A 72,089-nucleotide genomic window follows, 5' to 3' on the forward strand; every position below is an offset into this window, starting at 1 on the left:
TGGGTCAATTGGCTCAATGAGTGGCAGCGCTCAATAGCTAATTCCAGAATATGCGCAGAGATACCCGATTCCAAAAAAGTACCACAATGGCCAAAGCCTATAATCCGTATTCAGTCGATGACGGCTATGAGGATGATGAGGGAGAAGAAGTTGCTGCAGCTGAATGGAACTGGGGTAAGAAGACAGTAATGGTGTCAATTCCTTGGGGAAGAGGGGGTCAAAGAGAGCTATGACTTCGACGTCACAAACTCAGACAAGCTCTTTGATTTCTTACTTGAGATGGGATAGATCAAGTTGTCTGATAATCATGTTATGTTGCCCCTTGATCAGTTGAAGAATAAGAAGTTCTACAAGTTCCATAATGCCACTTCTCATTCTACTAATGAGTGTAGAGTTTTTCGGCAGCATATACAGAGGGCTATTCAGCAAGGAAGGCTCAAATTTGATATGCCTCGGAAGATGAAAGTCAATGATAATCCTTTCTCAGGAAATTAGAACATGGTTGATGCTAGGCTGCTCAATGGGAAGACTAAAGTCCTAACATTAGTTAGATCTAAAGAAACTAGAGCAGTCGATTCTAAGATGCAAATATCGGCTGATGAATACAGAGAAATTAGGAGGCGTCATGACGAGCAAAAGAGCCGATATGAGCATGGAGAAACGTCAAAGGATGGGGCGACAAGGCCGCGTGTTACATCTCGAATTTAATTGAATAAATGGCAGCGGTAGAAGGAAAAGGATTATCAGCGTTGGTTAGAAGAGCAAGAATACTAGCGTCAACAAGAGGAAGAGAGGTATTAAAGAAAACAAGCCAAATCACATTGGAATTGTCGTTTTTTAGACATTGCTGGAATGAAGGTTTGAAATTGCCTACCAGAAATAGCTGTCCAGAGTGCAGCGAACAATATTGGGAGTTTAGGCAATCTTAAGCCAACTGCTGGTCTATCCATGCTCAAGATGTGTATCATCATAATAACTTGGATTGACGCTTAAAAATAAAAGTGTTCATGATCGGCTTAGAAAACGAGTTGTTGATCAAAACAGGGCTAATTATGAAGAAGAAAGTAATGAGGGAGAATATGTTTGGCAGGAAGGCCAATGGTGTCCAAGAGGTCTGACAAGAAGCCAGAAAAGAAGAGTACAACGCCTAAGGAACAGAGAGCTAGAACAAGCTCAGGCGTCTGGCAAACCTCAGGTGTGGCGTGCTAAGCAAACAGTCGATAGAAGGCAACCATTGACTAATATTCAAATGGCCTTTCTTTTACCATCAGAGTTTAGAGCTCCAGCAGATCAAGAAATTTATTCAGATTTCGATGAATCGGAGTATAAAGAAATAGTTGCCAAGTTAATAATTATACAACAGGCTATATTCGATAAACCAGTCAAGCATCGGCACTTAAAGGCTTTATATGTAAAAGGTTTTTTTGATAGAAAGCCGATGAACAAGATGTTGGTGGATGGAGGTGCTTCTGTCAATCTTATGCCTTACACCACTTTTTGTAAACTTGGCAAGGGACCAGAAGATTTAATTGAAACTGATATGATGCTTAAGGATTTTGGGGGCAATGCGTCTAAGACCCGGGGAGCAACGAACGTCAAATTGACAATCAGAAGTAAGACCTTGCTCACCACATTCTTCGTCATTGATGGAAAAGGGTCATACAGTTTACTCCTTGGTCGTGATTGGATTCATGCAAACTACTGTGTACCGTCGACCATGCATCAATGTTTGATTCAATGGCATGGAGATGATATCGAACTAGTTCACGCTGATGAGTCTGTAAGTATCGCAATAGCCGATCCAATATTTTGGGAGCTAGAAGACTTTGAGTGCTTTTCTAGCAAGTTGTGGGAAGGAGGCTTCATTAGAATCAATAATGAAAGCCAATAGCCAATCCAAGCAGTCGGCTTTAAAATTTTGTTTTATTGGATAATCCAATAGATGGTACAGATAGCAAACTAGGACATGGCTTCACGTCAGCCGATGAATTAGGAGAGGTGGATATTGGTTTTGGAGATAGGCCTAGGCCAACGTATGTAAGTGCCAAGTTGAGTCCTGAGTATAAGCAAGAGTTAGTCAATATATTAAAGGAATTCAAAGACTGTTTTGCTTGGGAATACTACGAGATGCCTGGTCTAGACCGATCGATTATTAAACATCGGTTGCCAATCAAACCTGGATATCGGCCATTTAAACAAGCTCTGGGGAGATTCAACCCAAACGTGCTTGATGATATCAAAAAGGAGACTGAAAGGTTATTGGAAGCAAAGTTTATCCGACCGTGCCGATATGTAGAGTGGATATCGAATGTTGTTCCTGTGTATAAAAAGAATGGAAAGTTAAGAGTTTGCATCAATTTTAGAAATCTGAATAAGGCCACACCCATGGATGGTTACCTGATGTCGATAACTGATATGTTGGTAGACGCGGCAGTCGGGCTCAAGGTTATTAGCTTCATGGATGGCAATGCAGGATATAACCAAATTTTCATGGCTGAGGAAGACATAGCAAAGACCACTTTCAGATGACCTAGCGCAGTCGGTTTATTTGAGTGGGTTGTGATGACCTTTGGTCTGAAGAATGTCGGTGCAACTTATCAGAGGGAAATGAACTATATTTTTTATAAGTTGATTGGCAGGATTGTTGAAATCTACATTGATAATGTGATGATAAAATCCAAGGGGTACAAGGAACATCTAGCTGATTTGCGGGAGACTCTGGAATGCACAAGAAAACATGGTCTAAAGATGAATCCTAATAGTGTGCCTTTGGAGTATCAGCTGGACAATTCTTGGGTTTCATGGTCCATGAGAGAGGAATCAAAGTTGGTCAAAAAAGCATAAAAGCAATTGATGAGGCGGTGCCCCCGACTACTAAAATAGAGTTACAATCTTTGCTTGGTAAGATTAATTTTATCAGAAGATTTATTTCAAATTTGTCGGAAAGAGTTCTGCCATTTTCTCCCTTGTTGAAGTTGAAAAACGATCAAGAATTTAAGTGGGGTGACGTACAACAAAAGACGTTTGAGGAGATAAAAGAATATATAAAATATCCACCTGTGCTAGTCCCTCCTCGGCAAGGTAAGCCTTTTAAGATGTACCTATCGGCCGATGATAAAACAATTGGACCGGCCTTGATGCAAGAGTTTGAAGGAAAAGAGCGAGTTGTTTTCTATCTGAGTAGAAGACTCCTGGATCTAGAAACAAGATATTCTCCTACCGAAAAGTTATGCTTGTGCTTATATTTCTCTTGCACTAAGTTGCGACACTACTTATTATCGGCCGAGTGTATGGTTGTTTCCAAGGCTGATGTGATCAAGCACATGTTATCAATGCCAATACTGAATGAGAGAGTAGGATAGTGGATTCTTGCATTGTTAGAATTTGACTTAAAGTACGAATCGGCTAAGGCAGTCAAAGGGCAAGTAATAGCCGATTTTGTCACCCAACATCATAAGCCAATTATTGGCTATGTGGAGCCGGTACCATGGACGTTGTTTTTTGATGGGTCATCATGCAAGTAAGGTGGTGGCATTGGTATTGTTATTATTTCACCTCGGGGGGCAAGTTTCAAGTTTGCTCTTCCAACTGAACCAATGATTACCAACAACCAAGCGGAATATGAAGCTATTCTTAAGGGACTTCAACTTCTTCATGAAGTGAAGGCTGAAGCAATTGAAATATTTAAAGATTCATAGTTAATTATTAATCAGTTGATCAGCCTATATGAGTGCAAGGAAGATTCTCTGAGAGGGTACCATGATGAGTGCCAAAGGTTGCTCAAGGAATTTCTTCATGTCTCTTTTCAACATATTCCGAGAGCACAGAATCAAGAGGCTAATCGTTTAGCTCAAAGTGCGTCAGGTTATCGAGTGTTTCAAGAAGTATTGAGTAGTGAAACTTCGAATGATGATTGGAGAGTTGAAATAGCCGATTACCTTAGGAATCCATCGCAGAAAGTTGCTAGAAAGCTAAGATATAAATCGACTAAGTATGTTTTACTAGATGATCAGCTATATTACAAAATAGTCGATGGGGTGTTGCTCAAATGCTTAAATCAAGAGGAAGCTAAGGTGTTGATGGGCGAAGTGCATGAAGGGATATGTGGGGCTCATCAATCGGCTTATAAGATGAAATGGATTATTCACAGAACTGGATATTTTTGGCCAACAATATTGGAAGACTGTTTTGAGTATTATAAGGGGTGCCAGGACTATCAACGTTTTGGCAATGTCCAGAAATCACCTGCATCAGCTATGAATCCAATAATCAAACCATGGCCGTTTTGAGGATGGGAAATTGATTTAATTGGCTAGATTTTTCCGCCCTCAAGTAAAGGACACAAGTTCATATTGGTAGCAATGGATTACTTTACTAAGTGGATTGAGGCAATTCCTTTGGAAATGGTAACTTCAAAGAACATGGTTGATTTTGTCAAGGAACATATTGTGTATCATTTTGGGATTCCTCAAACTATCACTACCGATCAGGGGACAATCTTCACATCAGAAGAGTTTGAAGATTTTGTTGCCAGTATGGGAATTAAGCTACTAAACTCTTCTCCTTACTATGCTCAGGCTAATGGCCAGGCAGAGGCATCCAACCAGATTATGATTAAGCTGATCAAGAAAAAGATTGAGGAGCAGCCAAGGAAGTGATATTCAACGCTTAATGAGGCATTATGGGCATATAGGATGGCCTGTCATGGATCAATTAAAATGTCACCTTATGAACTTGTGTATGGCCATCATGTAGTCCTTCCTTGGGAAGTTCAAGCTGGATCGAGGCGCGTTACGTTGCAAAATGATTTGTCAGCCGAAGTCTACAAGAATCTTATGATAGACGACTTAGATGACTTGAGTTGCCATTGGCTGTGTGCTCTTGAGAATATCAAAGCCAATAAACTAAGGGTTGCAAAATATTACAATAAAAAGGTCAAGAGCGAGCAATTTTCTGAAGGAGACTTGGTCTAGAAAGTGAAATTACCGATCGGGTCAAAGATAGCAAGTTTGGCAAGTGGTCACCTAATTGGGAAGGACCTTATCGGATTAAACGTTGTGCGCCTGACAATGCTTATATTTTGGGAACACTAAGAAGAGAGGAAGAATTTGGCAGAGCAATCAATGGGAAATATCTAAAGAAATATTATCCTAGCGTTTGGATTAACACTTGACAACCAATTCATTCGGTCGTTGGCTCTAATAGCTGATACCAGAAGGGTATCGCCTCTAGTATAAAAAATAAACCCAAAGGGGTAGAAGCCAGTACGATATGTATCACCTATAAGAGCAAAGCAAACACGGATAGATTGATGCATGGAATATGAAGTATGAAGCAAAGGAAAATCACTTAAGACAAAGAAATTGTTTGCTAATATCGCCTATTACAAGCTACAGGATAGAAAACACTTTGTTTACTATATCATCGGCCTGAGAAGTAAGAGCTACAGAGTTGGCGGCGTCAAAGAAATCCTCGACTAGGCGCTCATGATCCCTAGGGTGTGCCGTGGCTGGAAAACCTTGAGGAAGAAGCCGAAGCTCATGGCCAGAACGGGCTTGTGTAGTAGCCAACGCTATGGCAGCACCATGATGAACACCATGCAAAGCGACCACCCTAACACGATTCGAGATGTTGTGCAAGCGAACCACTAGGACGGCGCCTCTGGCATTGACCTGCCACGTACTCCGTAGCTGATCGGAGGCTTTCCAGCTAAGCCAATAGATCTAGAAGATTCAAAGGGGAGATAGTCTAGATCTTCAAGATAAAATCAAGAAGGGATAGAAAGTCATGGTAGACATCTCACCCACGATTCTGGCCTCGGCCTCGACCAACCTATCCTCCACCGAATCATCCTCGAAAGGCGATCGGCATCGAACCATGGCCAGAGCCGATTCTGCAAGGGAGAGGCAGTCGGTGAGGTTCTGGCCAGCCCAATCAATTGAGTTGAGCAGATCGTCATTGTCGATCTGTCTCCTCATATAGCAGGAGAGCTGGCAGCGAGCTATTGACGAGGATGATCCCAAAGGCTGAGCAGAGTCGGCCCTATGCTCTAGGAAGGTAGGGGCATCCCAAGTTGCACCCTCCTGACGACAAAGGCGCTGGCGTGATGACGTAGATCCGTTGAGAGCCCCCTCAGCAGACCTCTTGCTATTCTCCATGATCTCAAACCTATGGGAAAGCAGAAATCGCACCAAAGACATGAAGGGTTTGGGACGAAGCAGATTGTTTTTCGATCCATAGATGTGGCCCGTATATATAGCCGGAGAAGGTGGGAGGACAGATTTCGCTGGAGTTATGAAATTGAAGTCAGATATGGAAATGGATCGACACTCTAGAAATTTAGGGGACGGATCACGAGGAGATAACAGATTTGGACTTATTGCTTCCCATAATCACAAAATATCATGGAATGGATATGAAGGGTTTACATTGACCAGCGATCAACCCACCAAGGCTTCTTTGGATTGAAGGGAGTCCGGGTCCCCACAAGGCCGAAGGTCATCGTGAACCAAGTCACATCGGCCTATTGATAAAATTGCATCAGGAGAAGGGGAAAGGCCACCTGCTTAAAAGAAGTCTGTGGTTTTCTTGATGGACCTTTGATGAAGCAAACAAGAGGAAGGTGTCCACATATTTTAGCCCTTGCAAACACTAGAACAGCTCTACAATCATGGAGAGAAGACTCAGGTGATATCACAAGAATTCTTCTAACCACAGTAGTTGATCCTCTTGCTCGACAAGGTGCTAAGATGGGTGACACAATCACCCTATGCACAAGAATTCTTCTAACCACTCAAGATCCTCATAGCAAGGAATTAAACCATCTAGGTCCGATAGAGCCAGAGGCACTCGAGAAGGTAGGCAGAAGAGAAACATAACTGAGTTGTTGAATTGCTCTCGCCGACGTTGGATAGACATTTTTTAGTCAGCCTGAAAGATTGATCCAAACGCCCATGAAGCAATGATGCTCTCGTAAAGTTTTGAAGCATGGGCTCATAAGCTGGCAAAGACGGTGACAGACAGTAGACCCCAGATCAAGATTCTCGACCCGTGACTACAGACCTATTGGGGATACATACATGATAATTTTGGAATAAAATTACTTGAATCCCAAAATTGGGGGGCATGTGTTTACACCAAAATTTGGAGAGAAGAGTTGCAAGAGATCAAAAGCTCTCGAGCTCCTAAGAGTTGCAAAATTTCGGTATCAGCTGATTCGAGTGTAGTACTGGAATCGGCTCTCTTTAGATAGCGCCAGCAGATAACGATGATGGGCTACGGTTGGCGTCGAGAAATACATATTGGACTCTACAAAAAGGGAAAGATTAGGGTTCAAGTTATCTTAAGTTAGGAATGTTCTCTGTTATACCAAAGATTGTGATGAATCATACTTGAGTAGGATTCACGTTTAGGCTCCAGGTATAAATATTGGACCCCGGCTATTGTAAAGGACACACAATCAATCAAATACAACTTACTTACTTTTTTGGCTCTGGCCACCCCTTAGGAGTAGGAGTAGTGTAGATCTCAGCGAGTTCTTCAATGAGCAGGGTTGCATCGGTCTGGCCGACCACCGGCTTGTCTGTAAGTACCGTCATGGCTTATACTTCTGTTTGTACGACTGCATTGATCCGGTCGACCTCCACTGCGACTCTAGTATAAGCTAGTTATCGACTCTTGTCTAGTTCAAGTATGGCTGCATCGATCCAGTCGACCTCCACTGCTCAAATTAGATTAAGGTCAAGTTATCGGCTCTACCTAAGAGTGGCAATCTTTGGTAGATTCATTAAGTTACCAATCTTGCTGATGTTTTTCATTGTTATTAATTTGCAGCAACATTAACTTGCCCAGTCGAGATTGATCTAGATCGGCCTTATATCCTTTTAGTCCGTTGTTTGCTTTATTACAACATGATATTTCTTACTTTGAACGACGGTTCATGTTTTATCGGCTGTTCTATTTCGATCTTGATCGTGCATAGTACGCAGTTAAGGTATGAATAATCTTGAAGATTTTTGCTGGCTAGTTGAATCTAGTTTATAGTTCACCATTATGGCTATAACTATCTGGTCAATCCCCACTGATGGCACTATAGATTGGAGGATGCTAGTTAGTAGATTTGTTCCTGGTTAGGCGTGACCTTAGCTGTTTGCTATGCCTACATCGGCTAAATAGCTTGTCGCCTGTGCGTTAATGCCTATAGTGTGCGTCCATGATTCTGTTAATCGTGAATAGATCTGTGTACTTTAAGGGTTTGATACATTGTCTTTTTTATGGCTGCATCGATCTGGTCGAACCCCACTATTAGAGATAGCAGGTTGAGTCTGAGGAGTCCATAGGTTTGTTCACGTGAAATAGTTGATTGTTCACACACTCTAGTCCTCTTCACCTGAATCGGCTATTTTAGCCGATTCATCCGAGCCTTGACGTATAGCATGTCTTTCGGAAAGCCTGTCGAAGTGTGGATTCTTTGGTTTTAGTTTGGCACTATCATCATAGCTGCCATCGATCTGATCGAACCTCACTGTTGGTGGTAATAGATTAGATTCAGAGCGTTTGTAGATCCGTTCGTATCAGATAGTCAATTCGTTCATGTGCTATATCTTTTCCTGATTAGATTCATCGACTCAATGCTTTACACTGGCAACATCTATTTAGCTGATGATCTTATTTACACATACGAATACTATACCTGGCAATATGAAATTAATCGCTACTGACGAGCTTTACAGCCCGTAACAACCAATTTCTATGTGTATCGGCTATTCAGTCGTTTTTCACATCTGGCTGCTCCCGAAGCGGCACACTTGGAATTGTCTGGGCACAGATCGGCATGTTCCACCTTAAATTACTGATAAACTTTCTCTCCTTATCAATTGTAGGGTCAAATTGACTGGCACGTCTTGGGAGAAGTATGTAGGATCGATTATCCCTACGTTGAAGCTAGGCGGATCTCAACCTCCATCGAGCATACCCTTCTGACTTGCTCGTGTGTTGATGCATTTTTCATGCCGACAAGCGCAAACCCAAGGGTCAGGTGAGGCAAAGCACAAACCCAAGGGTCAGGTGAGGCGGAGCCCACGGCCTCGGGGTTGGGCGAGATAGAGCCCTCCCCCAGAGGCCGAGCGAGGCGGAGCGCAAACCAAAGGGTTAGGCGAGACAGAGCGCAAACCCAAGGGTCAGGCGAGGCGGAGCCCTCCCCTAGAGGCTGGGCGAGGCGGAGCACAAACAAAAGAAGGGTTGGGCGAGGTGCAGCCCATGGCCTTAGGGTTGGGTGAGGCGAAGCCCTCCCCCAGAGGCCAAGCAAGGCAGAGTGCAAACCCAAGGGTCGGGAGAGACGGAGCCCGTGGCCTTGGGGTCCGGCGAGGTAAAGCGCAAACCCAAGGGCTGGGCGAGGCGGAGTGCAAACACAAGGGTCGGGTGAGGCATAGCCTGCGGTCGTAGGGTCGGGCGAGGCGGAGCCTGTGGCTTTGGGGTCGGGCAAGGTGGAGTCCTTCCCTAGAGGCTCCCTATAGGTCGGTCGAGGTGGAGCCTATGCACCTGGAGGTCGGTTGGAGCCGTAGTTGCGCTCTTGACCATTAAGATGAATTAATGTTGATGACCATTAGCCCCTCCTCTTCGGGTACCCTAGTATTGGTCCCCGACAGTAGCCCCTGAGCCTACGGAGGAGTAGGATACTCCTTCGGAGGCTTTTCCAAACAAGAGGACTCTGAGGGCCTTGGCCTTCTTTTGTCGCCCATGGCGTGCCCTAGGGACGGTGATTCCCTTTCGTCGAGATCAGACCCCTCGGGGGTATAGTCATGAGATCTGGTAGGTCAAAAAAGGGCTTTCCTGATTTTGACCCCTATGGGGGTCTATCATTCTATGACCGAGTGTTTGGCCTTTGTGCGAGTCCAACTTTCCTTGAGCCCCCGCCCATAGCAGGGGTTCGGTCAAGGATCGGCTCATCTTCATGATTATCTTCTCTCAAGCATTTTTTTCGATAAAAACAGAGGGGCCAAGACATGTCATGATTTTCCTCTACCGACGAATCATGGTGCTTGGTGAGCCATTAATGGGCTAGTCCGAGTGGGGCCCCGACATCTCTTTCATGGGGATCTAGCTTGGGTTAGCTGGTGATCGGCTCTAGATTCTCAGTGGTCAATCCATATGGTTCTCGGGTCCGTTCGACTGGTCCCGAGGGCTCTCTACCTTTCTTTGAGGAAAAATCATGGATTGAATTTGACCAAGACTCGAACATGGGCCAGGATGTCCGCAGTGCTCGTGCGCATGGGTACTAGCCACTAGTGGCCCATCCTTTTCATCCCCTTACTCTAAAGGTGCCCAGAGTGGTTGTTGAACCCATTGGTGGGCCAACCTTCGAACTCCTAGGCCTAGACGGGCCAAGAGGCATCTTCAGCTCCGTATCCCTCTTACCCATGGCGGGTCGTGACCCGTTCAAAAAGGTGAAACGTCCGATGAGTTTTCTAATGGAACGGACATATGTTTCTTGCGCACGCCCCGTGGTGAGACATGGTGGCAAGTCGTGGCAGGCGTAGAGATCTAGGCGAGCGGTTGGTTTCCTCACGCCCATCGCCCCTATAAAACCAAAGGGTTAGCCCCCTAGGTTCTATATGTTGCATCCTCGCCTCCACAGCCACGCCACCGCCATCATCGATTAGGTTTCCTGCCTCTGTATCTCTACCGCCATTGAGCCCGTATCCATCCACCCCACCTCCAATGGATCCATGGTGCCATTACGACATCACCTCCTAGCACATGGAGGGCCTTGTCCGCCGTGGTCTTCTCCGTGCATGGACCTTGGCTGAAGAGTGGCTGCTACCCGGTGAGGAGGATTTGCCGTCGCCGCCCGATGACTATGTGGTGTCATTCGCCCACTTCCACGAGCGTGGGTTCGTGACCCTCGCCCACAAATTTCTTTAGGGGCTGCTGCACTACTACAAGATCAAGCTGCAACATCTCAATCCCAACAGGATCCAGCACATGGCGGCGTTCGTCGCCCTGTGCGAGGGATTCCTGGGGATCAGCCCCCACTTCAACTTGTGGAGGCACTTCTTCACCATCACCCTCTAGAAGAAGATGGAGAAGAGCGATAGGTAGGAACTACACATGTCGATGGGGTGTGCCAGCATCCAACTCTAGAACAACTGGTTCGGCGAGTACCCGTCGATGCGGCTATCAATGTCCAACAAGGGGTGGCACTCGTAGTGGTTCTACCTCAAGAACGCCGCCGCCGCCCCTCTAATGGAGTTCACCAGGCGCCTGATTGAAGAGGCCCTAGAGCCATGGAGGAAGTGGGGCATCCTAGAGAAGGACAAGAAGAAGATCCGAGACCACATCACCGCCATCCACATCCTGAAGGAGAACAGCCACCATGCAAGGAGGGTGGTGCCATTAATGACGCGTGCGCTCCCACTGTATACGATGGCGCCCGAGGCATCGTTCGATGGAACAACGCTCGTCGAGGGGATGCTCCCCAACTCTAAGATCACACAACGCATCAAGGAAGCGATGGAGCCTCTATGGGATGATGCAGGTGTCGCCCTCATCTTCATCTACCCGGTGCTGGGGCATCCTCCGATGTGGCTAGAGTCAGGCTACATCATCTTTGTATATCCCCCTTTCTCCTGGATTTTCTTTAATCGATTTCCCAACCCCTTAATACTAACTTTGAGAGGGGCAGGACCAGCCGAGGGACCTCATTCTCACAGATCACCCGACACCGCTACCGAGGGATTCAGCCGTGAGGATGGCAAATTGCGCCGAGGGCGAGTGGCTGAGGAATGTGAAGGAGGACAAGAAGAGGAAGAAGCAGTGGAAGCTATAGGCGCAGGAATGGGGGAAGGACACCGACCATGATGACGATGACGACTATGGTGACGATGACGAGGTAGTCGATAACATCGAGTGGGACAACCTAGAGAATGAGGATGCGCTGACAAGCATCGCTTCATCCTTGCAGGCATCGGGACCCTTCCCTTTCCATGGAGGGGAGGGTACGTCCATAGAGCCAGCAGAGGCAGGCCTGCCCTAGGAACCAAAAGAGGCAGGTGGCTCTGCCGTCATGCCTGAGGTGCCAGCGGAGGCGGCGGCTCTGCCGTCGCGCCTCAAGAGCCATGGGGAGCAAGCCCCTCTATCCAAGAGCAGGGGGAGGGCTCAAAATGGCCTCGTTCTGATGAGGCAGAGCAAGGGTTAGGGGGTTCACCCCCCAAACGCATATGCCAGCCGATGGCGCTGAGGTGAGCTATCGGTTCCTCTATTTTTTTCTATTTTGGTCGGATTTCATTATGACTTATCCTTTTCATGCCTTGTAGCATCGGTAGGTAGCAAAATCCTTTGGCGCTAGCATCAAAGAAGAGCATCGCCCTCCCATTGAGGCGGCAGCCATTGGCTGGTGTCGTGCCCGTTTTGGGCGGGAGAGGCGCCAGTGTGACCGCATTCGCTCAAGGGGCGCCTTCAAAGGTCGTAGAGCAACAGGTGACAGCCGCGATACCGCTGTTGATAGCAGGATAGATGGGGCTACCGACCGTGCTCATGGCATCAATCGCAGTGGGCGTAGTGTAGTCGGTCATGACCCTGTGATGCCAGTGGAGGTGGCGGCGGCCATGATAGATGGGTCACAGCCGAGCATAACCGCGGTGGCACCTGAGGCACTGGCATGACCCATGCCATCGACGGCCCAAGCAATGGTGCCTGGCATGGGTCAGCTGGAGGGGGACACGGCCGAGGGGTCCCCAGGAGTCATGGTGCTAGGAGAGAGGTCGGCATCCACGCCGCTGATCCTTTCCGTCTCCGGAGGGGGCACCCCATCGGGGACGTCACGGCGAGAGGGGTCAGTGGTGCTTGGAGTTGATAGGGAGTCATCCCTGGCCCTGACGTTGGTGGGCAACGGCTCGCCCACATGGGGCGAGCCCCTACTCCGGTGGATGAATCCGCAGGATCCGGCGTTGACGCTCTTCACCCTTGACGATGTCGCTGAGAGAATGGAGCGAGAGAGCCTTGATGTAGGGATCACATCCATGCTCGAGGACCTAAACCATGCCACGAGCATGTTGCGCGACGTCATTGTTCCCTCTAGCAGGGTATTGCTTCATCCTGCTTCTTGCCTTTATCTTTCCTTTTCTATTTTTTGTATCCTGATCATTGTCTTCTACAGTCCCTCATAGCTCACAGCCGAGGGAAGTCTCGGTTCCTTCATCAACAAAAGGAGACCTAGGGCCGCCTCATCAAAGAGGCGTAGCTACGCGGGGAGGTGACCGCTCAGCTTGTTGCCACCTAGTAGAGGGTGGCCGAGCTGACTCCCCTCGCTGAGGGGGCAGGCAATCTTCAGTCATGAGTGGCCGAGGCCCATCGAGATGCTAATGAGGCCAAGAAGGCCTTTGAGGCCCTATCGGTGAGGTCGTGGAAGGATGATGAAGAAGCCACCAGGGTGAGGAAGGAGCGGGATGAGCTTCTCTAGTGGGACACTGAGACCCGTTAGCAGATCCTTGACCTTCTGGGTGAGGTTGAGAAGGAAAGGGATCTAAGCTAGGGGCTAAGGAGAAGCTTGTGGCCCTAGAGAAGAGAGTGAGCTTGCATGACACGGCGGTCGCTTGGCTGCGCAAGGAGCGGGACGAGCTGCTCCAAACCACGGAGAGGCTCTGCTCAGAATGCGGCATGGCTCACAAGGAGCATGACTAGGCTTTCTAAGAGCATGACCAGGCCTAGCAAGGGTGCGATAATGTGCAGCAGAAGGTTGGCTCCCTCCACGCCGAGCTCGAAAGCACGACGACCCAGAAGCTGGAGGTTGAGAGCGTTTCTATCGGGCTGGCCATGGACCTCGCTAAGGTGAGGAGGAATCTGCAGGCGGAGAGTGACGAGCTCGGTATCCTAAGCGCCACCCTCGGAGTGTGACCTTTAGGTGGTGCGGTCAGAGGGGACCAGCTCACTCGCGGCTCGTGCCATCAAGATCACGACTCAGGTGTGCCAGCTCAAAAGGAGTGCCCTTCGCGCCAGGGTCAATCAGTCCTCCATGATTGCTCATTCTCATTATGGGGACATCATCGATCTAGAGACGATGAGCCATGACTACGCACCTGGCTATGAAGTCCATGAGCTGGAGGAGATGGAAGCGGTGGTGGCTCCCCTTTCGCAGGACTTGGCAGACAGAATAGAAGACATAGTTCTTCCCCGGAGGGGCTAGCTAGTTAGATAGGTTGGACGATCATTTTTGTAATAATCGAACAAGTTCCGACCCCTGTGCTTTGTTCGAACAAGTCTGTTCTTTTATTTCGGTGTGAACAAGTTTGTTTTTCTCCCTTTTTATGTGTGAAAAGGGGTTAATGTGTTCCGACCCTTCTGTTTGTTAAGACCGTAGAGCTCATGGCACGGGTGAACAAACTTTGATCATGCTAGTGAGCAAGAGAACCATAGCCACTAGGGCGTAGGTTTCTTGCAGTCTGACCAGCCTTACTTAGTCGTTCATTTCCGCAAACCTTGCCACTAGGTTTCTTAATGTGAGGAAGGGGTCAGGCATGGCGATTGTTTCAGAAAAGGGTATATATACCCTTATCATCCCTTGAGTGAGACCCGACCCCTTGCCGTTGCTGGGGTCGGGTGTCACTAAAGATCGAGGAGAGGATAGCAAAACTAGCAGGAAAAAGCGTCTCTTATTTTAGAAATGTTATTCTTAGTTTTCGCACTTACCCCCTCCTTAGGATCTGAGCCATCATTCTATGACCGCATATTCGGTCTCCTTGTGAGTCGAACTTTCCTTGAGCCCCCACGCATAGCGGGGGTCCGATCGAGGGTCGGCTCGTCTTTGTGATCGTCGCCCCATCAGCGGTTTTCGTAATCGGAGGGGTTGAGCTAACGTCACTTGCCTCGATGGCTCGAGTGGCGTGCTCGATGGGCTCGCTAACGGGCATGTACGAGTGGAATCTAGGTCCTTCATTCATGATAGGGTCGGCATAGCCCTCATGTGACATTCCACTGCTCCTTAACCAGCCTCTCAGTAGATGCCCAGTCGTTCTAGAGACCGACTCAGGTGGCCCGTCGGCTCGAGGTTAGGATCGAACGAGAAGGTTGAGATGACCCTGTCCGCTTCTGAGTGGGTTGGGCAAAGGTCGCTGGGGCTCATCTATGTTTTCTCCCTGGGCTCTGTTCGAGGCGAGGTAGCCTCGAGCCCTTCATGGGCCGACCTTTGAACCCCGGTCAGTTGGATTCCCGAGTTAGGGTCGGGCGGCTCGAGCCCCTGAGCCCCATTGGGCTTGGTAGGGGAAGGCTGAATTTCATGCATCACCTTATCCGCAGTTTTCGCAATCGGAGGGGTTGAGCTAACGACATTTGCCTCAATGGCTCGAGTGTCGTGCTCGGCGAGCTCACTAACGGGCATGTCCGAGTGGAATCCGGGTCTGTCGTTCGCTGATGGGTCGGCATAGTCCTCATGTGGCATTCCACTGCTCCTTAACCTATCTCCTGGTAGATGCTCGAGTCATTCTAGAGACTGACTCAAGTGGCCCACTAGTCTCTCCTCGATGGAGACTCTGTGGGCTTGGCTCGAGTTTGGATCAAACGAGAAGGTCGAGATGTCTCTATCCGCTTCTGAGCAGGGTCGAGCAAGGGCCACCAGGGCTCATCTACCTTTTCACCCCTAGCTCTGTTTGACATGAGGCGGCCTTGAGCCCTTCGTGGGCCGGCCTTCGAACCTCGGTCAATCGCCACTCACGTCGAATGAGACGACTACCGCTTCATAACACGACGCAAAGCGTTGTGATGTAATAATTGCATATGCAATGCTTGGATGTATGGGATGAATGTATGGATGAATGTATGGATGAATGTATGAATGAATGTATGAATGCGTGCATGAGAATGGATGAATGAATGATCATGCACTGGAAAAGTAGAAGCGAGGGTTGGTAAAGTTACCTCGATGGCTCAAGTGATGGGTTCGGGGAGCTCTTACCGAATATGTTCGAGTAAAATCTGGGTCCATCGTTCATGATGGAGTTGGCCTAACCCTCGTTGGGCATCCTGCTGCTCCCTATCCATCTCTTGGCAGTGGCCAGAGCCATCCGATCGACTTAGGCAACCTACTAGCCTCTCCTTGATGGAGATTCCATAGGTGGGCTCCTCCAAACCCTTCTTGGGAAGGCGGAGGCTAAAGCTCGGGGTGCGGGGATAAAAACTCTGATCACGCTGGTGAGCAAAAATGTCGTAGCTGCTGGGACATAGGTTTCTTGCGGTCCGACCAGTTTTACTCAGAGTTTGTTTCCGCACACCTTGCCTCTAGGTTTTAGTGTGAGAAAAGGGGTCAGACATAGAGAATGTCTACCAAATAGACACTCTTGCCATCCCCCGAATGAGGCCCGACCACTACCATTGCTGGGGTCGGGGGCTCGATAGCGAAATTAATAAGAGAGAACGTGCATAAATTAGGGGTGACCCGTTGGCACAGGACTTACCTTGATGGCACGAGTGACGGGTTCGGGGAGCTCTTACCGGATATGTTCGAGTGAAATCTGGGTCCATCGTTCGTGATGGAGTCGGCATAACCCGCATGGGGCATCCTACTACACCTTACCCATCTCTCGGCAGCGACTCAAGCCGTTCGATCGGCTTGGGTGACCCACTGGCATAGGGCTTTCCTGCGGAGATAGAGGATGAGATCATCCCCCCCCCCATGAAATTAGTTAGGCAGATACGCTAGGCGGCGAACTTGTAATAAGTGGACAAGCTCTTAAATTTCGTTGTGGCCTAACAAATTTTTAGCCCTTCTCCCCTTTTCGTGTAAAAAGGTTAGTGCGTTCTGATCCCTTTCATCGTTAAGGCCGTAAAGCTCGGGGTGCGGGTGAACAAACTCTGATCACGCTGGTGAGCAAAGGCGCCATAGCTGCTAGGGCATGGGTTTCTCGTAGTCCGACTAATTTTACTCAGCGTTCGTTTCTGCAACCCTTGCTTCCAGGTCTCAACGTGAGAGAGGGTCAGGCAAAGAGAATGTTTGCTAGATGGATATTCTCTTAGACGCGTACCGACTCTTTCCGTAGCTAAGGCCAAAAAGCCCGGGGTGCGAAAAAAACTCTGATCACGCTGGTGAGCAAAGGCGTCGTAGCCGCTGGGGCGTAGGTTTCTCGTAGTCCGACCAGTTTTACTCAGCGTTCGTTTCCGCAAACCTCGCTTCTGGGTCTTAATGTGAGAAAGGGTCAGGCGTAGAGAATGTCTACCGGTTAGATATGCTCTTATTAGCCCCCGAGTGAGACCCGACACCTTGTTGTTGCTGGGGTCAGGTGTCACTAAAGATCGGGGAGTCGATAGCAAAACTCATAAGAGAAAGCGTGCATATATTAAGGGTAAAAACGGTGTAGCTGCTCAATGTTCTAGGCGTTGACGAAGACCTCGTAGTCGATGGTCTTGAGCTTGTATGTGCCTGGTCGGAGCACTTCCGCAATGACGTATGGTCCCTCTCATGGTGGAGAGAGCTTGTGGCGGTTCTTGTTGCTCTGGACAAGACGGAGCACCAGGTCTCTAACGTTGAAGGCCTGACCCTGCACTTGACGGCTGTGGTACCGGCGCAACGCTTGCTGGTACTTGGTCGAGTGGAGGAGGACGACGTCGCGTGCTTCATCTAGCTGGTCCATGGCATCCTCGAGGGATGCCTCGGCTCCTTATTCATTGTACGCCCTAACCCTTGGCGCTCCATAGTCGAGGTCGATCGGGAGGATATCCTCGGAACCGTAGACCATGAAGAATGGTGTGTAGCCGGTGGCCTGGCTGGGGGTCGTCCTTAGGCTCCAGAGCACCGCAGGAAGTTCCGCAACCCATCGTCCACCAAACTTGTTCAACCGATTGAAGATCCTAGGCTTGAGGCCTTGTAGGACCATGCCATTCGCGCGCTCGGCCTGCCCATTCGTGTGGGGGTGCGCCACGGTGGCCCAATTAACGCGGATGTGATATTCATCGCAGAATCGGAGGAACTTCTTTCCGATGAACTGCGTGTCGTTCTCTGTGATAATGTAGTTCGGGACTCCAAAGCGATGGACGATGTCAAGGTAGAACAACACAGCTTGCTCGGACTTGATTGCGGAGATCGGTCGAGCCTCTACCCACTTTGAAAACTTGTCTACGGCGACAAGTAAGTGCGTATAGCCCCGGGCGCCCTTTTGAGAGGTCCGACCAGGTCGAGCCCCCAGACCATGAATGACCACATGATGGGGATCGTCTGGAGCGCTTGGGCCAGCAGGTGGGTCTGCCGAGCGTAGTACTGACACCATTCGCAGGTGTGCACAATCTGCTCGGCGTCGGCTACTGCGGTCGGCCAGTAGAAGCCTTGTCGAAATGCGTTTCCGACCAGGGTTTTAGGCGCGGCATGGTGACCGCAGACCCCACCGTGGATATTGCTCAGCAACTGCTTCCATTGCTCGATGGGGATGCAGCGCTGTAGGATCCCGGTGTGGCTCCGCCTGTAGAGTTCGCCAACAACAACGACAAAGGACTTGGCGCGATGTGCGAGCCACCGAGCATCAGTCTTGTCCGTTGGCAGTGCCTCGCGGAGGAGGTAGTCGAGGTAAGTCGTCCTCCAGTTGGCCAGAGGGTCGGGCTCTGTCACTGGATCCTCGTCAAGCTCCATGACCTCAGTCTCGGATGGAGACGACGGTTGGTTAGCCCCCAAGCCCAGGGAGTCGGCCTGTCACCGGCTTGTTCTAGCTCCTCGTAGCGGACCGAGGGCTTGTGCTGATCGCTGGCGAAGACGCCCATTGGCACCGGTTCTCGGTCAGACGCCGCTTTCGCCAGCGTGTCATACACCTCGTTGAGATGCCTCGGGATGTGATTGAGCACGAGACCGTCGAACTTGTCCTCCAGCTGGCGGACTTCTAGCAGGTTTTGCCTGAAGGTCCCACATATCTGCTCAAAGGCTAGGGAATTTGCTTGAAGGTCCTGCAACAATGGCCTTGGGCAGAGTCTACAAAGGTCGAGGCTTCGAACGAGAGCGAATAAGGTCCATGTACGAATTGCTCATTACGGCCAATGAAGGCCCACAACTGTAAGGCAGGATAAATCCCATTGTACCATGATTGTAATATCAGAGATTCCAGGTTCTGTAGCAGACAAAGGATATTCTTTGGATCTGTAAAAGGCCCTACCTTTGTGAAAGGGATTGGGAATCTCGATCCAATATAAAGCCTCGGTCTCACCGTTACAACATACTTCATGATGTATTTCGCGATACTAATTTGGTGGTGCTATTTTCTATCAATTTGATTAGATTTAAAATAGTTTGACTTAGAACAACCGTAGAAGTTCATTTAGTTTGAGATGGAGCGAGTACCTCGTTAAACTGGAGTGAATACCTCCTTAATATGCGTAGCAGTTCCGGTAGAATGCAATTCCGTTCAGGTGAGGTACTGAGGTCTTGTCGGTGCCAAACTGCCAGCAGTGCCAGTTTAACACTCAACACACTCCAGTCCTCATCAACGCGTCGCTGTTGCAAAGACGCGCACTGCCGCGGGCCTCGCCAGGTCTAAGTCAAAAAAAAAAGGTAACGCGTTGGCGATGCGCATGAGTACAGAGTACGTGACCCTCTAATGCTTGCAGTTGCAGCTATAGATGGGCTCCGGCAGCCGGGCCCGGTGCGCATGGCTTGCAACTAGCTAGCTAGCTCACCGTGCCGGCAGGCATGGCGGCTGCGTGGCGGGGAGCATGGAGGTGGGCGGTCGCATCCACCAACCGAGGCGGCGGCGGCGGCGATCCTGTGCAGCCACCACTGCAACATGCAATGGTTGATCACAGCTACGTCGACGACAACTGTGGAGCCAGCAGCACAGCTTCAGGTACCACCCTGTCCAACACCACTACCTACGCGACCAGCACTGCCGCGTCGTCCCTTCCGTTCCCATTCACGGCCGCCGGCGACGGCGCCACGGAGGAAGAGAAGGCGACGATGCGGGAGCACATCAGGGATCTGATCATTCATGGATCCCGTGGATGTGGAGCGGCTACGTCCAGCAGCAGCAACAGTGCACTGGGCAGGTGGCTGTCGGAGCTGCAGGTCAGCTGGGTTCTCCACCTCGCCCAGCTGGACGCCGCGTCGGCGGGGAGGACCTTCGTGTCACGGCGACTCCAGCATACCGCACGCAGCTGGGTCCTGGCTCTACACGCCATCAGCAGGTCCGTCGCTAGCTTTACTGGATGGTGTAGTAGCCAGGAGCTGCAGCAGGAGGAAGCTCTGCCCTGGCCACCTGCTTCCGAGTTCGTAGGATTCGTTGCAGCTAAGGATAAAAACGGAACGAAAATATCCCGAACCGAACCGTATCGTTTTTTTATATTTAATCCGATCGAATCCGCATTTTCTTGTCCGACTTTACCGTTTTCGCTTTCACATTTCAGATGTTTCGTATTTCAAATGTAAAAGTAGAAAACGGTTTAGACATTTTTCTGATCGTTTTCTACTTTTCTACTTTTAATTTGAAATATTCCGAATTGAAAATTCGGTTTAAACCGAATTTGGCCAACTGCACAGGTCATACAGCCCAATTACAGGTTGTTCACCACGCAGCTGTGTTCTTTCTACTGGTGGCCAGCTGCCCTCTCTTATAGACGGCGCTCAGCCTCGTCTCTCTTCACCTCATGAGATGGTGCTAAATGTCAGGAAACCGGCAGCATCTACACGAAAGCCCACCTGGGCCATAGCCCATCAAGCTCATCGGTTTAACCCCCACCTGCAAAGTTAATCATTTGATAGTTTTTGCATCAGCCGAATAAATCTTTGTTACTCAAAAGAAAAATCTAAATAAATCTTTAAAATAAAATACTACATCTATTCTAAAAAGATTAATAAAATTATTTTGACTCAGTTCGAGTTCATGTTTCTATAATATGCACTTGTTAATTATTATATGCACTTGAACTTGATCATGTATACACTTAGTCATGCACTTGGTCTACGGGTCAGTATTCCGTATTGAGTTTTCGTATACCGACCGTGTTCGATATAATTCCGCTCGAATTGTTTCGTTTTCGAAATTCTCGATATTCCGTAAGTTCGTGTTCGTTTTCGTGTTCGGTTTGTCCGCTTTCGTTTTCGTTTTCGTATTCAAATGTAAAAGTAGAAAACGGTTGAGGAGTTCTCCGTTCGATTCCGTCCGTTTTCATCCTTAGTTGCAGCAACCTTCTTGCTCATGCTGCCTTTCGTTGATGCCGTCGTTGCACTAGACGACGTCATTTGCCCTGCTAGCACTAGCATTAGCAGCGACAACCATGGCCATGGCCATGGTGGTATCGTGTCTGCAAACAAGGGTGCAGTGGCATCGGCTCACAAGTTCCGGACACTGACAGATGTCCGTGACGCTCTCTCCGGGGTCTTCGAGCAGGTCCAGCTCTGGCACTCGTGTCTCAGTTCCTCTTTCGTCACCCGATGCAGAAGCTGCTAGGATTAGTGCGGAGATGATAAGGCTGCTGTCAGCGAAGCTGGACAAGGTAGACGAGGCCATGAGGAACACAAGTGACTGCATCAGGACTCACTTCATGTCCTTGATGACAGACGACCATGGCAATGACTATACAACATCGCCTGGCATTCATGTTGCCACTCAGTTCGCAGCAAGCTATATCGCATTGTGCTGTCGACTAGTTACAGTTACAACCATTCAGTGGATCATCCTATTGCATATGATGAAGCATCTCTGAGCGAGAAGAATGCCAGTTCTTCCACCAGCTTGAACACCGTGATCATCCGTTCCCTAGAAGAAAGCCTCACCAGGGTGTCACAGTCGTTCCCGGATCAGAGCCTCAGGTTCCTATTCCTGGCCAACAATTTCTACTTCCTGTGGCACCAACTCTTTTCTCAAAATCTGCTTTTGGATGTCCCAACGGATGCCCTGGCTCGCAAGATTGACAGTTACATAAACAGTTATCTGCAAGTATCCTGGACGCCGGTGCTGAAGCCCTTGCATAGTCATTCACCTTGTTGCTTTTTCTTCACGAGATACTCAGCACAGTGTAAGTTCTTGTCGGAGTTTGAGAAGACCTACGTTGCGCAGAAACTCGGGAAGGTTCCAGACCCAGAGCTAAGGAAAGTGCTACGGACAACCATCGTTGACAAAGTCATTTCAGTCTTGGAGGATGGTGGTGTCAGCGCTTCAAGAGTCATCGTCAGTCCCGAGGGCTTGCAGGAGATGTTGGAAGAGTTATTCGAAGGATAAATAACCGGTGCACCACAAGTTACCAACATTCAGTTAGTATTGCTTCCATCTATGTCCATCGTTTCATTGTGGTTTTAAATGAGAAATGATCTTCAAACGACTTGACTTATGGATCAAGCCGCCGAGTAAAAGTCGAAGCATAAGTCTGTTTTGGCTGCCGCTGTAACTACGTCAAATTCGTAGCTGAGGCACTACCGGATTCAGGAGCTTTGCCGAGTGCCAGGGGCACTCGACGAAACCCCCAAAACACTCGGCAAACGACACTCGACAAATCCTTTTATGGCAAACGCTAATTTGCCGACTATTTTTTATCATGCACTCGGCAAAGACGTTGCCGAGTGCCCAAAAAACACTCGGCAAACATTTTCGGCAAAAAAAAACAATTGCCACCACTGGCCGCCGCCACCACGGCCTCCTCCTCCTCCAGCACCCAGATCCGCCACCACGCCGCCGCCAGCACACCCATGCACCACCACCACCACCACCACGCCAGTACCACGAAGCCCGCCGCCACGCCGCCCGCCACCACCAGAGCCCAGATCCGCGCCGCCACGCCGCCGGGAAAGGAGGGGGTACCGGATCCGGGGAGAGGACGTCGGATCCGACGAGGTGGGCCGCCGGGGAAGGAGGGGCCGCCGGGAAAAGGAGGGGCCACCGGGGAAGGAGAGGCAGCTCCACCGCGCCACGCCACGCCACGCCCACAAAGCACGCCGCCGTGCCACGCCCGCAACGCTGGTCCACCCCTCCACCACCGCCTGGGGTGCGCCGCCGTTGGGCCCCCTCCCTGGATCTCGCTGTTGGGGGAGGGAGGGAGGGAGGGGGCTACACTGACCGCCGGATCTCGCCGGTGGGGAGGCGCGGTGGGGATCTCGCCGAGGAAGAAGGTAGGGGAGGGGGGAACTAGGGAAGAAGGGAGGGGCGGGGAAGAAGAGAGAGCCCGGATCCATGGTGTGGAAGAAGGGAGGAGGGGAGGGGAGGGGCCAGATCCGGCGGGGAAGAAGAAGGGGAGGGAGGGGAGGGGCCGGCCGCCGGCGGGGAAGAAGAAGGGGAGGGAGGGGAGGGGCCGCCTGCCGGGGCGGAAGAAGAAGGGGAAGGAGGGGAGGGGCCGGCCGCCGGCGCGGAAGAAGAAGGGGAAGGAGGAGAGGGGCCGGCCGGATCTCACCGGTGGGGAGGCGGCGCCGGGAAGCGGGATGGGAGGGGCCGCGCCGGGGAAGAAGGTAGGGGAGGGAGGCGGCGCCGTCGGGAGGAGAGGGGGAGCTGGGGGAAGGGAGGAGACTGAAGGGGTGGGGACGGGAGGCGTGGGGGTGCTGGGGACACGGTTAAGTAAGGAAATTTTCTTTTGTTTGCCGAGTGTTCCAAATCGGGCACTCGACAATTTTTTTTCATTTTTTTCTTCTCCTTTTTTTGCCGAGTGTTCTAGATCTGAGCACTCGGCAAAAAAAAATATTTTTTTCTTTTCTAGAAAAAAAGATTTTATTTCTTTGCCGAGTGTTTTTTTAACACTCGGAAACCACCTCTTTGCCGAGTGTTTTTTTTGACACTCGGCAAAACGCTCTATTTGCCGAGTTTTTTTTTTTTTTTGCCGAGTGTTTTTGTCGCGGCACTCGGCAAAGAACTTGTTCGCCGAGTGCCCGAGGGAATACACTCGGCAAACATAAAAACAGTCGGCAAATTTGAGATTCCGGTAGTGAGGTATTAAGTTCAATATAATGCAGATCTCGCTCTATATATGCAAAAACTGCAGTAAGCCAAGAGTAGGATTCTTATTTTGGCAATTAGCCCCTGTATTCGCTACTAACGCTGCTAATGTGTATGTTCCTATTTTCTTGTCGAATGTGGAGCAACCACTTCCTGGGGTAGTATAATTTGCAATCCACATGGAAGGACTGTACCAAAACAATGTCAGCTTCATAGCCTATGGTAATGCACTGTGATATTTAGCTGCAAATGAAGAAGTCTAAAGTTGTGCTTGGTGTAGGATTTTAGGTCCTTGTTTGGCACAGCTGAAACTTATGCAGAAGTTATCTTAAGGCTGGCTCTGCTGCATGGAAAGGCTGAGCGGCTGTCTAGTCATTTAATTTATGGACCGGCCGGTTAGATGCTGAATCATGTCGTAAAATTGTGAAATGTGTCTAGAATGGCCTGAGGGCTATGCAACTTGTGTAATCAACTAGTCTTTCTCCATGTTCGTAAATTGTGACACTATTTTTGACATTTTGAAATATCTACATTTGGGGATATGAGTAACTTTTGGCAAAGGTAATTATGCCAATAATAATTATTTGATTAGATTCATAACATTAAAGGAAATTAAGAACATCCACCGATACTGACTTGGAATCAAATATCAATCCCTCTTCCATTCAAAGCAGTCTGAATCTTATGACCCAACAACTTTGTGAAACTGCTAATGTATAAAGTTGAAAGACTCCGAGGGCCCATCACGGCCTTGCGATCAAGGCCTCAGAAAGCAGTCGTTGGCCGATCGCCATGCTGTTGTATAGGACCGAAGACCCATCAGGTTTCACGGGCCACTAGAAACGTGTGGCGCGGCTTTGCCGCACCTACTCTTGTGATTGGGCCAGTGTCAATTAGAAGTTGACGTGAAAAAATAATAAAAAAGATTAATTAAAGCAGCTTGATGGCTTCCATATATCCATTTTTTATAGAAGCAGTTTCTTCTTTAATGAAGACTATAAATGTAGATTATTGAGGAGCTCTGTTGATCAAAGTTTTTGATTGAGCTCCTAAGGGCAGTCCAAATGGATAGTTTCTAGATGTAGTTTCCAAGAGAGAAAGGAAGTAATTAATGTCGAAACTATTCTTTCCAACCCATAGTTTCTATAGCATAGCAGTGACTATATAAAGGATAACTTAAATGCAGCACCAAAAAGAAGTAGATCAGCTGTGAGTCGGCAGTAAACATGTTTCTAGAACATAGAATCTATATGTTTCCAGAGAACCATATATTAATCATAGTATCCATAAATATGTTCTAGAAACATGTATTAATAATATAAAAATGTTTCTAGAACCAGCATGGACCAGAACGATTCGTCCAACTTGAACCAGGACGCAGACCTCTTGCGCACATAGGAGAGAGATAGGTGACCTCTGGTGACGCGACCATGCCCCGTTCGCATGCCCTGATCTGCTTCTTTTTTTTATTTGAAATAGTATTTTTCTTTTATAAATTCCTCTAGAATTTCTCCGAACGAAGGAGGCATCATGAGGCCTCATGACAGTGGAGATGGAGGGCTCAGCACGGCCGCCTGTACCATCGCGAACCAGGGCCTCGATGGCCTCCACCCACGCCGCCCACTGCGGCACCAGTCTCGTGCCCTCCGCCACCGTCCCTGGCCTCGACACAGATGGTCCGCCGTGGATCCGGCCTCCCTGGCCTCGTGCCCGACGGATCTAGCCTCCCTGGCCGGGCAGAGCAGAGGGAGAGCTAATTGCGGACGTGGGAACGCGTAGGCAGGCGCGCGGGGGAGAGCGCAGGCGCGGCGGCAGCGGCAGCGGCGGCGGAGCAATGGATCCGGAGGGAGTCTCCCCAACGCGGTTGAGCCAGTTTCTTCGAGTCTCCAATCTAGCGAGGACTCCGTTTCTTGAGGGAGAAACGGTTTCTCTATTTTCTACTCTCTCTGCATTAATTCTCTTGCCAAGCTGTCAATATACTTAAGATAGATAGAAACTATAATTAATATCCCATTGGACTGCCCTAATCAATCTATTTGATCTTGATGTAGTATGGAGTAGCTGCCAAGTAAAACAAGTGAGCCACAATTAGAATTGACTGGTGCAATTTCAAAAGGATCAAAAGCTTACGGCCATTAACATTTTATATCAACTATTGTTGTTACTCATTTTTTTATAAATATACAAATTTTCTTAAAAACATTTGAACCTAAATTTGAATAAATCTAATATACACGGAAAGACGGACGTTGTACGGCGGAGAATGGACAGGAATGGTTGTTAGTGCGGAAATGAGGGGTGACGCTGAGGTCAGAATCTCGAAGGTGGGTCAACCCGTCCCCTACGGTGCTGCGGCACGGCCTCGCAGCTGCACTGCCATGGACGTGAGGTTGGGGATGACGAGTGAGTGAGAGATTGACAGGTGGGGTCAGCGGACACATGGACACCATGGACAGCTGCGCAACCAAAAGGCCTTGAGCTTCTTCAAAAGCACATAAGTCACGACAGCTTTTCAAAAGCCCAAAGGTCACTGCTGCTTTTCCAAAAGTCACAAAACACACCCGTAGTGTACTTGGGGCCCCAATAATAAAATAAAAATCAGTTATAATGACTAAAATTTCACCATGCACGTACCCTCCATGACACAAGTCCATATACCACAAGGCAAGTGCACCTCCCTTTAATTTCCTCTGGCTTCGCCACTGAGTATAGCCCATTGTTTATGCCATTGGGGAACACTCCAGAACACAGGCTAGCAAACCTTTGGTCGATCGGATAAAAAAATAAGACTTGTTACTATACGTGAGGTAAGATATCACGTTAAAAAAAGTACTGGTAGTACGTAATAGGGATCTTTCCCTATAAAGATTATTAATTTGATAATCGAAAGTTCAGAAACATGTAAGCAAGCGCAGCGTGGTTCCCGTCCGTCTGCACTACATGAGTCCAAGATACGATAGGGGAACAGGCAGTGCGAGTAGCACGGAAAGGAGACTCATACTGCCCTTGCGTCTGCGAGGTTCAACGAAGTCCGAGCGCCTGAGTCGCAGCACAGGCAACGCCGGCGCCATCACCCCGAATCCTGTTTCCCCGCGCGCGGTTCACGGCCATCACCCACGCACTCGTCGCCAGGATGGGTGTGGGCACTCTCGCTGGACGCTGGGAGTGAAGGTTAGAGATTATTTGCGTCCACCACCTCTTGCTCTTGCCTATTATTTTTTGCGTGTTTGACTGGAAGTTTGGAAGGGCAGAGACCCACGGGTAAACAGGTAAGAGAGATAGGCCGGGTCGTGGCTTGTCCATGACTCTCTGCAGGCGACCGGAAGATCCTCACGACCGATGCATGTTAGCCGCACGATTCAGTGTACGCCTAATCGGATGGCAAAGATTTCATGTACGACCGGAAGATACGTGTATATATTATTATTATCATTATTATTTTTATTTTTTGCAATGGAAGTGTGGCAACGCATTGACAATAGCTTATATGAAAGGCGATGAGTACATGTGTGCCGCGATCCAAGAATGGTCAAACATGTGTGCTGACTATAAGCTGTCTTTTTTTTCTTTCTGTTTAGGTGTCTATCCAAACTTATGGGTACTAGTAAGATGCTCGTGCTAACACTACGGTGATACTCAGCTTGTTCGGTAGGCTGGCTGGTGCTGGGCTTATCAGCCCAGCCGTTCGGCAGCCCAGCACCAGCCGCACCAGCCGAATGGCTGGAACTTATACCCGTTGCTCGGTCGCGTCTCTCACTTTCTCCCCTTTCTCCCGTCGGTGGTTAGGGTTCCACGCACCCGCGCCACTCCTCGCCATCGCTCCGCGCATTTACCGGCGGTGGTCCACGCCGCGTCAACGGACGGCGTCGATGGCCACCGGATCCGGGCACGACCGCCTCTATACGCTGTCCTCCTCGCCGGGGCTGCGGTTACCGTGTCGTCGTCCTCTTCCCCCACCCCGCCTCCATCGACGGCGCCTACGGCCAGGCAGGTAACCCAAATCCCACGCCTCCGTCCTCTCACCTGTCCGCCTCTGAGTCGCAGCTGGTTGTCTTGTAGTTTGACCTCCGCGCGGCTAGGGTTTCCCTCACTCTCGCCGGCCTCGGTGACAGTGGTCTCAGCCTCCCTCCCCGGATCCATCAACGACGACTCCTTCCAGAACGGTAAGCCCCCCGGAACCCGACGCCAGCGCAGTTTGACCCCGCCGGATATGAGATCCAGCATGTACTCATGTCTGCTCCTCTTTGTGTCCGATAGAAATCCCCACATCTTGTTTCTATATTACAGAAGTGCTCTATGTACATATTTTAGGACTATGTTTCTGAATACTTTCCGAACAGATCTGGTAGATGATGCTTAATGGCTTAGTTAACCTTCGAATCACCTTTTGCTAACCGGTGTTTGGGTTTGCAGTCAATTTTTGCTACTAGTAACATAGTTCCCGAGCCATTTATGGTTATTAACGTTCTCATCTTGTTTGGTCGGCTTGTAAGGTTGCGCTCGGTATAGTGTTGAGGTGGAGCTGCAAGATGTCATGTCATTTCTTTGGTGCACATGTTCTATAATTTTGTTTGGCAACTGGTTGGCCATGAGCTACTTAGTTAGGCTGATCCCCCTGATAACATAAATGCTCTTTAATTACTCCTGTTAATCTATCTGTTTTGTGCTACCTCGATGTCAACATTTGGCCACGGATGATTATGATTGGAAGTGGTAATTAGGAGCTAAGAAGTATTTGAGAGCAATTTAATGGAAGCTTCGTCGCAAGCTTATGTTGTTAATGTATTGCTTTCCTCATTTGCCTTCATCGAGACGCTGAGTTAGTTTATTTATTTTGCAAGACGACATTTTCCTTAACTTAGTTTCTCAGTTTTGTTCGAATGATTTGGCTGGCATTGAATTTGTAACATGTTTGGAGTAGTAGTCGATTTCTGTTGTTATTAACTTTGTTCCTGTGCGATATAGGGTTATGTCCTACGAGTTATCGAGTCTAATGATTCATTGTTGTGTTAAATGTCAAACACCAATTCAAGGCAACTATGTCTATCCCGCCAATCTACAACTCTTTTTCAGCTCCAGTCAAGCCCTCAGCAGAGCTACGTGCAATCAACAAAACCTAGTTGGTGTATGGAATCTACTGTGATACCCATGGTTTCTAGATTACAAAATGTGCTTACCTATAGCAAAAATTTGATTTAAGATTGCAATGAACACGATATTTACAATGTCCACAGATCTTCACCCCTTTAAATGTTCAATTTTCTGGATTAGGTTTTTCATCTTACAAGTGTGCTCTATGATTGCACTGCAGACAAAGAAGGGACGTTTCGTCCGGTTGCGATCAACGCTGCCCAAACTAGCAGCGTCGTCGGCTTCGTCTTGCTCTCCAACTGCTAGCAGCCACTACAACCTCCGCTCAATCCGCCACAAAAGGCAAGTTAGGGATATGATTTGTCAATTTGCTGTTTGGATTTGGGGTTTAGTTCTCTTTTGGTCATGTTACAGTGACAGTGAATGGTGGTCCTTACGCACCATGTTCATTCTTGTGGTTAAGTTGCTTGCCTCATCTCTTGCTTTTCACCATGAAATTTTGTATGTATGCTCACCATGAAACTGGTTGGACTTTATGCTTCTATGTTGCCTTGGTTTTCCCTAATGGACAATCTTGGCTTCGACATTTGCTTTTGGAAGGTTGTTACTTGGTTGGACTTTGCAGCATTGAAAAGACAAGTCAAACTATATTATGGTTGACATATCTTCCATTCCATTGACAAGTATGGTGTGTCTTCTGTACGGCAGTCAACCATCTAGTTTGTTTTCTTAATGTGTTCACAATAGACCCGCTGTCTCCCCATTTTGGCAGTTCGCCTTTTGGTGTCCACCACTTATTATCTGAGTTGCCAACTTGATATGCAGGGAGTTCCATCCTCCATTATGTTGACATAAGCCACATGACTGTGATTTCTCTCTCTTTTTTGTGTGTGTTGGCTCAGTTTTCAGTTTCCAGCAGATTCTAATACAATGTCCTAACTGGTGATTACATTTTGGTACTGCTGCATTACTAATAGCTTTGTTGATCCTTGAATTAGATGAGCCAGGACCGTGCTTGCTGTGATGACAGAACAACCTCTCTGCTTCTTGACCTAATCATCAAGCAGAAAGACCTTTGTCACTAGAGCGGTGTCCACGGTCCAACCTCACTAGGGTGGACCAATATCGTTCATGCCTTCAATGAAGTCATGAACCTCGGGTACAACAAGAAAGTGTGCCAGAACAAGTAGAATGAGCTAAAATGTTGTTACTTCAATTGGCGCGACGAACAGACCCATACTGGGCTAGGCCATGACCCGCTGACTGGAGAGGTTACAGCTGACCCCGAGTGGTACGGCGCCAGCCCCGGGGTACTAACTACACGCATTTCTTTGATTTTTTTGTAGCAATTAGGTTCCTACTAACTCAGTACTAACTTCGCCATCACTGGAACACGTGCAGGAAAGTAGCCAACCCGCTAGAAACAAGTTCAAACGACCCCAATGCTGTGAGCAACTGATCACGATTTTGGGACGCACCCCATGTGACAGGGGCCAGTTGGTATCGGCAGGGGACCATCGACCTAACAAGTCACCCAGTAATGGAAGCCCTCGCACTCCTCCATCCTTGTCGGACGAGCCAGTCATTCCACCTAGTAGTCATCAGCCCTCGAAGCGAGTCCATAGAGGATATTCAGTTAACAGTCCTCGCAGCAAGAAGAGTAGCCAAACTCCATCTGTAGAAGAGTGCCTTGAAGACCTAGGCCAATTTCTCAGAGAGGCTAGGTCCCAGAAGGCCCGTCGTAATGCCGATGCTCAGGAGTTGGCCCAAGTCCAGGACATTCTGATTCAAGATGGTATCAGCAAGGCTGATGTAGTATTCGTGCAAGCCCTAAACCTTTGTAGAGACATGCTCCATCGTCAGGGTTTTCTTAAAATAAAATCTAAAGAGGGCCGGCTGAACTAGATCAATGTGACGTGGGACTTTGTGTGCTCCAACAAGTCCCAGTGATCAGCACATTTCTTGTTTTTCTATTGTTTGCGGATATCCACCATGTGCATGTTGAGTTCCTTCTGTTTGTTGTTTCGTTATGTTCGTTTTTTGCATTACCAAAGACATTGCATGTATCACCTATCTGTTGAGTGCATATCGTTGTCTCGTGTTTTGAATAAAAAATTTGTGTACTGCTGTGAGTGTTGTAAGACATTATGCATGTATCACTTTTTCTCTTGTACATCCCAACCTGTTTTCACGGTGCTACTTAGTTCAGGTATCTTTATATGTTCACTTATTTGCACATGTTTTGTTCCTAAAATCTACATTACAATCTGACTGATTTCTGCCCATTTGCAGGTAGCATCATGAGCAGCATGAGCAGCACTGACGAGTCATCGTACAACGACACTTCCAGTGATGGACCGAGCACTATGACCATGGCAAAGGCAGCATTCATCTTGCTGAAAGGTATTATGTCACAGCAAAGGCCTGAGGTAAATCCTCCATGTCCCATTCCTAAGCTTTCTGGAGCCCAATGGATGCAGCTTACCCTTGCCGACCATACCAAATGTTTAGACAGTTTGCGCATGCCGCGTGATGCCTTCCTGCATTTGCTAGCAACAGATAAGTGCACCTCAGTAGAAGCTCTAGGCATGTACATCTGGACCTATGGCCACCAATCGACTAGTAGAGAGTGCAAGGATAGGTTTGAAAGGTCTTTAGATACAGTTAGCAGGAAGATTACAGTAGTTGCAGAGGTCATGTATAGGTGGGCAAATACTGTCCTAGTTCCAGCAGATAGGAACTACGCACGCATGAGCCAAAAACTTGCTGCATATGCACCATGGTTTGATGGATGCATAGGTGCTATAGATGGCACGCACATAAAGGTTGAGGTTAACCGTGAAGCAAAGGCTGATTTCTACAATAGGAAAGGCTAAACAACAATTAATGTTTGTGCTATCGTGGATATGGATGGCCGTTTCACATACGTGGGGGCCGGGAAGGCGGGGGCATGCCATGACATGGCGGTGTTGAAAGACTGTCAGGACGACAATTCATTCCCACATCCCCCAGCAGGTTCGTGATTCCTTGATGTTCACATTTCTTAATTGTTTGCTTGTAGTAGATCTATTGAAGCATACATCCACCATTTGCTATGACAGCTGATGGCTGTATATTGTCTGCTTACACAATTTGCAATTTGATCTCTCGCTGCTTTCATCGCTTGTAGGCCGATACTACCTAGCAGATGCGGGTTACAGGGAGATGCCAGGTTACATGACCCCCTACAGAAACACAAGGTATCACATAAACGATTTTAGGGGCATAGATTTCTAGAAGTTGCAGAGGGAGGAGAAATTCATCTACTTTCATGCGAAGTTGCGAAATGTAATTGAAAGGAGGTTTGGGGTGTTGAAAGAATGGTGGCAGATTTTGGACGGGGTGCCATACTGATGTAGGATGAAGCAGGCTATGATAATCATTTCATGCTTTGCTTTAGATAATTTTTTATGGATGCGTAAGTACGGCGCAGATCCACCCTCTTATGAGTTGTTGGAGTGGGTTGAACTAAATCGGGGAACCCCTATCTCTGGAGTTAGGGAATTAATATCTATGGTTTTGTGGAGTGGTGTATGATTTAGGAAAGTGGAGGGTTTAGTTTGGTTAACTGCAGCTCATGGGAGCTGGATTGACCGCATTTAGATGATCCGACATTCACTGCAGTTCCTATATTTGTAGCAAGTATTGATGTCGTGCGATTATTTGTATGTGGTTTGGGTCGAGGCTTTTGTTTTAGAAACTAGTAGCTTTAGGTACAGTTCCAAGGCAGTCTTGTCTTGTGCATGTGTAAGGATTTGTGGGACTATGTCATTTAAAAAAATGTTTTATGGGACTATCATATTGTGTTCATTGGTGTATGGGGACTTTTAGTGTCAGAATTACAAGTGCCAAGTTCTATAGTTGCTACACTATTTCTGTGATTCACCATGGGAAGCAGTGGAGCAGATATAGCTTAGGCTTGGCTTTCTTCAAGGATTCTGTTCCTCAGAGGTTTGATTTCATCATATTTGTTATTTTTTTGTTCACATGGATGATTGAACCAAAGGTAATATGAGTTTTCAATTGGGCAGGCTGCAGGTGCAGAATAAGAGAAGCTTCCAGTTGACGGAAGAAGACATGCTTCGTGCTTCTCAAGCTATGCTTCTGATTGCAATGGTTATGATATTCACGGCACAAGTGCATCTTATCCTTGCAAGTTCCAGTTGTAGTTACCTGACATTTATCCATGTTTGTCCTAAAAGTAGTGTTCCCTTTCTGTAATATTAGTTCTTACCTTTTGTGATACTAAATTTCTGAAAAGGGTGTTCCAAGTGGTGGGGACAATCCTGGTGTGGTTCCAGGTCTAGGAATTGGTGCCTTTGATGCCTTGCGATAGCTTCCACAGGTAGTAACTGTGCATCTTCGTATATAAAAATAAGTAATGAGCCTGTAATTTACTTATTGTGATTGGTCCTCATCAGTTTCAAGCATTGCTTCAGTTGGACCAGAAGGTGCTACTGGCATGGTTGTTATAGTGGAAGGATTTGTCTTGATAATTTTGTCTGACACAACTAAAGAACATGTGAGTAATTGTCTTATCAAGATTATGAAGAAAGATTTAAGCTGATCTATTTGGCATAATTTTGTCTTAATGTGCTCTTGTTGGATGACATAGATCCGTGTGTTTGCTGATCATGTCGCCGAAAGCTCTGAAATTACCACAGGAATCACCAGAATTGGTGATTATGAACTGCATGATCTTATTTTTTTAGAGTAAGTGTACTCTTCAAATGTACAGTAATCATAGCTCGTTCATTTTTATTACTTACCTGTACTCGTCAACCCATTTTCAGCAACTTGTCATTTGGAGTAATTATTAGGGTGGAAGCTGAAGCATTTCAGGTAATAATATTATTCTAGTAAGGGTGATTGTACTTCACACTATAGTTACTAAGGTGTATATTTAGGTTCTGAAAGGAGTGCTAGATAGACCTGTAGTTGTGCTCGTGAAGTTAAGAGAAATAAAATGCAAAATTGATAGGCGCTCATCAGCTAAAGATCCTTGTAATAGTATTATCTCTACAAAGGAAGTCGTAAGGGTTATTGAAGGAACATGCAAGGTGTGTCCCAGTTCTGCTTGTTACGATTTTGGTTGGTTGTTTTGACTCCTGTGTATCTCTTATCTTTATTGTATTTACATCCGTATTTTATCAAATTAGGGGAAGCAAGGACCTATGGAACACATACACAAGGGGAAACTGTTTATCTATGACAGGCATCACCTTGAACATGCAGCCTTTATTTGTGCAAAAGTGCAATCTTGCCTTCTTGTTGCTGGATCAACTGCTGGCCTTCGAGGAAATGTTCATACTGAACCCTTTGGATCCTTAGTCATGCATGAGAATTTGCCTCATTTTTCACTTTGCTGATGCAGGGTATGGACACAGCTGATGAACGGCTTGGTGCTTTGCGACCTTCAGCAAGCTGTCTGCAATCTCCAGGAAGACTGCCCCCAAGAGGACCTAATATGAATTGTATGATCTTATTTTGATACTTCCAGTTTCCAAGTTGAGTATCCATGCTTGGTGAAAGAAACTCCTGAGGGTGGTCCTGGAGGGTAAGCAAAGCTGCATAATTATGTTAACAAGTCATGTGTACTATATTGCTTCGTGAGATGTCGTGGGCTTGTTGAGTATCCACGCTTGGTGAATGAAACTGCAAGATGTTGTACAAGTTATTGTGAATGGATGGAACAAATGTTGTATGTGTGTTGTGTGAATGTAACATATGGCCTGTAAATTCATGGTTGAACTGGTTGTTGTTGGCTGTAATTTCGAACTCAGCATGATCATGACCTGGCTGGAAGTTTGAATTTGAAATTTTAAAATCAGCATGAGCTACTATTGGTGCAAAAAGCAGTTGTTGGCGCCATTCTTTGAACTTTTAAAAATATGCTGTTGGCTGGAGGCTGGCTGGAGACTGAAATTGGCTGGCTGGGCTGGCTGGTCCAGCCCCAGCACCAGCCAGCCCAGCCAGCCTACCGAACAGGCTGACTAAAAAATATTATATTTATAGAAAATTATAATGTGAACCAGTATGATTAATGATGATGGTAAAGAAGATGGATCTGGTTGATACATTGTTGGATACATAGCAAACAGATTTAAATAGTACAATAACAAACAACATTCTTGAATAGTATTGTATATTACAAAACCACATAAATGTTGATGTGCTTCAGAACTTTTTGGATATCTTGAGGAGTGTTGCCTTTAGATACATTCGTATTGTAATTCAACATGTCAACCAAGAACTTGCTCCTTAGCACATTCCTATTCTGTATGTACATATAAATCATTGTCTTGAAACTAATAATTAATTATAGATTGTCATTAAACGAGTAAGGGAAATGAGGGTACTCACAGTGGAAATTAACGGTAACCTTGTACCATCCCATGAGTGCATAAAGTTGACAATGAGAAAGCCTGCCAAATTCCTGGAACATGATGTCCTATGATAGAAGTAACACATGTGTGTACTGAACATGATGTAGGAAAAGTTTGGGTAAAGAAATTTACTTACCAATTTTCACTGGTCCAGGACATCTTTGTACACAATGTTTCTAGTGTTTTTCCCCATGGGATCTAATTCCTTCTTTGGTTTGGCCAGAATTCTTGTTGTTTGCCTTGACACACCCCTCGACAAAAGCAACATAGAGCTGTCCATGGGAGAACACAGGCTCTGGAAGGTAGATCCCAACATTTGGGATGGTTTGGCCCTGTGCTTTGTTTATGGTCATTGCAAAACCCAGGCGAATGGGGAATTGTTTTCTCTTGAACTTAAAAGGAAGTGAAATATCATCCGACGGAGACATTGGGATCCTAGGTATGAACACCCTTTTCCCTACATGCTGGCCACCAACAATTTCAGCATCAATTGCATTATCCTGGAATGCTCTTACCATTAATCTTGTTCCATTGCACAAGCCATTGTTAGAATCAAGATTGTGGAGAAGGATCACAAGACAATTAATTTTAATTTTTAGCACATGTGGGGATAGGCCATTCAGAGTGATTGAATTCAAGAAGTCAATAGGATAGTTATTTCTAGAATCATCATCGACAGAGTCAAAGCTATGATAAACCTTTTCCTCGCCCGGGAACTTGTCAATCATCTTTGCGTTTAGCTGATCAATATGCTCATTTTTTGTAGAAAGAATGGCACGTGTACTCATATAAGCTGTTGATCTTCCATTTTCCTCAAGTGACAGGAAGACATCTTGAATGAGTTTGGTTATTGAATCTTCGGTGTCAGTATAACCAATCACAATATTCTCTGGCAGGCTAACATAATCATCCCCGATAGTCTTTTCAGTTCCATTCCCACTCCTAAGGAGGTAATCTAAAAACCATGGGTCAGATTGAGCCCTCATGTTTCATGACAATCGTGTCTTCCTTATACTTTCCCATAGGTAAGATCTCTGCAATGTAGCATCAATTATCTATGCTCTTGTCCCACGTATTATGACTGAAAGTACCTGTCTGAAATCTCCACCAAATACCACTACCTTTCCCCCCAAGGGCAAAGAAGAACTCAAAATATCTTGCAGGGACCTATCAAGACACTCAACTGCTTGACGCTTTGTCATGGCAACTTCATCCCCGATAATCAAGGATGCCCTACGGAGTAACTGTGTGGTGCCACTTTGCTTGGTGAAGTTGCACATGCTATTGTCAGCAAGCTTAATTGGGATTTTGATCCTTGAGTGTGTTGTGCGCCCTCCTGGCAAAATTGACGCTGCAATCCCAGAAGTTGCAGTTGCAATGGCTATTAATCCCTCAGATCGCACTCTAGCAAGGAGTGCCTTGTATAGGAACATGTTGTCAGTTTCTCCTGGACCATCCACGAAGAACACCTGGCTTTTGTTTGCAAGCACATGTTGTATGATTTCATCAAATCCTACACGCTGCTCCCTGTTAAAAGATGAGTGCATATCCAAATGTTCTTGGTCTATGGCCACAGAAAGTTCCTCTCTAACCTCCCTCATGATGTCATTCGAAAATTCACCTGATTGGCACAAAAGAATTAATTTATCATCCACATAATTGGTCAATAGAAAGAAAACAAATATGTGTATATACTATGTAAGTGAATCAAAAGTTTATGCACTGGATTGGGACAAATTTACCTGAATCACCTCCGGAAGATCATAGTTTCTGATATCCTTCCCCATCAACAGAATCAAATCCTGAATGTCTCTAAGCACCATTTGTTCTACTGCTGCTGTGTTAGAATTGCCTTGGCTGTAATTTTCAGACTTTGAGTCCTTATGCTTGTCTCACTGTCCACGAATGTTGCTGGCCTCACAAAATACAAGAATAGTCGCAAATAATCTTCACAGTGCAGGCGGCATCTGGAAAGTTGCAGACTCAGACAAGCAGTCATCAAGCGACCTGTCTGTCAATAAGTCCTCTCTTCTCACATGCTTCTCTGAAAGTAGAGTATGTGATGCCGGCCACTATTTTTAAATCTTCATATGTGGTTGAACCCCTAACATGGCTCAAAAGCACTCTCAAGAAATATCTCTCCCCTTCAACAGGGTGTCCATAAACAACCCACCCAATTTGCCCTCTCTGCTTTCTTCTTTGCCACACTTTTCTACCAGTGATCCACCGGTAGTATTATGGGAAGTCTCTGTACAACAATGTCCTCGCAAAACTATCCAATCTATTCTTCTTGATGTCCTCTATGAGTGTGGTCATGGATGAAGATGGCTGGCTGACAACATCCTCAAGACTTTTACTTTCATCAATAATTACAGACTGCATGTTGGACAGATGAAGTTGGAGCTACAAAACAGATGGATAGACACCAAAGAGTGGGAAACCAAAAATCCGGTGTATAGCTTCCGGTGGTGATATGTATCTAGCATCCTTGTATTGACGAATCTCATGTATTACTCCATCTTCCTTATGTGACAGGTTTACTGAGAATGATGCACAATCATGACCTTTGTATACGTACTTAAACAGGTACTTAATAGCTTTGATGCTGGAGCAAGCTTCAACATTGATGTGGCAGTTATATCTCGTAAGCAGCCCAGGGTTGTATGGAACCACCCACCTATTGTCCAATTCCACACCTTTTATGTTTACATGGAAGCCATCATCTCTCCTCCTATACAAAGGGTAGGAATCTTTTCCTTGTTATGTTGCTGCACAAAACTGACGAGGAAACTGAAAGCGGCACTCTCCGTTGACCATACAAGCACACTTCCTATTTAGCACTCCACATGGTCCATGCAGCATATGCTTGATGACAAGATTATGCAGCACATGCCACTACCGGACAGAGCATCTTTGCCGAGGGCCTGAGGATTTGCCGAGGGAAAATGCTCGGGCACTCGGCAAAGAGTCTTTGCCGAGGGCCTGACCCTCGGCAAAGAACAGCCCTCGGCAAAGACTCTTTGCCGAGGGCCAGACCCTTGGCAAAGACAAGCACACGACAACAATAATTATTTGCCGAGGGCTAAGCCCTCAGCAAAGGGCTGGCCCTCGGCAACACCGCCTGACACGACGTCTATCCCCTGCTGTCAATCTTTGCTGAGGGCATCACCATTGGGCCCTCGGCAAAGACTTTTTAACCGTTTTTGAATTTTTTTTTTAAAAAATTCTTTGCCGAGTGCCCCTGGACCAGCACTCGGCAAAGACAGTCTTTGCCGAGTGCCAAGCTGGCACTCAGCAAATTTTCAATTTTTTTTGTTTTTTTGACCCCAAATTTTTTGTTGGGCCCGCCTACATTGTTTACAACTTCATGTTCAAATTTGGTGCTTTTTCTAGTTTTTTTTGTTATATTTGGTTGATTAATTTGATTATGTTGAATTTTTATATATAATTCAAATTTGAACTGCAAGTGCATGGAATATTGTAATCTAGTGCTTCGAAAAATGTTATTCATAGTAGTTGGTGTATGTTGAGTCTCTATCCACGAACTCGCATCAAATTTCGCGCATCTTCTTCATGTAACATGACGAGCCACTTGCCGGAAAAGTGTTTTTAAATTATATAAAGTCCATACGAAGTCCGAAAATCACGAAACTTGTCGAGGTGTCATGTTATCGCATGTGTAGGCTGTGATAAAAAATTGAGAATGTTTCGAGCAAGTTGCGACGTCAGATGCATGAGATGTCTGGCTTTTAGGCATCCGACGTCACAACTTGCTCCAAGCTTTCTTAATTTTTTACCATGACCTCCACATGCGATAACAAGACACCTCGACAAGTTTTGTGATTTTTGGACTTTGTTTAGATTTTATATAATTTAAATACACTTTTCCCGCAAGTACATCGTCATGTTACGACAACAAGATGCTCGTAATTTCATACGAGTTCCTGGATACGGCCTCAACATACGCCAAACATCATGAATACCATTTTTTGAATGACCAAATTCCATTATTTCATGTACATGCTGTTCAAATTTGAAAGTTGGAAAAATTCAACGAAACAAAACTAATTAAGGAAATAAAGTAAAAAAACTAAAAATTATCCCAAATTTTGAAATGGAGTTTAATGACTGTAGCAAGGCCCCAGGAAAAAATGGGGCAAAAAAACAAAAAAAAAATTAATTTGCCAAGTGCCAACCTTGGCACTCAGCAAAGAAGCCTTTGCCGAGCGCCAGGTCACAGGGCGCTCGGCAAAGAATTTTAAAAATAAAAAATAAAAAAACCTGTGTCGAGTGCCGCTGGGCCTGGCACTAGGCAAATCTTTTAACCTAAAGGCCTAGAATGGGCCGGCCCAACCCCAGCCCCTCCTCACTCGTCTCCCACCCGCCCCCGCGTCGCCGTGCCGCCGCCGCCGACCCCGCCGTCGTCCCCCTCCAACGGGGTCCTGCCGGGCCCGCCCCGACGCCCCCGTCCCGCGCCCCCTGCCCCTGTCCCGGTGGCGCTCGCCCCGGCGCCCGGCCAGCGCTCCCGCCTAGCCCCGGTGGCCCCACGCCCCCGCCCCGGCGGCCCCGCGCCCGCGCCCCCGGCGGCCTCGCGCCCCCGCCCCGGCGGCCCCGCCCCCACACCCCGGCGTACTCGTGCCCCGCCCCAGCGGACCCGCGCCCCCGCCCCAGCGGCCCTGCGCCCGCGCCCTGGGTCCCCGGCCGCCGCCCCGAGCTCGCCGGCGCCCCGAGCTCCGAGCTCCCCGGGGACAGCGACCCGGCCGGCCCTGAGCTCCACCGGCCCCGCCGTGCCCTGTGGTCGGCCAGCAGAGGGAGAAGGAGAGGAGCAAGAGGAAGAAAGAGAAGGGGAGGAGGAAGAGGAAGAAAGAGAAGGGGGAGGAGGAAGAAGAGGAAGGTGCCGACCCGACCGCCCGTCGATCCTCGTGCCGTTCCGACCGCCCGTTGATCCTCATGCTGCTGCGGTCATCCCCACCGTCGTCGCCGGCCCTCGCTCTTCCCGTTCTTGCCGCCAAGGTAAGCCCTACCCTTGTAGTGTTAGTAGTAGTAGTTAGTAGTGTTAGTAGTAGTTGTAGTGTTAGTAGTAGTAGTTAGTTGTGTTAGTTGTAGTGTTAGTTGTAGTAGTTAGTAGTGTTAGTTGTAGGGTTAGTAGTAGTAGTAGTTAGTAAATAGTAGTAGTTAGTAAGTAGTAACGGTTGTTAGTAGTAGTTAGTAGTGTTAGTTGTAGGCTTAGTAGTAGTAGTTAGTAAATAGTAGTAGTTAGTAAGTAGTAGTGGTTAGTAGTAGTAGTTGTTAATAGTTAAGTAGTTCTTAGTATTAGTACTGTTAGTAGTTAAGTAGTTGTTAGTAGTAGTGTTAGTAGTAGTTGTAGGGTTAGTAGTAATTGTTGTTGTACTACTTCAATACTTTCATCTGCATGGAAAGAGAACTAAAGTACATGGCTCCTCTTGATATATTGGTGGTTGTTGGCCTTCGTGCCCATGTTTGGTATATATGTGGTTCTTGGCCTTTGTGCCATGTTTTTTGCAGGTTTTGGGAACCTCCCCGTACAGGGGAGGTGCTACCGAAATTTTGAGTCGACACTAACCATTTTTGCCATTTTTTGTAGGAGGACCTGTGGGAGGGACTCGGTGACCCCGATCGTCTTTGTCGATGTTGTGGGTCTTCCTGCACCGCGTCGACTCGCCACTGCACCAACTCTCCACCACCCCGCTACCCTGACCTCACCGGCACCCTAGGTATAACCCCTCTATCCGTATGTGGTCTTTGGTCACGTAACCTAGTTAGGTGTCTCCCATCCGAAAGAGATACGGTTGGAGGTATACATATCTTTGTATATCTGCGACCGTATCTGTTTTGGATTGTCCATGTTTTTTGGACAGCTCGCGGATACGTAGATGGGTTAGTTTCCATGGTCCACTCCGGTTTGAGATGGTGTTTTGGCATCACCCCCTGTTGTTCTCCGGATACACACTCAAGCCGGAAGAAGGACTTGAGGCCCGGGCAGATTAGGTGGCCACGGCCGCCTATAGGAAGTACGTCACCGACATGCACCACGAGGCGCGTGTGCAGGCCCACAGAGACTACTACATCATGGTGTTGAAGCAGTCCATCAGCAAGCCTGATGCAAGACAGGTGGAGCTGTCCCGGGCCCAGTACCTTGAGGTAGACAAAAAACATTAATAATGATTCGTTTTGAGATTAAGTCGGTTTAATTTTATCTTTTTCTATGTCAAATAATCGATGACTTGTAGGTGATTCCCTGGTGGTGCCGATCCCACTCCGTGTGCTGGGAGATGATTGTGGATAGGCGGTTGTCCAATGACTTCGCTGAGAACCATGTGAGGCAGCGGGACCAGCGTCTGCTGAGGCAAGTGCTACTCCGGCCCTCGCTCTTCCCGTTCTTGCCGCCAAGGTAAGCCCTACCCTTGTAGTGTTAGTAGTAGTAGTAGTTAGTAGTGTTAGTAGTAGTTGTAGTGTTTGTAGTAGTAGTTAGTTGTGTTAGTTGTAGTGTTAGTTGTAGTAGTTAGTAGTGTTAGTTGTAGGGTTAGTAGTAGTAGTAGTTAGTAAATAGTAGTAGTTAGTAAGTAGTAGTGGTTGTTAGTAGTAGTTAGTAGTGTTAGTTGTAGGCTTAGTAGTAGTAGTAGTTAGTAAATAGTAGTAGTTAGTAAGTAGTAGTGGTTAGTAGTAGTAGTTGTTAGTAGTTAAGTAGTTCTTAGTATTAGTACTGTTAGTAGTTAAGTAGTTGTTAGTAGTAGTGTTAGTAGTAGTTGTAGGGTTAGTAGTAATTGTTGTTGTACTACTTCAATACTTTCATCTGCATGGAAAGAGAACTAAAGTACATGGCTCCTCTTGATATATTGGTGGTTGTTGGCCTTCGTGCCCATGTTTGGTATATATGTGGTTCTTGGCCTTTGTGCCATGTTTTTTGCAGGTTTTGGGAACCTCCCCGTACAGGGGAGGTGCTGCCGAAATTTTGAGTCGACACTAACCATTTTTGCCCTTTTTTGCAGCAGGACCTGTGGGAGGGACTCGGTGACCCCGATCGTCTTCGTCGGCGCTGCGGGTCTTCCTACACCGCGTCGACTCGCCACTGCACCGACTCTCCACCGCCCCGCTACCCTGACCTCACCGGCACCCTAGGTATAACCCCTCTATCCGTATGTGGTCTTTGGTCACGTAACCTAGTTAGGTGTCTCCCGTTCGAAAGAGATACGGTTGGAGGTATACAGATCTTTGTATATCTGCGACCGTATCTATTTTGGATTGTCCATGTTTTTTGGACAGCTCGCGGATGCGTAGATGGGTTAGTTTCCATGGTCCACTCCGGTTCGAGATGGTGTTTTGGCATCACCCCCTGTTGTTCTCCGGATACACACTCAAGCCAGAAGAAGGACTTGAGGCCCGGGCAGATTAGGTGGCCACCGCCGCCTATAGGAAGTACATCACCGACATGCACCACGAGGCGCGCGTGCAGGCCCACAGAGACTACTACATCATGGTGTTGAAGCAGTCCATCAGCAAGCCTGATGCAAGACAGGTGGAGCTGTCCCGGGCCCAGTACCTTGAGGTAGACGAAAAACATTAATAATGATTCGTTTTGAGATTAAGTCGGTTTAATTTTATCTTTTTCTATGTCAAATAATCGATGACTTGTAGGTGATTCCCTGGTGGTGCCGATCCCACTCCGTGTGCTGGGAGATGATCGTGGATAGGTGGTTGTCCAACGACTTCGCTGAGAACCACGCGAGGCAGCGGGACCAGCGTCTGCTGAGGCGAGGTGCTACTCACCATCAAGGCAGCCGTAGCCTCCCCACCTACAAACAAGCATATGTAAGTGATTTCTTTTATCTTATTTGACGCTGAGTTCTGCCTTATTTCTCACCATCTTGCCGTCTTACTCGCAGGAGGCTGCACACCCGGACGTGGAGGTCTCGGAGTTCTCTGCGTGGGCTATGTCCCACATGGGCAGGGCGTCTTCCTCTGTCTCTTTCGACCCGTCTGCCCCACGTGAGGTGTACTCCGACCCGACCGTGCACACTAAGGTCCAAGAGTACACCTCAAAGGTGAGGGAGGTCCATGGGGAAGATTACGATGTGCGCACTGAGCCCATTGATGCAGAGACCATCATGAGGCTAGGAGGAGGCAAGAAGCATGGGCGGCTGTGGATTGCAGACGGCGCCATCGACTCCACCACTAATCCCTCTCTCGACGTGCTCCGAGCACGGAGCACGAGCTCTAGCCAGCCCATACACCCACGGCCTACTCCGTCACTGCAGCGGGTCGACGCTCTCAAGGTATGTCCTGTTTTACTCGTCGTACGTTCATCTTTGCACACCTAAGTTACATTTGCATTACTGAAACATTGAAGTTTGTATTGCAGGCCGAGCTATAGGCCCAGAAGCTCGTGGTCGAGGCTCAGAGCGCGCAGCTGTAGGCCCAGAGGGAAGCATTCACGGCCTAGGAGAGGAGGATGCAAGAAATGGCGGCCTTCATGCGGAGTGTCTAGCAAGGGGGTGTACCTTTGCCGTTGGCAGCTCCTCCACCGCCTACTCCTACAGCCACTCCTGTAAGTATGAAAGTTCACTCTTACTAGATGCTTCCTTGACATACAACCATGGTTGACATACAAACTTACTAGATGCTTGACATAGAAACTTACTAGATGCTTGACATAGAAACTTACTACATGCTTGCACTAGCTATGACATACAACCATGCTTGACATTCTCAATTTACTAGATGCTTGACATAGAAACTTACTAGATGCTTGCACTAGCTATGACATACACCAATGCTTCACATAGAAACTTACTAGATGAATCTCACACATGCAACCTCTTATCCTTTTTGCAGCTTCCGTCGGCGGGTTCGAATAACCCCGCTCATGCGTCACCGAATGGTGGAGCCTTTGCTTCACCATCATGTCATAGGCCGCTTTTTTTAGGAGTTGTGCTTCGTCATGTGCTTGGACTTGAGCTTCACTTGTGGTTGTGACTTGTGCTTGGACTTGATGGACTGTGGTTGTGAATTTGTGACTTGTGGTTGTGATATTTGACTTGTGGTTGCGATATGTTGTTATTTGAGTTGTGGTTGTGATATAATGTGTGAAAATGGTTTCGTTGTGATATATATATATGTGATTATTGTGATGTTTGTGATATATATGTGACATGTGATATATATTTGAACTGTTTGTGTCAGTGGAATGCAAAAAACAAAAAAATGCAATTTTGGTTGATTTGCCGAGTGCAATGGTCATGGCACTCGGCAAAGCTGGGAAACTTTGCCGAGTGCCAGGACATTGCACTCGGCAAAGATTTTTTTTTAAAAAAAGCAAAAAAATCTTTGCCGAGTGCCAAGCTGGGGAGGCACTCGGCAAAGAGCTTTTTTAAAAAAAATAAAAAATGTCTTTGCCGAGTGCCTTGCCGCCGCGGCACTCGGCAAAGAGTTTTTGAAAAAAAATAAAAAATGTCTTTGCCGAGTGCCCTAACTGTCGGCACTCGGCAAAGGCGCCGTCAACGGAGCAGCGCCGTTGACGGCTACTTTTCTTTGCCGAGTGTCGCCGTTGGCCCTCAGAAAAGGCTTTGCCGAGTGCCCGACAAATGGCCCTCGGCAAAGAGCCTCTTTGCCGTTAAATTTTTTTCCGAGGGCTCTTTGCCGAGGGCGGCGCTCGGCAAAGCCTTTGCCGAGGGCTTTTGGGCCTTTGCCGAGTGCCCTGGGCCCTCGGCAAAGAGGGCACCTCCAGTAGTGTGCTATTTGTCCTTGTCTGGTATCTCTACAGAAATGACTTTATCATAACCATCTGGGCTTCTTAACTTACTGCCTGACTTCATGATCTAGAGGATGTGTTCATGCGGCAAGCCCCTCTTTTGAAATTCTGTGGCATGCACATACGCAACAACCTCGCCAAAATAACTCCTCTTGACCAACAAATCTTTGATGTCTCGTAATTTAGCCCTGTATACTCTTGAAACCAGGTCTGGCCAATCTTGTAGTGTTTGTCCAACCTCAAGATTGGACGTAATCTCCTCCCAGTAAGGATTGCATGTCATTGTGATGAAATATTCCGGTTTACCGTAATGCTGGACAATAGCCATAGCATTTAGAAACCTTTTTTGCATATCGCGATCACCAACTGGAAAACTACGAGGCAGCACAACTCTCTTTCCAACCTCTGAAGCTCTTGTCTCTCCAGCAGAAATTACATCAACTAAACCCTGTGATAGAAATAACGTCATGAACCTGCTGTTACTATAATGGCAGGTGGTTGCATAATTTTTTTTTAAATACTAAATAATATTAATTTTTTGCTAATTACCTGGTACAGCTCAGCCCGTATGAGTTTCTGATTCTCAGGGTTATAGTACCAATCAAGCCTCATAGACTCTATCTTGACATACATATCAACAGCCCACTGCTGGAAAAGCCGGCCTCCAAACAACAAGATGTTAAAAAGGCCCTTTCTAACTTGCATCAAGAAACAATAGTATTCCCTTGCCGTCACAAACCATTTTGATTGGGTGTCATCTACCAGTCTACTGATGTAATATCCTTCTTGTATGTCATCATCACTTTGTTGACCATGATCTGCACAAATAAAAAACAATGGATGAATACAATTAACTAAAGCGCTGCTGACAAGGCAAACTAAAGACAGAATTATATTGGTGTTAGTGCCGGTACCAGTAGGCTCGGCGGGAGCGGGTTCTTCTATGGACTGTACATTTAACGAAGTAGGGGTCTCCATGTGTACAGTAGGAATTTCATTGCCATGTATTGTAGGCGTATCATTGTACGGCATAAAGCGGTTCCATCCGGTTTCACCCCTAGGGAGGAATAAAGGATACGACAATGGGTCATAACAACCATGGTACGCTTTGATATAGCACGGGCGATCCCCTCTGGCATATACAAGTACACTTCTATCAAAACTTCGTTGTGGATCATTCCCTTCCGACCAAATTGCAGCAACTTGTGAAGCCGTGGGCGCATTGTACCTTTGTAGGGCAGAAGTATACACATTAAAAAAACCATTGATAAATTCAGAAATATGTAATGTATGTATTGAAGCATTGCAATAAAATATTGTACCTTCGCTGGTCAGGTGTGACATTAGTATTGTGTTCAATCACGTAGTCATCTAGGTTAGGAATAGCACCAACTCTATTTAATGTATGCACATAAGGATTATCATGTAATATTCTCAGAACATTTCTAATGAGATTGATATCAAGATCAGGAGATCTCCGTACTCGGTGGGATAATGTATCATCTTGTAAAAGTATAGTTGCAAATGATGGGGGCCCTTGGATCCTGGCACCAAATGGTTGCGCCGGTGGTACAAGGCACCATGGACACGAAATGTATACACACTAGTCCCGGCTGCGGTCGCAACTCGTCAGTCCAACGTAACCCCAAGGATTGTGAAAGAGAAATGAGAGTTGAAATACCGTATGTGCTTTCTGAAATATTTTGCATCGGCATGGATCTGACTTGTAAACAACATTTTCAACTCGGCAGGAACATCTGGAATATGCACTTTTATCTTTCCTTTTCTGCAACAAAAACCGGACGTCTCATATTGGAACCGCATGGCACCACAATATTGACAGTTAGGAACTTTTTTCAAAACATGGTGCCTGTCCAGCAAGTTTTGGAAGATGTAGTCGTATGGATCTAAAGAGCCGTGATCATGAACACCATTAACAGGCACGTGATAGGACTCAAATGCATCACCTGTCAGTAAAAGCAAGGTATGGCTGTAAACACTTGACCATAATCCCCAGAAATACATGATATACAAGTAGTTTTACCTTGACCCAGAAATTGTCTGGTTTCCTCATCATCAATAGGATCGTCATTATGATATGCAATATCGGAGTCACAATGGTTCCTCGATATCATCTGTAGCATGATATCAGGTGGCACGTGAGGCTAATGTTAAATATCATTATGTAATTAAGAAATAAGTAGATATCAATGTAATGCACCTTCTTCGCAAGCACCAGTGTGGGTAGGCTCAAACAACAAGCTATGATATTCTTTATATGTTTGTTCTGTCTGTGGGTAGAAATTGTAAGATGTATTGGTACTACTGGTCCTTATTTTTGTGCTCACCTGAGTCTACAGTAAGTAGGGAAGACTGTTCCTCCCCTATGCTACTTGATCTCATCCTCTTGCCATCAGGTTTCTGTTGCGCCAATTCTTCCTTCTTGGATTCATCCATATTTATATACCGTTTGTGGTAACTAATAAGTTTGCTAGAGCTGTCAGCTGGTCACAGAGACAAGGACTTAAATATGAAGATTTTTTTAATTATATTGAGTTATACATATAAGGTTATACACAGTCACCTCGGCCTGAAGTTGGAGGATCATAGGTGCAGTGCCGGCCCTAGGGCTAGGGTACGATGTGCGACGGTCGAGGGCCCAAGCGGAGGAGGGGCCCAAGCCCAGGCATACAAACCTCCAGGTCCTATAGCTCATTAGGCATTAGCAAACTAAGGAGAAGAGAGACATAGAACTGGCCAGGCGGCCCAAAAAGACAACATCGACATTTCTTTCCTAGTTTCCTTTCCCCATGGCCCTCGGGTAGAGAGGAGACGAGGAGTCACGCTGCACACAACACACTCTGATCGTGAGTTCGCGACGTGCGCCTTACACACGCGGAGCTGGCGAGCCGCGCCGCCTCGAAGAACTAGACTACCGGAGTGTGGGGGTATGGCCCCCAAGACATGGGCCGCACCATCGAAGGTGGCCCAGCCCACAAGATCAAGGCGTGCACGGCGCTGCTCGGCGTGCACCGCAAGACATTGTATGGTACCAAATAGGCTACTTTACTTGTAACCCTACCTCCTCCAGAGTATATAAGGAGAGGTAGGGGTCCCCTAGCGGATAGGATCCATCAGATCGGATCTACATACAGATCAATACAATACACCAAAGACACAGGACGTAGGGTATTACGTCGATCAGACGGCCCGAACCTGTCTAAATCGCTGTCTCTGCGCCTTGTGTCACCATTCGGTTCCTGATTACGTGCACCCCCACCGACAAATCTACCATCGCGGGATACCCCTCGGTGGACTGCCGAGCATATTCTGTCGACAGTTGACGCGCGTAGGTAGGGGTGTGCGCTTGATCCATGGCGAGCCAGATGGACCTCAAATCAACAGCGCGTTCTCGTCATCAATCTCGTGGAGATCCATGCCGGTCCACGACGACGATTCATTGCTAGCTACATCAGCCCCCGTGACAGCAGATCCGATCTCGGAACCACCTCTGAGGTCATCTTCACCGACAACTCACCGCCCGCTAGGTGCTTGCCGTCAATGCCGACCAGACAACGCCATACGCCGCCGACCAGACTTTCTATCTAAAGCTAAGTCACGCTTTAATATTTTTCTAAATATTCTCCAATCTTTGTATAGCGCCATAATGTTTTTCCGAACTATTTTCTCCATGTTTGCTCTCCAAACGATTTTCTGAACCCCCGAACAGTCATGTTGATGCTCGGATGCCTCTAGAGATGGCCCTGTCTCCGACTCCTCCCTACACGTGCTACGGGCTCTGCGCTCTACGTTATGGGTGGTCGGCAATGGCTCCTTGGTCACGCCTATTCCTCCTACACGTGCACGGGCTCCACGCTCGACGTTATAGACTATGGGCTAGCTAGGGCTGGAGACTTAACTACACACTAACTGGTCGGGCGGTTTATATTAAACATAAATATATTTTCACACCAACTAATTGCCGAGCTATTTACGCTATTTTGTCACCATCGCTATTTTTTCTCTAGAGTTCATTTATTTTTACATCATGTACTACCCATTCTACATGTTTATATTGCAGGGTCATCGTCTAGGTGATCGGACCACCTGGTGCTCGGACTTCTCCACTGATCAACTGGTCAGATCGCTTGGTTCATGGACTCCATCGCCAACTAGTTGATCGAACTGTTCGCCGGTCGTTTCTACACAATGTTCACTTCGCTACCGACCAGTCGACCAGACTGTTTGTTGCTCGTGCTTCATCGCCAGCGACGCTGGTTACTCCTCGGCCCTCGGATTCTTTGTGCTCGAGGACTAAGTGGGCACACTACACCGCACGGACATCGTTAGCTACGTCGGTGTTCAGACCTCGCTGCCTACACGGGGCACTTCTCGGTGCTCGGACCCCACCGCCTACGCCAAGGACTCCTCAGTGCTCGGACATCGCCGCCTACGCTGGGGACTCCTCGGTGCTCGGACCTCGCTGGGGACTCCTCGCTCCTCGGTGCTCGGACATCGCCAGCGACGCCGGGACTTCTCACTCCTCGGTGCTCGGTCATCGCCAGCGATGCCATCGCCAGCGACGCCGGGGACTCCTCGCTCCTCTGTGCTCGGACATCGCCAGCGACACCGGGGACTCCTCGCTCCTCGGCGCTCGGACATCGCCACCTACGCCGGGGACTCCTCGCTCCTTGGTGCTCGGACATCGCCGCCTATGCCGGGGGCTCCTCGCTCCTCGGTGTTCGGTCATTGCCAGCGACGCCGGAGACTCCTCGCTCCTCGGTGCTTGGTCATCGCCAGCGACGCCGGGGACTCCTCGCTCCTCGGTGCTCGGACATCGCCGCCTATGCCGTGGACTCCTCGATGCCCGGACATCGCCACCTACGCCGGGGACTCCTCGCTCCTTGGTGTTCGGTCATCGCCAGCGACGCCGAAGACTCCTCGCTCCTTGGTGCTCGATCATCTCTAGCTACGCCGGGGACTCCTCGCTCCTCGGTGCTCGGACATCGCCGCCTACGCTGGGGACTCCTCGCTCCTCGGTGTTCGGTCATCGCCAGCGACGCCGGAGACTCCTCGTGCCTCGAAGCTCGATCATCGCCAGCGACGTCGGGGACTCCTCGCTCCTCGGTGCTCAGACATCGCCGCCTGCGCCATCATCGCCAGCAACGCCGGGGACTCCTCGCTCCTCGGTGCTCGGTCATTGCCAGCGACGCTAGGGACTCCTCGCTCCTCGGTGCTCGGTCATCGCTGCCTACGCCGGGGACTCCCCACTCCTCGCTCCTCGGCGCTCGGTCATCGCCGCCTATGCCAGGGACTCCTCGCTCCTCGATGCTCGGTCATCACCGCCTACGCTAGGGACTCCTCGCTCCTCACTCATCGGTGCTTGGTCATCGCCCGCGATGCCGGGGACTCCTCGCTCCTCGGTGCTTGGTTATCGCCAGCGACGTCGGGAACTCCTCGCTCCTCGGTGCTCGGTCATTGCCAGCGACGTCGGGGACTCCTCGGTGCTCGAACATCACCAGCTTCGCCGGGGACTCCTCGGCGCTCGGACATCGCTGCCTATGTCGGGGACTCCTCGGTGCTCGGTCGTCGCCGACGACGTCGGGGACTCCTCGCTCTTCAGTGCTCGGACATCGCCAGCGACGCCGGAGACTCCTTGCCCCTCGGTGCTCGGTCATCGCTAGCAACGTCGATGACTCCTCGCTCCTCAGTACTCGGACATCGCCAGCGACGCCGGGGACTCCCTTGTTGCTCGGATCTTGCTACGTCTCGTCGGTGTGCTATCAAGCTGCTCCATGCTGTTCGGATCAGGGTGCTGATCTTGGGCAGCACATCTGGGGTCTTGATACGCGCATGTCAGACGACGTCGGCAAGCTTTCAGACTTCTTTGACCCTGCTACAAGATTCATTCTTTATCTTCTAGCAGGCTCGGGGACTAAGTGGGAACACTTCACCTTGCGGTGAATGTGCTTGTTCTCATCTCGAGGCTACGCCCGGGGACTGGCTGCCTGCTCGGCTGGTCTTCTACTTTATGACCCTAGCACCACGTGACTACGTCACCTACTGTTAGGCTCGGGGACTAGCTGTGGGGGTATGGCCCCCAAGATATGGGTCGCACCATCGGAGGTGGCCCAACCCATAAGATCAAGGCGTGCACGGCGCTGCTCGGCATGCACTGTAAGACATTGTATAGTACCAAATAGGCTACTTTACTTGTAACCCTACCTCCTCCAGAGTATATAAGGAGAGGTAGGGGTCCCCTAGGAGATAGGATCTATCAGATCGGATCTACATACAGATCAATACAATACACCAAAGACACAGGACGTAGGGTATTACGTCGATCAGACGGTCCGAACCTGTCTAAATCGCTATCTCTGCGCCTTGTGTCACCATCCGGTTCCTGATTACGCGCACCCCCACCGACAAATCTACCATCGCGGGATACCCCTCGGTGGACTGCCAAGCATATTCTATCGACAATTAGCGCGCCAGGTAGGGGTGTGCGCTTGATCCATGGTGAGCCGGATGGACCTCAAATCAACATCGCGTTCTCGTCATCAATCTCGTGGAGATTCATGCCGGTCGATGACGACGATTCATCGCTGGCTACACCAGCCCCTACGACAGCAGATCCGATCTCGGAACCACCTCCGAGGTCGTCTTCACCAACAACTCATCACCCGCCAGGTGCTCGCCATCAACGCCAACCAGATAATGCCATACGTCGCCGACCAGACTTTCTGTCTAAAGCTAAGTCACGTTTTAATATTCTTCTAAATATTCTCCGATCTCCGTATATCGCCATGTTGTTTCTCCGAGCTAAGACACGAACACGGCGCATGAGGACGGCGACCAGTCAGAATTTTCCACGACGATGACATCTTGATTCTTGGCTTCTTATGAATTGCGATCACCGATCAGTTGTTTAGGCCTAAGGTAGTTTTTTCTTTTTATTTTTAATCCAAATTAATTATTTGTATAGTATTCCAGACTTCTAGTACTTTGTACCCATATAGTCATATTTTTCTTCTAATTTAGGTGTTAGAATTTTAGAATGTTACCTAAGAAACATTTGTCATGGGTGAGAAAAGAAAACGAATATATTGTTTTTTTAATCTACATTGTTCCTTGATAATTATCATACATCTACAAATATGTTGCTTAATCTACATTGTTCCTCAATAGTTATCAGACATGTTAAATTTAAAATATGTTATTGAATTTGTTTTCGTTTTGCAAGTAAAATTAGCGCATATATATAATAAGATTTTATACATAGTCAAGAAGGACCGTTGCGATGAGATCGCCAGAGGAAAAATCTTAGGACCGGCACTGCATAGGTGCGTTGGCAGCGTCAGACGTAATTAGTATTTCTATGCAATCAATAACTGGGATCATCTGGATCGATATTTTCCTTGTCGTTTATGTTTGATGCTTGAAAAACTGTTGAACGCCCCGTACCTGCAGGAGATTGTTGACCTACAGCACATCATGTTATTGTCGCCATCACATGCGAAGAAACAGGATCAAATGAGTACACAGAAATGTCTTCCAAATGTACCTCCACTGGATGGTGTTGAGTGGTGTGCCAATATCGATGGTGTTGAAACAGGAAAGTTTGCACGGTGTCCATAATAGGCTACATGATGTCCACTTTGGAACGGTGCTGCACAGAACTATAGTCAGTTCGAATGAGAATTATTGGACAGAGCCATATGATACAGGAGGTATAGGTGTTGATGAATTAGCCTTCTGTCTTGCTCGGTGATCACGCTGTTTCCTATTCCTCTCTTCTCTTTGCTCATTTGTCTCTTCAGCCTTCTTGCGTGCACGGTATTCACGTTTTTTCTGTTTCTCTCCCTTTTACGATCTGCGTCGCTTTGGGGTGCTAGCGATTCTGTAGAATTTTGATGATTAGTTGCGACACCAATGACAATAATCAGTGGAACGTCTACAAAAAAAAATCAGTTCACTACGTCAGAATAGCACTTCACTGCCGGTTTAAAACACCATATCACTGTCGGATTTTGAACCGGCACAACCATACCGGCAATGACGAGGGTAAGATATCACTGTCGGTTCCTACAAACCGACAGTGTTCTTCAACTTCACTGTCGGTTCTTTACACAACCAGTAGAGTTCAGTTCCACCAACACTGCCGGTTCATAAGACCACCCGACAGAGTTTGGTTCCACAAATACTGTCGGTTTATGTTTCAACCGGCAGTGTTCTTGTAAGAATCACAGCCGGTTTGTGATAAGAACCAGCAGTACAACACTATCGGTTTGTGTTTCAACCGACAGTGTTCTCGTAAGAATCACTGTCGGTTTGTGACAAGAACCCGCAGTGATGTATAAGCCAACACTGTCGGTTTGTGGCTCTAGCCGGCAGTGCCATCTTGGCCATCACTGTCGGTTTATTTCTAACCGGCAGTAATGTTTACCACAACACTATCGGTTTGCTACTAACCGACAGTGATGGCACGTTCATATTTTATTATTTTATAATTTGTTTTAATTTATATTTTTCGTGGAATCGGGTTACGTTTTATATACGCTACGTAGACGATAGGTCCATCAATATTAAACATTACAAATGTTACGGTTACAGTTCAAATGTTCTTATCAAGATCTTGATCCCTCAAAATAAAAAACAAATGTTCTCGGACTTCATAGATTGTGCAATGCTTCTCGGACTTCTTACAATAATCTGACGAGCCGCTCTAGGCCATACTAATCCTTGAACTTCACGGATTGTGCGATGGAAAATACTCCATCTTTTTCCAATACCTCGGCTAAGATGAATTTTGCCAGCTCTGATTGCAGTGCGACGATCTTAATGTCTAATAGCCTTTCGTGGTTATATTTCTTACGCTGTCGTTCAAAAAAGATGATATCCAAAGTGGAATCAGTAAATCATTTTGTTGAATTATTAACAAATATAAATGAAATGTGGATTATACACATCAACTTATCGGCTTCTTCCGATTTCTCGCCGATGTAGCGAAGCATTGCCCACATTACATAAAATCCGTATTCATTGTTTCCTGTCGGCTTTTAGGTACTTTCCCTCCATTTCGACAACCTTGAATGGGACCTACGTCCCACTGATATGTCTTCTTCGGACACTGAGCAACATTAAAAGGAAAAACGTTAGAAAGCGGTATGCATGATTAGAAAATAATATGTTATTAGGATCGCTTACTAATTCAGCACTGCCACTAGTACGTCCAGATGATGAAATGATTTTTTTTCGAGTCCCACACCTCGATCAGATTTTTGGCAAAATTAACACAAATGAAGACGAAATGGTTGCTGCAATCACAGAATCCTAATTATCGAATAATCTTAGCGAAAAAAGAAGCATAAAATTAAAAGCCAAGAACACATACTCACAGTTGTAGGCTAGAAGTATGTGGGTTTTGTTCTTCATCTTGAATTCGTCGAAAACAACAATCAATCTCTGTTTCAGGTCTTCCACGTCACATCCATGGAGGCCTAGATATGTCTTCTCATTGACTCGTAAGAGGTCCAAGAAGCTTATGTTATCCCATTTGTTTTTTAGAATACAAAATTTTGCTATACACCTACATAAAATCAATGCTCAAAAGTTAACAATTTGTGTCCCAAGAGAGTAGTTAATTGTAATATCATGCATGTAGGGTACTTACATAGTCCACAGCGTCAACATTTGTGTATAGAGAGAGCGTTTCTAGTATAGCTGGAACAAGCACTCCCACTCGACATCGAACTTCTCTTCTTTAGGATAATGAAAAACATGTGGCAAACGGATAATAACCTCAAAACCAAAGTCCTCCGTCTCTATTGTTTGAGCCATGTAATATTCATGCAACTGGCGCATATATATTGTCAAGTTTTTATACTCGTGATCGGAAACCAAAAGATTGCCCCTTTCATACTTCATTGCCGGTGTTCCCGTCCCTTGTACATCATAATAAATGTTCGCGGCCTCTTCCATGGTTAATTCAGGGTTGTCTTCGACGTAGTTCTGTATCTTCCTTAAATCTTTATTGTGTACTTCTTCGGCTCTTGTTGTAGCATACTGATTCTGTGTTTGCCTTTCGAATTCGGACTTCAACAAAAACAAAGGCAGTGAGGCACAGAGATTGAAGAAACTAACACAATCTTCCTTTGAGATGTGTGCTGTAAATTTTTCTTTCATCAAGTTTGTAACGCTGCCACTGAACGAACATTTTCTTTTTTGTTGGTCCACTTTGGGAGCATTAGCGACCGAATCCAAGGACCTTTTCTGCCACTGCAAGGATGCCTTTGATCTTGTTTTGGGCTGAGGTAGAGGAGGAGGATGACAACGAGAATTATGTTTTCCCAGGGCAAATAAAGATGGAGGAGGAGGAGGAGGAGTCTTCTCTTTTCTCGGTGCTAATGAAGATGGAGTCGAACGAGGAGGAATAAAAGGAGACCTCTGTCTTCTCGGGGGTGATGTCAAGGGATGAGGAGGAATAAAAGGAGATCTCTGTTGGGAGATGGTGAGTGATCATCGTGGGTGGGTGAAGACTCGCAGTCGTCCTCATCATCAGAGAACAATTGGTGGTCAAACTTAATGAAGCGCTTGTGCCAAGCCACTTGAGAGCCCTTGTTATGACCAAGTTTTAGCCTATCTTCCGCTATGGGGTACTCAATGTGTATCTTGTTATATTTCTTATCAAGTATTCTGTCAATGGTGATGTGAGCGTACCCCTGTGGAATTGGGTAGCCATTAATGGTCCTGTCTCTTGTAGGCTAGGCCTGGCCGAGCGCCACCTTGTTCTTTATCCATTCCTAATGGATGTACAACTTGACATTGACGGGTTTAGTGATGCCGTCCACCAGATGAGGCACATTCGCATCATCTTTGTCGAGCGGGGTCGATCCGCAGCTACTGCGACCCCTAAACTATGGGCTAAAGGCAGTAGGAGTAGGGTTTTGTGGTACTCTTAACCCCTTGGATAGCAAAATTTGCTAAACTCATGCTTCAATAGTCACCTCAATCCGTGTATCCATTCTTTCTTCCATCTCTTTTAGTCGCCTCAAATACTCTGCCTCCTAATCCGCTCTACCTCTCGAGCGGCTCCAGTGAGTGTTAGATTCTTGGGGGAATGCTAGTTTCTAAGGAACAACATTGGTTCCTCTAGTGTGACCAGGGTGCTCCTTGGTTCCGAGTGCTTGGGTGAGCACGTCTTATTCCTATTAGAAGTGCGAGTCTCTTGCCTCATCTCCTCAGTTACCTGGGAGATCCTCTGGATGAGTTCGCTCATGGGTTGATTTGTGGAGCTAAAGCTCCCATCCTCTGCATGGCGTACATTCCTCCTCATATAGTATATTACCGATCTTGACTCCCAATTGGCTGTCTCAACCTGAACGCCTTCCTCAGCAAGGCGATCCATCTTTTCAAGTTCTGCTTCAAATTCTAGCATCTTTCTGGCGTAGCCACGAGAGCCGAGATGATGATGATTCGTCGCTTTCTGTGAGTTCTCCTTATTCTTCCTGCTTAGTTCTAAGTACTCCTCGGATAACCTATATTCCTTGAAATCCTGCCAGAAGTCCTTCTACTTGCTAAACTATCCACCATCAAAATCTGGCTCTTTATTTTGGAGGACAAAATTCTTGTACAATGTCCCCTTGAAATTCTTGAAGCATGTTCCCATGATTTCTTTTGCTTTTTTCTTGACTAACACCTTGTCATACTCCATTGGGAAAGTAAAATACTCTGGGATCTTGATATCCCATATGTAATCCTTCTTACTTTCGAAAACCCTCCACAGGTCATCATCTTTCCCAATCCACTTCCTGTACCTAATCGGGATGAAGTCCCTTACAAGTAACCCGAGGATAGTCTTGTATTTGGTCAAAGCTATAGGCGGTGAGAGTGGATCCCCGAATTCATTGAACTCGGTGATGTGCCAGTGTGCATTCCTACCAACAGGAATCTTTGACATGCCTCGCTTGGATCTGGCCTTCCTGCTACCCGAACCCTCTGCCTCCTTGGCCGGTGGAGGCTTCTGCTGGAGACACCAAGTAAGCTATGGCCCTCTCAATTGATTAGCGTGTGTGGCTACATAGTCACATGATACCAAAGTTACCTGGCCATCTTGGTCATTTTGACCCAGATCAAGCAGGCCAAATGGGATCCATGGCTGCTCGTTCTCACCGTCCTGATTGACACCATCACCGTTTGTTGGATCATGCGACTCTCCTATCCCAGCGATATCAGCTGCTTCTTGTTGTCGATCTGTTCTTCGACGACGGGGTAACAGGCAAGGACAAGTCATGGCTGTGACACGATCATGGTCAGTTTTGGCTGCGGACATCTACTAATAGCATATGTTTGTATTATATATATAACATGTTTAATGCAAAGTTTAATAATAAGTCCACATACAACAAAGTCAAATAATAGCATATGTTCACCTAGAACAAATTCGTTGTTTGATTGACCACATACAACAAAGTCCACCTACTGTTCTATGAATCTAAGCCTACATCAACTTCCAAATAAGAAAAGCAATGAACATAGCCATAAATAAAAGCATGACATCTTTCCAAGACCAAGGAGCAATTTTCCTAATCTTCACATCTTCGACGTGTGGCTTCTCTTCAATCTCCAGTGCCAGCGGATGGCCATGGTTTGCATTCATTGGACCATAGTAGGCCGGTTGCCCATGGTTTGCAAGGTAGGCCAGATGACTATAGTAGGCCCTCAAAGCTTCAGCTTTTGTGTTGTATTTTTTTTGCAAATTATCAGGGTAGCGATTGACTTGTGCATAGCAATCTTCCCAGGTTCGATAAATCCTAGGCACCTGACCAACATGCACTACATACCATGCCATGGTTGCCTATACATTTAAGTAAATTAGGTTGTCATTCAAACATGATGTATTCTTATAAAATTAAATATATTTATGAATAACACACAACCATTGCATAGATAGGAGTGTTTAGAAAATAGCTATTCACATGCCTCGGTAATAGTTACTACAACTTATGATTATATCATCATTGCACATGACCATAGCCTCAGTCCAATTAATATATTAAGTCATCATAACCTTAGTCTAAGTGCATTGAACCCTCTACAATGCATACAAGATAAAGAAAAGTTGTTAGATGTAGGAAAGATATAAAGAATATTTTTTATTCGTTAAAAACCAAATGATGATTTAGAGAGCCAGTTTAAGACTTTTGGATATACTCCTAGATGTCTCAGAGTCTTTCCTAAATTCACTCTCTAAATTTAAAATAGTGGATGACAATATTTTTAAAGAATCAATCAAGTTTTTCTATGGTTATATGGAAAAATATAAAAGAACTCTTGGAGTTGCTGGCAATTGCATGCATGCAAGTAAAAAAAATGGGAAACAATAAAGAGGCAGGAAGTTGCACGGGAAAGAGCACCACAGCCTCGGAATAGGCGCTAGAGCCGAACAGCCGGATCCAGTCCATTTCTGTGATTCTGCCTCCTTGGCTTCGCGTCTCTTCGTCTTCGGTCTCACTATAAATCCCCCAACCATCGATGCGAGGTTCTTTCACAAGTATTAGTGCAGGTAAGCTTCTTTCCAAATTCCAATCTTCTTTGATAATGATTGTTTCTTCCTGCCTGATACTGATCAAACAACCCTCATTTGCTTGTAGTTAGCCTTAGTCCAATTAACTTTTCTTTATCTTGTCTTTTGCACAAGCTTGTAACTTGAAGTGACTCATAATCAGCTCTAGGAATGAGATTTGTGAAAGGATTTGCATTGAGCTGTCACTCAGATGCATGCTGTGGATCGGAGCTTTCACTGCACAAGCAACTAGAGAACTATGAAGTCCGGTCTACTCGGCTTCTTTATTTCATTCTCATCGATTTCTAGATTAAATGGACAGTGCTAAGAAGTAAGAAGACCCAAATCTTTTAGAAATTGGTTGTAGTTGTACTTGTACCTATTTGGTCCATGCTAAGATGTGCAAGAGGCTGGGAATTGGATAGAATGCAGTCTTGCCATGCTATTGTTTTTCCATTTCATTGGATTAGAAATTAATATGTTCTGGATCCTAGGTGTTGGGAAAATTCCTAAATTGTAACTCATTTACATTATGGTTCACCTGAAGCATCGCATTTGTTCAAGGCTATTGGTGAGTAGTTTGATCAGAGGGGGAAATTGGTTGTAGTTGTACCTATCTAGTCCGTGCTAAGGCTAAGCAAGAGGTTGTCCAACAGAGTCATTGATATTTATTGGTTAACAATTTCCACAATTTGGTTATGTGTTCAGGCGCATGGAGATAAGAAGGGTGGAACCCCACAGGACGGGGTGAAAACGGACAAGGGCAAGATCTTGAAGGTTTCATGGGATGGGAGTGCTGATTCGTACAATGCGGCAAAGTTGGAGGAGCTCTTCTAGAAATTTGGCAAAGTTGAAGACATTGTTATCAAGACAAGGAAATCAAGGAGTAAGGGCTCAGCAATTGTAGTAATGGGCTCCAAAGAAGCTATAGTAAGTCCTATTTCTCTACCCTTTATCATTTGACTGCATTCCATATTTGACTAAGAATAGTTTGACTTATGTCAGTTACCGGAGCTATGTCTTTTTTGTGTTAGTGATACTTTGATCTGAATCTTACATGGTTGGTAGGGGCAAATATGCATCTCATACTATCCCAGGGAAAGTGACATGCAAAAACTCATAATAAGATAGGATTGTTGGAAAATATTCCTAGTTTAATGCACAAGGCTACATAACTATGTATTACTTGTAATCTTGCATAAGTTAATAATTATGCATCTTTATGCTGATAGCATGGAGAATTCCATGACAAGTTTGGAGTGGTTATCTAGAGAGCAAACCAAATTCTAAAAAGTTACCAGGCAACTAGGTTCTTCTTGTTGTACTACATTATTTCTTTCCATGGTTGTGCATATGCTCTTGTTTTTATTTATCTGATCATAGTAGGGTCCTCCCCTCTGTTAAATATTTGGGATCATTACTGAATGACATTTCTTGTCTTTGAATTATATTACTTGCATTGTGCTATGACCAATACTTGTTTCTCTTTTTTACAGTTATTAGCAATACAGAACCATTTCTCTTGTTTCCATTAGCAATACAGTTATTAGCATGGAGATTTGTGAAATGATTTGCATTGAACTGTCACTCGGATGCATGCCGTGGATCGGAGCTTTCACTGCACAAGCAGCTAGAGAACGGTGGGGCATTTCATCAAACACAAAGATAGCAGTGAGCCACTCACTCACCGTGGGGGTGGGAAAGTAGCTGTCTGCGCGCTCTTGAAGGCCTCAGCGGTGGGAGTGCAGGCTTGGAGGAGGAGGGGCACAGCCAGCCTCATGGACGAGGAACGAGGGCACGGACGGTGCGGTGCTCCAGCGTGGGGTGATGCTCTGGCGTGGGGCGGTGCACGGGCGTCGGCATTGAAGAAGAGGAGCATGGGGCTGGGAACGGTGGCGCGGGGGCGGTGGACAGGTGCGCGGGGAACGGTGGTGCCAGTCGGCGCGGGGGTGGTGCTCCGGCGGCACGGGGGAAGGGGTTGGCATAGGGTTGAAATGAATTTGGAAGATTTCAACCCGCGCCTTGCTATATACCAATGAGGTTCCTCACTGCCGGTTCTAATAATAAACTGACAGTGATGAGGAGCATCACTGCTAGGCCATACTTCAAACCGGCAATGATGGGGCTATACTTGTTAGGGGTTAAGTAGTATAACTTGTCCCTTCCTTTCGAATTCCTCCGACTACCTCAATGGTTAAGACTCCGCAACTTAGCCCCTGAGACCCGTGTTCAATTCCCAGACGGCCCCAAATTTGTTGTTTCAATTTTATAAATTATTAAATGACTTTGGAAAATTGTTGATCACCGCCGGTTGTAATTCTAAACCGAGAGTGATGAGGAAATATCACTGCCGGGTGAATCCTTAAACCGACAGTGATGTGGGTGTAGCAGTAAGGGGTTAAGTAGGATAACTTTTCCATTTCTTTCGAATACCTCCAACTGGCTCAACGGTTAAGACCCCGCAGATTAGCCCCCAAGACAGTGTTCGAATCTGGGGCGGTCCAATTTTTTTGGTTTAATATTATAATTTATGAAGTAGAATAAAGGTCAAAAAGAAAAAATAAATTAGCCTTAGCGCACATATTATACTAGCGTAGCGGTTAAGTCTCAGAACTCTGCAGCCCGAGACCTGAGCTCAAACCCGAGGGCTGGCACAAATTTTTTTAATTTTTTATATACCACTGCCGGTTTTCAAAATAAACCGACAGTGATAACCAACATCACTGTCGGTTTTGTCTCATCACTGCCGATTTTTTCAAACCGACAGTGATGTTTATATATATTAAAAAATTTCTTTTATATACTGAATAAATAGAAGCATGTGTATTCCTATGTCAAAATGGCTTGAATTTTTTTGGCAAGCATGTACACCCAAATTAAGACCCCACACATGATCTTAGTTTTTTTTATCAGTTTTTTTATTTATTATATTTTTCTGTGTGCTGAATGAGACAAAAGAGGGTGAATTACATCTTGCACCCAATAGATTTTTTCATCGACCTCCACAAAATTCTTATCCCTAGGGCACATTAGAGCCTATGTAAAAGTTTGGCACTATTCTGGATCTTTTCATGAGTAGACTCAGTTCAACCTATAATTAAACGGTGTCGTCGCGCAGAAATTCAATTCAACCTCAGAAAGTAGCAAACCATCTCCAGAAAATCCCAAACTAGGTGTTTCCTTCACACGTGGCACGTGCAAGCCTAAGAAAAATTTTGAGACCAATATGACATCAGAATGTGTATGAAACATATAAACCTTGATAACCTATGTGTATAGTCATGGTTCGAGGAAAGGGCTCATGTACCTCTGTGAAGAATATATACACCGCCTATGTCGAAATGGCTTGAAATTTTTTGGCAAGCATGTACACCCAAATTAAGGCCCCAAACAAGATCTGAGGTTTTTTTTATTATTTTTTAGTAATATATTTTTCTATGTGCTGAATGAGACAAAAGAGGGTGAATTACATCTTGGACCCAATAGATTTTTTCATCGACCTCCACAAAATTCTTATCCCTAGGGCACATTAGAGCCTATGTAAAAGTTTAGCACCATTCTGGATCTTTTCGTGGGTAGACTCTGTTCAACCTATAATTAAATGGTGTCATCACGCGAAAATTTAATTAAACCTCAAAAAGTAGCAAACCATCTTCGGAAAATCCAAAACTAGGTGTTTCCTTCACACGTGGCATGTGCGAGCCTAAGAAAAAATTGAGACCAATACGACACCAGAATGCGTATGAACCATAGAAACCTTGATAACCTATGTGTATAGTCATGGTTCGATGAAAGGGCTCATGTACCTCTGTGAAGAATATATACTCTGCCTATGTCGAAATGACTTGAAATTTTTTAGCAAGCATGGACACCCAAATTAAGGCCCCAAACAAGATCTAAGGATTTTCTGATCATTTTTTAGTAATATATTTTTCTATGTGCTGAATGAGACAAAAGAGGGTGAATTACATCTTGGATCCAATAGATTTTTTCATCGACCTCCACAAAATTCTTATCCCTAGGGCACATTAGAGCCTGTGTAAAAGTTTGGCACCATTCTGGATCTTTTCGTGGGTATACTCAGTTCAACCTATAATAAAACGGTGTCGTCGCGCGAAAATTCAATTAAACCTCAGAAAGTAGCAAACCATCTCCGGAAAATCCTAAACTAGGTGTTTCCTTCACATGTGGCACGTGCAAGCCTAAGAAAAAGTTTGAGACCAATATGACACCGGAATGTATATTTCTAGTTGCCCAACAAATGTTACACGAATTACATGCATGGCAATAATTAAACACACAAAGCCGTAAAAATTAAAATTAGAACCCAAGTAAACTACGACCTTGAAAACATAGCTAAATAAATATTAATTATTATCGGAATCACTGCCGGGTTTGATCGGGCCACGCACACTAACATGCCTCTATAGCCATATATGGTAATTGATGTCACGGATTATGTATCCACTTGTATCGATGAAGTCCAATGCCTGTATGAGTGCACTCTCTCGTGCCTCACAATACCGAAAGAATGGTCGGCCATAGATGTAACCTACTGAACGACCATTGCCCCTGTTAGTAATCCTTATGCAGTACTGGCATCCTTCTATAGTGAGTTGGCTGAGGTTTCCATTGCAGAAGTCCCAATCATACTCGAGTTGCTCCGTAGCTTGGTCTAGAACGACCCACAAGCCACATCCAGCATAGGTAAGGTCCTGGAGCGCAATCTGCATGTGGAGAAAAAGAAAAAAATAGAGAATGTTATACAATAATAAACAACAAATAACCACGACTCAGATATAAGTGACCATTTTACCACATCCGCACGGTTGTAGCTCGCAAACCATTCGCTTGCTTGCGGGACGGGGATATCACCAGCATTCAAAGCAAGTGCCTTGAAGTGCGAGAAATCAGGCACATCATAGCAAACACGTCGAAGTGCCTCTAAATAGATGCGCACGACACTGAATTGGGCGCTTATCATGTTCGGGCTCTGTCTTCCCGTCTCGTGGATATGGTTCCGATGATTTGCACCCCTCAAAGGGATAGAAAAACTGAGTTCACACATCCATAGCCGACCATTAGATGACGTGTTCTCGACGATGTCTGAGATAAAGAACCAGCTAAGTGCTGTTCGTAGCCAATCTATTGGGGATATAGTCTTTGACATATATGTATGAAACAATGATATTAAACTAATTATACTTATTTGTTAGCATAAAAAACAAAAGATGTTGGAAAATATTTCATACAATAGTTGGAACAAGAAACCGTGGAATGGCCACATTAGGAGCAAATGGCTCATCACCAGGGTGGAAACCTTGTTCTTGTGGTGGGGAAGGTCCGTTGTTCATACCACCTGATCGATAAAATGCCAAAAAAATATGAACATAAAATATATACACAAAAAATTCTTCCAAGTAAAATGTGGCAACATAATTAAATATAGATTGAATGCAAGGAATAAGAATATATATAAATATAGAATGCAAAAAAGCATGAATATAAATATAGATAGAATATTAGAGAAGACAACATATCAATACCACTGAAAAATGTAGGAGTCATGACCAAATCACGTAGAGAGAGTGGATTTCTTGAGAAGTGAGAGTGAAACATGAGAAATGAGACTGTGAGAGTTTGTGGGTGGGTGGGATCAATATATGTGGCCGGCGGTTTGTTTTATATAGGGGGCATGGACATCACTGCCGGTTTCTAAACTAAAGTTGTCGGGGTAGGTGGGAGCAGTGTTCCAACTGTTGTGGTCAGTAGGAGCACTATTGGCATGTGAGGAGCATCTACACATCACTGTCGGTTTTAGTTTAAAAACCAACAGTGAAGGGAGCCTTCTGTGTCGGTTCGAGCAACTGACTATGAAGAACCAAAACCGGCAGTGATGTGTAGATGCTCCTGAGACCCGTGTTCAAATTACTCCGACTGTCTCAATGGTTAGGGGTTAAGTAGTATAACTTTTCCCTTCCTTTCGAATTCCTCCGACTGCCTCAATGGTTAAGACTCCGCAACGTAGCCCCAAGACCCGTGTTCGAGTCCCAGGTGGTCCAAATTTTTTGTTTCAATTTTATAAATTATTAAATGACTTTGGGAAATTGTTGATCACTGTCGGTTGTAATTCTAAACCGATAGTGATGAGGAAATATCACTGCCGGGTCAATCCTCAAACCGATAGTGATGTGGGTGTAGCAGTAAGGGGTTAAGTAGGATAACTTTTCCATTTCTTTCGAATACCTCTGACTGGCTCAACGGTTAAGACCCCGCAGCTTAGGCCCTGAGACCCGTGTCTGAGTCCTAGGCGGCCCAAATTTTTTGTTTCAATTTTATAAATTATTAAATGACTTTGGGAAATTATTCATCCCTACTGGTTCTAATAATAAACCAACAGTGATGAGGAACCATCATTGCCAGGCCATTCCTCAAACCGGCAGTGATGGGGGTGTACCAGTTAGGGGTTAAGTAGTATAACTTTTCCCTTCCTTTCGAATTCCTCTGATTGCCTCAATGGTTAAGACTCCGCAACTTATCCCCTGAGACCCGTGTTCGAGTCCTAGGCGGCCCAAAATTTTTGTTTCAATTTTATAAATTATTAAATGAATTTTCTCTGTGCACCTTCTTTCTCTATGGCCTTCTTAGCGTTCCTCTTCATCTCGGCCTGATCTGGAGACTAGAACGGTACACGCATCAAGTAAATGGATCACTCAACAGTCAACACACAAGCCACAAGCATTCCCATTCACATCTCTAGGAGCACATACATCAATGATCAATGAAGGTTGGAGGAGGAATGAAGCTACTACACCTTTGCTCAATGCCGACTATGGGCTAGGCTCCTTCGAGCACGGACTACAAACTAGTTGGGGACCAGTGGCACTGAGGAGCTATGGATCCCTCACTACTAGTAGTAGCTCGGAAGAGAATGGCCGCCCCAATGTCCTTCTATCGGAAGTCTAGACATATATATTTATATTTATATTTAGCTGGTGTTTAAATTCAGAGAGTAAAGTTTAGAAATGTTACATCCGGTGTCTAATCGAGTGTTTGAATAGTAATAAGGTCAGTCTCAATGGTAGTTTTAAATAACTTTCATTCTCATTAATTACTATGATATGTCGGCATATTTGCTGAGTTGGCAAAGTATTAACGAGGAGGAGAGAGGTGGTGAGAGTTTTGTAAGGAAAATGGACCCTTGGCCCATTTACTTTGGATTTTAGTGTTTGATGATCAACACAACTAAATTGGACTAATAAATTTGCAAGTGATTGTTTTGTGGTTTAATAGGATGCAAGACGTGACTTGGACGAAGGCGATATGATGATCTGATGATCAACACCATAAGCAAGACCATTGAAGCACAAGAGAAGACCAAAGATATTAAGCAAAGTCCAAGCACGAAGATTGGAACCAAGCTAGACGCAAGATCACGAAGAAACAAGCTCACAGAGGTGATCGGACGCTGGACAGGACGCTGTACCGGACGCTGGACCAGACACTGAGCAGCAAAGTGACCAGATGCTGGGTGCCAGAGTCCGGTCAACATCAGTAAGGTTCTAGAGAGCCGTTTTTGTGACCGGACGCTGGTCAGAGTCCGGTCTATAGCAGAAAAGCGGGAGTTTGCATATCTCTAACCTTGCTCTTTAAGCTTTCGCATTTACATTGATTACTTTACTTCTTTTGAGGTAGAGATAGCAATACACTAGCAAAACCATAGTTGCACATTTAGATAGTTTATCTTTTTGCATAGGTTTTGTTAGGGTTAGAAAAAGAGGCCATAGTTTAGAAGTTGAATTTTAAGTTGCCTAATTCACCCCCCTCTTAGGCGTCATGGTTCCCTACAAGTTTCATCAGGATCAAACATCCTTCATGGTTATGTGCATAATGATTACACAGTTAACAATAATCTAACTATCTTTACGTGCATCAACAATGAGGGCCTCATTGTGATCAAGCCATATGTAAGAAGGTTCGTCACCCTCTTGAAGGATAGGTAGGGTTACGTTCACCCTAAATGGAGGCATTTCCTGATAGCCCCTATAGTCTTCTTCGTCCGTCACTCCATCGACACCGGCAATCTTCATTTTCCCTTCTAGGACTACTTTTAGCATTCCTTTTGTCTTGTTGTCCCTTGCATAGAAGACTTCCATAACATCTCTTGCAAGAACAAAGGGCTCGTCTCTATATGTGGTCTTAGTGATATCAATGGTAGTGAACCCTTCGCTGTCAGTGTTGATTTCCTCGAGCCGGACCCACTAGTAGCGAAAAAGAGCTGCCTTCAACGGACCGTAGGCTAGCTCCCATATCACCTCTATGAAACCATAGTATGTCGCCTACATGTTGCTGTTTTCGTCATGAGCATCAAAACAAACACCACAATTTTGGTATGTGCTCTTTCCATCTTGCTTTTTTGTGTAAAATATGAATCCATTGATCTCATACCCTTGGTACTTAACATATGTATTTGAAGGTCCCTTGGCTAAGGCATCCAGTTGATTACCCAGCTTTATTCCAAGCAAGCGACGTCGAAACCAGTTGACAAATTCCTCCATATGTTTTTTATCCAGCCAAGCCTATGACCTGCTCAGATACAAAGTTTGCAGCGATTGCCTATGCTCGTCAATGTATGGCATCACACCCTCGGCTTGCTAGAGAACAGTGAACTGTGCCTATCTAAAAGAAATAGGGTCGTCTACTATAACAGATTTCTCCCCGATCGTTCCTTTGCCACATAGTCTTTCCTCAAGACAAGATCCTAGAACTCTGACCCTTTTGATGTCCAAATAATATGTGCAGAACTCAATGGCCTCCTCCGTTGACCATCCTTCAACCATGCCCCCTTCTAGCCTAAATTTGTTCCTAACATACCTCCTAAAAACTTTCATTAATCTTTCAAAAGGGAACATCTGATGCAGGTATATTGGGCCAAGGGCTCTAATTTGGTCAACAAGATGAATGAGCAGATGCAATGAGATATCAAAGTATGTTGGTGGGAAATGCATCTCAAGCCTAACGAGAGTTTCGGCTATGTCCCACTGCAGCTGCTCTAGCGTGGACACATCAATGACCTTTTTTGAGATTGCGTTGAAGAACGAGCAAAGCTTTATGATTGGGGCGTGGACCTTTGGGGGGAGGATACCATGTAGGGCAATAGGGAGCAGCTGAGTCATAATGACAGGACAGTCATGGACCTTCATAGGGCCATAGTTGAACTTGAGTTCTCTCATGTTCACTAGCATCTTTGGGTTCACATAGTAGCCCGTCAGGACTTTGAGTTCATTGAAGAAAGAAATAAGCGCATGCTTTTCTTCCTTCTTCAATGTCCATGATGCAACTGGAAGTTTGAACTAGTCATTCTCTAGCTCCATGGGATGCAGCTCCTTCCTGATTCCCAAGTGTTGCATGTCCAGGCATGTGGCTAGTGAATCCTTCGATGTCCCCCCCGGTGTCCATCAAGGTGTTAAGAGTGTTAGCGCACATGTTTTTAGTGATGTGCATGGGATCAAGACAGTGGCGTTCACTCAGAAATGACTAGTAAGGTAGTTTCCAAAAAACTAATTTTTTTCTTCCAAACACTCCCATCAGGCACTGCTACTGCATTGCCCCCCTTCCCAAGGACAACCTCCAGTTGTTGAGTTCTCAAGTATCGCAGGGCCGTCTCGATATTTTGGAGCTAAGCGTTTCTCAATAGTACCGTTGAAATCTTTTCTGTTCCTATGGTAAGGGTGATCCTTAGGTAGGAACCTATGGTGTCCCATATAAACTATCTTTGAGTTATTTGGCAGATTTACTGCATCAGTGTCGTCAAGCACTCGACAAATCCAGTATAGCCTTTTATCTTCTCTCTGGACAACAAACCTTGACTTGGTAGGTCGATGATTGTAGCGATAAGAACTCCCTTGATCATGACATGTTCCTTTTTGTACTTGTCCCAAACATCCGGCACACCCTTTTCAAACATCTTCACTAGTTCATTGATCACTGGTTCCAGAAACACATCGATGTCATTCCTAGGTTGTCTTAGCCCTTGGATCATTAGTGGCATCTGGATGTACGATAGCTTCATACAGACCCAAGGTGGAAGGTTGTATATACAGAGCATCACTAGCCAGGTGCTATGATTAGTTCTAACCTAGTCGAAAGGATTCATCCCATCTGTGCTCAAAGCAAACCAGAGGTGCCTTACCTCTCCATCGATGTCCTTATAGAACATAGTATTGATAGTCCTCCAGTCATGCCCATCGGCGGGGTGCCTCATCATTGTATCTTTCTTACGCTCTTCGCCATGCCAGCACAATAGCTTGGCTGACTTTGCACATGCAAACAGCCTATGCACCCGGGGAGCTATAGGGAAATACCAAACGACCTTTACGGGACCTCCTCTGGTCTTAGTACCCTCATTTGATGGCCCTTCCTTGTACCGTGGAACTTCACACTTTGGGCACTTGTCCAAGTCTTTGTATTTTTCTCCATGGTATAATATGCAATCATTGGAACACGCGTGAATTTTTTTCAACCTCAAGGCCAATGGGGCAGATCATTTGCTTGGCCAAGTATGTCTTTTATGGCAACTCATTTTTTTCTAGGAGCATTTTCCTTATTATACCTAACAACTGATCGAATCCTTTATTGCTCAATCCATTTATCGATTTGAACTCTAATAGCATGATGTCGGATTCTAGTTTGCTCCTTGGACAATCACTATACAATGGTGTTTTGCCATCTTGTCTCATTTTCTCTAGCTTTCTCAGCTGTCTTTCACAAAGACATTCGGTCTCTACATTACATAGCAGCTGAGAAATGCCATCGTTGTCCTCGGTGTCGTCAGCTAGCGTGTTCCTAAACACATTATTAACTGTGGCCATAGGTTCCGTGTTGACACCGAGTTCCTCGTCGACATCATGGATGGCTACGTCAGGCATGTCCACATCATTATCGTTTTCCTGTAGAACATTCACGCCAACCTTGCCATGCATAGTCCATATCGTATAGTTTGGCATGAACCCCCTTGTAATCAAGTGCGATCGTATAGACTCAATTTGACGAAAGTTCCTTTGATTCTTGCAATCTTTGCATGGATAGAAGATAGGGTTCCCATTCCTAGCATGGACTTTGGCATCGGTGATAAACTGGCTGACACCATGCATGTACCACTTGTCCGTTCAGGACAGATGCATTCACTCTCGATCCATCTCTGCACAAAAAATACTGAGATAGTAATTATAAAGAATTAATAAGAAATCGAGCTTCATGAACAACAATTGTAGCTCAAAAGTACCATTTTTGGAAAACATTATTGTACACTAATTATTGAAAAATTGAAATTGGTTGCCTCGGCCCTATAATTTGAAAATCATAGTAAAAAATAATTATTGCACAATAATAAAGAACAACTATTCTACTCTACTTCTAAGAACTAATTATAGCATCACATTCTAACAATGATGATCTTGACCACCATGGAATAATTAGCTAGGAATTTAAATGTGTTCATAGACACCAACCTTTTGGATGATGGATTCACCACAATTTGAGCCTTGCACAAATGTCCAATTGGAAAAGTGCTCTCTAGAATGGAGAAAGACCTAGAATGAGAATCAAGCAATGTAGCCATCAAAACGAAGCTAGTTAAGCAACAAAATCAAAGTAGTGGATGTTTGTTACTAACCTTAAAGCAAAAAGATCAAGCCATTCTTCAAAATCCAAGCGCTAGCTTCATGGTGAAGAGCAGCCGCAACAATGGAGGGAAGGGCCCAAACACACGCCTCTGTTCTCGGGATGGAAGAGAGGAGGAAGAAGAGGACGGCTGCAGCCTTTTTGTGCTGTAGGCTTATCACCGTCAGTTCTTGACTAGAACCGATAGTGATAGAGCCCAATCACTATCGGTTCTTGGCTTAAACCGATAGTGATAAGTGGCCGCCAAAACACTGCCGGTTTAAGCCACAAACTGGCAGTGATGTGGTCCTTCACTGCCGGTTTTAGCCCAGCCCCAATCATTTTCTCATTTTCAAGCTTATAACCGGTAGTGAAGGTACATCACTGCCGGTTCTCACAAATCCGGCAGTGATGAGGCCGACAGTGATGTGCAAATCTGGCGTAGTGGTTCTACCTGTGTTGATGATGTTTGTCACGTCTTTGAATGCAAAGGGTCCTTCTTGTGGAGTCCCCAAATCAGTTCTACCGGTGTTGATGACGTTTGTCACATCTCTGAATGTAGAGGGTCCTTGTGGAGTCCCCAAATCAGTTCTACCTGTGTTGATGATGTTTGTTACGTCTCTGAACGTAGAGGGTCCTTCTTGTGGAGTCCCCAAATCAGTTCTACATGTGTTGATGATGTTTGTTACGTCTCTGAATGCAGAGGGGCCATCTTCTGGGGTCCCCATTAGCGAGCAAGTAAACCTCCACTACACCCAATGTAAACACTGATTAGTGCTATAACTATAACCAACATTATGACAAAAAAAACAAAACAAGCAACCACGAATCCAAGTATTAGTAGGACATTTGGTGTGTACATGTACTACTGATAATCTTTGAAAGGCATCAGAGTTAGTAGGCATAATACATGTGTACACTTGTAATTGGATCAGATCCTAATAAAAATAGTTGCCAGCAAAGCAGAACAAAGCACACAGAACAAGAAGCATATTTCTGGGTTGACAAAAAATTAATTTTCCCATTGACTGGTATGCATAAATTACAAGAGCAAAAACCTGAACATATCAGTAGTGCACATATCTGTTATCATTGACCCTTTTCATCTCAAAACATAGTTAGTGTCCTACTTATAAAACCAGACAATACTGCCACTTCAACCAAAAAGAAAAGAAAAAGGATAATTTTGTGCCTTCTGGAGTGGATGAGAGGTTTTAGACTGCTGACCTACTGCCTGCACTCCACACGTGTTGACGCTGGATGAGATCCGGATCACACACCAGCAAGGGCTAACACGCCCGTGGTCGACAAACGATCTTGAATGCAGCAAGGAACGCAGCGAACAGACAAAACCGATCTAGAGACCGGTTAGACCGATGTTGAGCCCGTCCTTCGCTTGGTAGACTCCCGAACACCTCCTGGGAAGACCCATCGGGGAGGAGCACGTGGAGGTTGTCCTAGGGTCAGCAAGGCCACCTAGAATGCCACCAAATCTCACCGGAAGACATGACAAACAGCAAGGTAGAGAGAGGAAGGGGTAAAAGGGTGTAGTAGATGTGTTTTTGACAATTGGAAGTTGGGATTCTCAATCGGCCATGATCCTCTCATATATATAGAGAGGGGTGGTCTTATCCCAGTAGGAAACAAGTCCAAAACACGTTGTCCAAATTTCCCATGCCCAAAATAGGTCTAAAACCAATTTG

General features: G+C 46.2%; 2 protein-coding genes and 2 pseudogenes across 2 annotated transcripts; 2 read left to right on the forward strand and 2 right to left on the reverse strand.

Moving 5' to 3' along the window:
• The first annotated feature begins 19,654 nt into the window (after nucleotides 1-19,654).
• Nucleotides 19,655-22,178, forward strand: LOC136521516 (uncharacterized; annotated as a pseudogene).
• Nucleotides 22,179-35,568: 13,390 nt separating this feature from the next.
• On the reverse strand, nucleotides 35,569-36,378 carry LOC136524687 (uncharacterized). Its single transcript, XM_066517958.1, has one exon. The coding sequence runs from the start codon at nucleotides 36,376-36,378 to the stop codon at nucleotides 35,569-35,571; it is 810 nt and encodes a 269-aa protein (XP_066374055.1).
• A 3,353-nt stretch (nucleotides 36,379-39,731) lies between these two features.
• LOC136524688 (vegetative cell wall protein gp1-like) lies at nucleotides 39,732-40,337 on the forward strand. The gene has a single exon (XM_066517959.1). It carries the CDS (start codon nucleotides 39,732-39,734, stop codon nucleotides 40,335-40,337), a length of 606 nt encoding a protein of 201 aa, XP_066374056.1.
• Nucleotides 40,338-45,228: 4,891 nt separating this feature from the next.
• Nucleotides 45,229-46,985, reverse strand: LOC136524689 (uncharacterized; annotated as a pseudogene).
• Between the last annotated feature and the right edge of the window lie 25,104 nt (nucleotides 46,986-72,089).

Source organism: Miscanthus floridulus, chromosome 18, assembly GCF_019320115.1.
Source record: "Miscanthus floridulus cultivar M001 chromosome 18, ASM1932011v1, whole genome shotgun sequence".
Classification (NCBI taxonomy): Eukaryota; Viridiplantae; Streptophyta; class Magnoliopsida; order Poales; family Poaceae; genus Miscanthus; species Miscanthus floridulus.

Bases quoted from the DNA above. Each gene is read 5' to 3' on its own strand.
- LOC136524687 (XM_066517958.1), bottom strand. From the start codon at position 36,378: ATGAGGGCTCAATCTGACCCATGGTTTTTAGATTACCTCCTTAGGAGT.
- LOC136524688 (XM_066517959.1), top strand. From the start codon at position 39,732: ATGGGCCGGCCCAACCCCAGCCCCTCCTCACTCGTCTCCCACCCGCCC.